Genomic DNA, 72,089 nt, shown 5'->3' with positions numbered 1-72,089 from the left:
AAGCTGGGCTAAGCTTTGATATACAGTCATTTTGCGCTTTGCGAGGTTGGCAATTTTTCCGTGGCGCTTTTGCTACTATTACCCTATTGCTGCTGTTCTCGCCACATTCGGCCATTTCACTAAAATTTGGGCTATAAATTATTTTTTGGCGAAAATGACTGTATATCAAAGCTGTTCCTAAAGCTGAACAATATGGACAGACTATAGACATTGTTCCTATTGAAACCGAGACACCATTTCTGTAATCCAAACATAGATCGAAATTTAGAGTGGACTACTCCTTTTCGGACCAAATATCAGGAACGTTTGTTCTTTCACTTCTTTTCCTGTGTCTCAAATTTAAATGTCTTTTTTTTTTTTTTGTCAGCAGACAGGTGAGATTTATTCTGTCTCTGTAATTCAATTGCAGTGCGATTTAAAGAGAGACGGTTACTTAGCTCAGCAGAAGATTCTTCTTTGAAGAAAGTGTGGACATTCTTTCTCTGATATTCCCTAACCTAACGTTTCTTTCCTCTATATTTTCATTATCGCGCAACAAACGAAGCGTTTTGGCATTTAATCTTCTCCGGCCAAGGTTGGATTTCCTTCTTTTGGCAATAATGAGATTTGTATGAATGAGAATGTATCGCATATGAATACCACAGCTCTTGCTATTTGCACATGCGAAGTTTGAGATTTCCGCTCACGCGCGAATGAATGCAAAGCATAGACACTGCTGTTTTACGCATGCGCGAATCGTAGTAGGAAAATAATTAAAATCGCAATTATGAAACTCCTTTTTTTACTACCTCGGACTTTGATATTACTTCGATATACTAAAACCTTCCCCAATAAATGCCCTACAAAATGGTACAAATATCACCAAAATTAGTTCAGTATTTCTCAAGTTTTTCGGGTTTCAACATACAGTCGCTTTAAGGAGACTTCATTTTATACTATGTATAGATAGATAAAAAAAATAACTTTTCACTTTATCATATCAAAAATTTATCAAATAAGTTTTTTCATTAATTTTATTTTAATTTCAAATCTAATTTATAGTTCGACCAAGAATGATATCTCCCAAAAAATGAATTAATTTGAAAGTGACTTAGAATATTTTATGAATTATCTTATGACAATAATTACATTTTCTAAGTTATATTACAATAGTTAATAAGAAAGAAAAAAATTAACCAAAATCATGATATTTACACTTTTTTCTAATTATTTCTAATCTGGATAAAATTGGCATGGTAAACATTAGTGAAAATAGAAATAACTTGCTTTCTTGAAGTTATTTTTAACAACAATGAATGTGGTTGTTGATTTATAGAAAGCAGCCATTTGAAATATTTATCTAAGTAAGTTTTTCACGTTCTTCATTCAAAAATTTATTTTCTTAAATTTCAATAGACTCTTTTTCATTATAATAAACGAAATAATGATATGTCATTACAAATATCAACTCTATTTCTTAAAATTATTTTATATCCATATGTGACTTCAACATTCATTTTTGTAATAAAATTCGAATCTATCTTGATCTTTTGAGAAGAAATTATTTTATTTTTATGGTCCTTTATATTATTAGATTCTATCCATCCAATAGCTTTCCCATTTTTATCCAAACTATTTTGTAATAATAATGTTTAAAGGACAGTTTACTATAAATTAAATGATAAAAATTTACTCGAAATGTTCTTCAAAGTAGAACAGTTTAATTTTGGGGTTGCCAAATTCAGCAAAAAAAAAAATAATAAATAAATAAAAATACGGATGTAATTAGAGTTTACTATGTAAGGGATGTTCAAACTTTTAATTATATTTCTAATTTGAAAATCAATTAAAATTTTAAAGGCTTTCCTAAATATAAAAGAAAACAAAAAATTATTTTCTTAAACAATTTGGGATGCAAAAATGTTTCCGCAAATATTTTAAATTGTTTATACGACAATCTAACTAGTATTGCAAAGCATATTTGAAAGATAGTAATAGCGTTTTAGTATATTGTTGAAAACTCACTTACAAAATACACCAGGACTTACATTCAATATACAGGGTGGTTATAATTAAACTTCCCCTATAAACAGCATTATACAACGCAAACAGTTATATAGAACATATAGCAAAGAAATTTGGTATATAGACTATACACGAAATGCGCCCACGGAATTTCGAAAAGAAATATTTAGTTCCAAAATGTTCACCAGAGGGCACCTTTTTCGGAAAAAATTAATTTTAACACAATAAACGACCAAAACGAACACAGAAACAATATTAACATTTACTGATTAGTTTTTGATCACTTTGTCATCGAACCATATTAAGTAAAGGTAAGGAAAAAATAACAGTAAGCTGTTTGAGAAAAACTGTTCGGTTTTCTGAAACCAGAACAGGTTAGGACGAAATTGCACAAGAGGAGCAGTTTTTAATTATGTCCAGGATAATGTAGGGGAAGGTGCTCCATGTGACCACCCTCAATTCACCTGTAAAATTTCAAGTCGATAGACAGTGTGTTCAACTGCAGATCGTAACTGATCAGTTGTGATGCTCCGCACATGAAGCATATGGAGTTCTTTAAGTCATTAAATGTCGCAACAAGATACCGTCATCATTACAGCCGGAAACATCGGCATAAAACATGACAATGACTGCAAACGTTTCTTATCCTAACCTGTTTTGCATAAAGCTTCTTCGCAATCATGCAAATCTCGACATTTTTTCCTAGAATCGACAGCTTTTCCCGGTTTTACATTTTATTACTCATAATTCTTGTTCTGGATTGTTAATATTGTTCCGTTTTAGGCGTTTATTATGTTGAATTTAATGTTTGTTTTCTGGAAAAAGCGCCTTCTGGTGGACATTTTGGAACTATTTTTTCCGAAATTCCGTGAGAGTATCTCGTTTATAGCCTAGATACCAATCCCTTCATCTGTTTACGTTGTAAGATGCTGTTTATATGGGAGTTTAATTATAACCACCTTGTAACTTGTAACACCCACCAACTTTAATATCAATTTTACATATAAAAAAACTGCTGCATTTATTCATTTCTCTATGAAGCAATGTGAGAATTAGCTATAATTCGTTGTCAAATGCACACAAACTCGAACTATCATAAAAACTTTGGATGTTAATACTTCCTTGATTAGCTATGTTTTCCTCTCTTTTCCGAAATTTTGAGGACCTTAATATGTCTAAAAAACACAGGTTTAGAATTCTGCTTTTCCGTATATGAAGATGATAATTTTAAAAACAAAAAGAGCTATAATGATGAAATTCGGCATGTGATCTTAAAATCAGAGTTTTTATGCCCATAATTTTGCACGAAATTCGTCCATCTACCTGTCAGTGTATATGTGAACACAATAAGTCAGCAATGCAATGAACAAGATGGTTGGAATTCAGTATGTAGCTTAAAATCAGAACTACGGATACACTTAAGATTTTTGGCCAAATCCTTTTAAATATTGACATAGCATATGATAATTACAAGGGTATGTGAGCCCAGACTGTTTACGTACGCAACAACCTAAAGAAATGAAATTCAGTATGGTATTTTTTTTTATCAAAATTGTAAAATTATGTCAATTATTCTCAGTCAGTCAAAGGGAAGAAATAAAATGTATACTCCATTTTCTTCTTCGCACAACAAAACTTTTCTCTAAACTCGACATATTTAACCTGAATACTGGAAATTTGAGAGGAAACGAAACTGAAAATTGAGAGGAAAAGTTTTCTGCAACTCTTTTCAATTTTCAGTAACTAAAAAGAGTATGTCAAAAGTTTCAACAATGAATTAAAAGTAAATGATAATTTAAAACAATTAAGCAACGTTTAAGATTTGAAGAAGAGATTTATAAAAGGTAAATTAAATATTAACAAATTTTGTAGTAGGAAAGTAAAATGAAAAATATATCTTCTTTATTTCGATTACTTATACTTTCCCTTCAACAAATGTTATTTTCTATTCGTTCCTTCAGTTGCTGAACAAAGTTAAAATGAACTGCGATATTCAAAGAGCAGCATTTTAATACAAGTTGAACTTCTAAAGCTTCGAAAGTTTTCCAAACAGCGATATCTACACTCTAAAGAAAAGCGGTACCGTAAAAATAATATATCTCTTTCAAAATGCTGAATAAACGTTTCTGAGAAAAAGTATCTTCTAAATTAGAGGAGGAAGAAGTGAACACCGTTTCTCCTTTGGTTACGACCTAAAATATACTTTCCTGGGTTTTCTTTCACTTCTTTCCTTGCAAATAACGGATGGATGCTGAAACTTTAAAACTGTTTTTTTTTATCCGACCTTTTCTGCTAAATTCTTTGAGTAAACAGAAAAAAAAATCGATAGAGCTTATTATTGCTTCTATATTTTTATAAAGAAATACTTTCATTTTTCTGTTTTTGTTCTTTTGTATGTTTGTTTTTCAAAACATAATGAATGGTTCGTAAATCACTAATGACAAAAACTTCTGCAGATAAATATCTACTACTAATAAAAGTGTGTGTGTGTGTGTGTGTGTGTGTGTGTGTGTGTGTGTGTGTGTGTGTGTGTGTGTGTGTGTGTGTGTGTGTGTGTGTGTGTGTGTGTGTGTGTGTGTGTGTGTGTGCGCGCGTGTGCGTGCGTGTGACCTAAGGACCCATGGAAGGAAGAAACGAGCACTTCGTGTTTTGAAATTTTAGTTAGAATTTTAATTAGTTAGAAATCAAGCTACATTTTCGCGATTTTCAGCGATAACTTCCGAAAACATTATTGCACAAAAATGAATTTGCACTGTAACGAATTCTTTAAAAAAATATTTTTATAATATCTATTTAATAGTAATAGTTTAATATTTATTAATTTCCCCTAATTTTGCTATTTTTTACAAAAAATATTTTTTGTATGTTTTCCAACAGTATATTACATTATCGCACTAAAACTCAAATTCTTTTCATTGTTTCATCAAACATTTAATCGTGTGCTTTTCTTGCCTATTCTGTATCAGAGACTTTTACTGTGAAAAAAAAGGATGAGATTTGAGAACCTAATCCGAAACATCATAGCAGCATAACTTTTGATTTGTCTGTCTTTATATCATTTTTTTTTATTTCCTCTTAACAAGCACATCAAAAATTGTACCGCAATGAAAAGTACTGTAAAATATCCTTAAAGTGTTTTGAAAAATTAATTAAAATTACTGACTTACAATCTATTAAAATTAATAGAATAACAATTTATTAAAAAAAATTGAAGTTCAGTTTTTCAATTATATTATTCTATAAGTTCGTAAATTAAAGTGCATATCACTAAATGGCTAATTTTTCTTCTTTTTAAAATGCTGATATAAGATTTTATATTAGGATATACTGGATATTATTGAAGAAAAACGTTAACATTTCGGCTCATTTTTTATTAAAATTATAATTTAAATTTTAATAGCCTTTTCACAGGCAAAAGGACTGAACCACTATGGACCAAATTTGGTATTTTTAAGTCTAATAGTCTGGCTCTTAGAACATCTTGAATAATATTTTCCTTATGTATGTCGCAAGCTTCAATTTACAGATAATCTCCAACATTAATCTTAATAACAGCTACATTTTCGAGGAACATGTATTTCAAATTCATTTTATTCTTATATGCAACTATTTAATTCATTTTACAAATAGAATTAATAAGAAATTCAAAAATAATTGTACAATAGAGAAGTTGAAGCAGATGTTGCGCACACTTATTTGCTCTCCCTTCGCAAGTTGAAGAATGAATTGTGATTTTGTTTCTAATGGTTATGTCACATATAGAGAACACAGAATATATAAATTTCTTTGATACAATGGTTATAAAAGCGAATCTTTTCATTGTCCATTTATTTGTGGGACAGCTAATTTTGAATTTTATTTTTTCCAAAAATATTATATACTAGCCGCCTTTGGCGACCAGCCGTTTCGCCAATCTTAATGTTCGTTAAAATTTTAATAATTAAATATTTTATACAATTCGTACTTTAATAACATTTCATCAAAATATTTTAAAACTTCAAATTTTGATAGTCATATAATTCACTCATAATATTATAAAGGCCTTCAGTCATAACGTAATATGTATCTCTCTAAGCTTCTGTTAGCTCCCGTAGAATTTATGCTTTAAATTAAAGAGGAAAGGATGAATCTGCAATTAATATAATAATATTTTTTACTGAAATAAAGCATTTTTTTATAATATGATTACTGAAAACAGAGTCACTGAACGTTTAAACTTTATGGGAACTAAAGAATATTTATCTTAGTTTATGTAATATCTCAAGAATTTGTCAACAAAATTTTCTCAGATTCATCGTGAGCAAACACTAAGAAAATAAACAGAATCGTTTAAAATAATCTGTCGAAAACAGCTTAAAGTAAACTACTTAAAAAGCTATATACTTAAAACTATAAGCATATACAAAAAATATATAACGAACATAAATACAGTTTAATTACAAAAGCACACAACTAACCCAAAAATAATTTAAATTAACTCCGAATCCGTTGAAAATCCGTTGTCAACAATCAGAACACAATGCGCATGCGTGAATTTTCAACGCCAGTTACGGTAACGCAAATGCATGAATTTTTCTACACCAGTTGGGGTAACGCTATGCTGATTAGAAATTTTTAATTTCCTTTATTCTGTTTTATTTTAATTCAAAAGTACTTCAGAGTGAATCTGAAAGATCGATTAATTAATAATGTTTAATTTTAAATGCATCAAACATTAAGAAAATAAACAGAATCGTTCGAAATAATCGGCCGAAAAATGTTAACCCTAGCCTCATTAGTATAGGAAAAAAAACTGAAGCCTTCCTAATTTGTCGGTGGGGAAAATAAAAAGATTTTTTTGACGGGAAAGTTAGTTTTTAATTAATAATTAAAATCCTAATTAAAAATTCAAAAAAGGGAACCCAGGTGCACATTTCTGACCTCCAAGGTATACATGTACCAAATTTGGTAGCTGTAGGTCAAACCGTCTGGCCTGTAGAGCGCCAACACACGCACATACACACATTGAGCTTTATATAAGTATTGATAAGCATGATAATTCTGTATTCTAATAAATTTATGATTCTATATGCTAATTATTTTTTCCATGCTCATTGCATCATTTTTTGAACTGTTATTCAAAAAAATAACCTATTCATATAATTTAGAGATGCACTGTACATTCTAACCAAACCAGTTGGTTCCCAAAATTCATAATTACCAAATTCATGAATATTCATCATTTTCACGAAATTTCTAATCTCATTTTTAACCTTTCCAAACTTTTGTGACAGTTTTATTAAATTTGGAATATAATTAATTATTTCATCCTAATTTACAGCATTCATTCATTCAATGATTAGAAATTATCTTCATTAAAAGTATTCTCAGAGTGACACCTTGCATTATAAATTAGAATACGATAGAGCAGAGATCGTTAAAGTGTCTCAAAGGAACGCTATTTAGACCGATCCGATGCAATATTCATTAGATAATTAAGAAGGTTTTTAGCCATCATTCGTACATCAAACACATCTAGCCAATCCTGGAGCTAATTGCTTCGAAGAGTTCCAATATTTATTCTTCTTATTGGGCCTGATAAAGCTAACTTAATTTACCGTCGCTGGTAATCGCCTCCGGCCAGACGATATAATGAAGTTAAAAGTAGAAGTGCTTCGCAAACTGGTATTAGCAGCACAGACGATAAACGGCGGCTTCCATAGAAGCTGTAAACGAAAGCTTGTTTCCAGGCAAAGATGGATTTCAGTAATTCCAACAATTACTTTAAGAAATAAATGAACGTCAAAATTCTCAGAGAGAATAAAAAATTTTCTTAAGTGGTTGGTAGCTTAAGAAATTTTCACAGACTCGCAATTGAGTAAAAGCAGAGACGCTTAAAGAATTCGAAAATTAGGTGCTTCGGTTTGATAATAAATTTAAGACTCTGCCTTCAAACTTTTCTCCTTTCTGTTTAAATTCATTATTTAAATTAAAAGAACTTGAGAAAGTCTCTCATTTAATTATCTCGCTCATTCTATGAAATTAAAGTTTTATCGAAAGATTGTTCTAATATTTATGTAGTATGAAATTATATGTTAACGGTAGATAATAAAATTATTTTCGTTGATAAAATAAAGTTTTTGCAAAAACCTTATATAAGTTTAATAAAATTATTTAATGCATTTTCAATAAATTGGATGTTTTGTAGCTAGGTTTTACGTTATATTAAGTCATATCACTTACTCTCCGCCCCGCCCGAAGGCACACAAATAATAAATACTGAATGACCGGACCGCCACAACAGCAACACTGGCGGGAACTGTGGTTGAGTATTAAGGGCCATCACCATCCACGCTATAATACTTCCCTAAGGAAGTGCGCCCCGTCATCGATGGAAGGAGCCAGACTTCCACATTTTCATGTACCCTCCAGGGTGGCGAGATCCAACCCCCGTGCCGGAAGCATCTCATCCTCATTTCGAGGTGCCCCGGGGGGGGTCAATTTACGTTATATTAACAGAGTGTTATATACTCAAGTATATATTCATTTTACTTCACGATTACTTATTATCATTTTACTTCATGATTACTTATGGTCTCAGACCACTGCAACCTGGGAGAAGGTTTTTCCTTTATTGAATTATTTTAATTCCTATGCAGTAAAAAGAAAGTAATGAAATTAATAGATGCCTTTATTTTTATAATTAATAATTTTGGAAACCAATAAAATGTAAAAATTCTAAGGCTATTGCGTTAAAGTTGGATAAATTCTTAAAAAATAATTCCATGTACATTTATGAGAATTAATACAAGACGAATTTGATGCATTTCATAAAAACATGACCAATTTTGGAGTTTTATATGCAGAGTATTACAGATATACTTAAGAAGTGTTAAAACTTTATTTATTCTAAGGGGAGACAAGAATCTTGACTATAATTGTGATTTATGGCAAATTCTTTTATGTCATGAAGCTTACAATTTGTGTCATGAAAACATTTTTAGTCTGAGAAGTTGGCAAAACTTATATCCAGATAGAAAAACCCGACTAAACCAATGATATATGTGGGTGCCGGCGTCCTGGCATAGGGGTAGCGCGTCTTCCTCGTGACCTGGGCGTCCCGGTTTGAGCATGGTTGTTCTTCCGTTGTTCTATCTGTGAGATGTGTGAATGTGCCCTCCTGTAAAAAGGGGTTGGGCAAGCGATTGAGTGATGCGTGAGTAGCAAAGTCGTACTCTTGTCCCTAGTTTTCGCTACTATAAAAACAAGAAACGCTCCCCCACCGGCTTAAATCTCTGTCTTCGTAACAGCGGGCATGTCCATGGCAAGTGCCATAAGAAACAACAACATATATGTGGGTAGTGCTAAGCAAATATAGGAACGGTTATTTATATATTTTGATATCGCAATATTGAAGAGAAACATCATTTAATTTGTATTTTATAATTTACCATCACTCACATTTTCATTTATGGAAAAAGGACTAAAGCTGTTAGATTTACGATACAAAAAAATATTTTAAAATTTACAGTTGCTATTTTTAATACTGTTAAATGAAAAACAGTATAACGATTTATATTCATACAAGGACAAAGACTTTTATCATTATCTAAAAATGTTTAACTGTGAAATTTTTTAAGTATATTTTTACAGGAAGACTACCTATTGCAATGGTTCTCATGATATGGCTTCGGAAAAATTTCTGCAGATCATCATGGCCTTAGAACCAAAAGCTACTCTTACAAGTGTTCTCTAAAGTTCTTTTATCCCATATTAATTTGAAAAGAAGGAAAACTATTACACGAACTTAGTGTTCTAAGTATAGTAAAGTGGCAATTCGCTAAACAAAGATTAGTTTTTTGAATGTATATTATTACAATATTTATCAATAAAACGAGATTGTAGGTGTGTTAAGTAATCTTTATTTCACATTTTTAAATAAACGAAATTATTCTCCAAAGTTATATTTTGTTCTTGACAATACAAGTAAATGAGAACTATCACTTGCAGTTGCAAACATTGGTCAGGAAATTAATCAATAAGAATAGACATTTGACATTTGGCAGACTTTTCAATTAATGCGATGAAGATGTTTTCATCAAATATAACGATTAATTATTCAAATTGAAACTTTTTACAACATGATGACGGCTTTTATGCATTTATACACGATGAAATTGTTTTGTCTTTTCTTTTTAACAGGATTTTAAAAAATTTTAATAATAGTTTTTTTTATATTGAAGCAACAAACAATATCATTAAAATCTTAACTACTAATGAATTTCCCAAAAACTTTTGCAATATAGAAGTATTGATAAGAGAAAGTTTATCTAATTTCTAACTTCCTCCAGTTTATTCACTTTGAATTTTAACTCAATAGATGGCACTTCAATTATTTCTTATGATGACAATACATTATAACCAAACGTGGTAAACGTATATAGCTTTAAAAGCGGGAAAATTAAATTTAGTTTAACGAAGTGCAATTGCACTAACAAGTTTACTTGCTTCATACTGTTTTTTAGAGTTGCACTTTCATTTGGTAAGTGTATCCCTTTCATATTTTAATGACTTTGGTTCTATGTTTTATGGTCTTGCGTTGTTTGGTTTTGCTGTGATCTTATTTGGATTTTAAAAATTTAGAAATGATTTTGATTGTTATTTTAATTTTGTGATACTAATTTTATCTCCAAAACCTCAATTTCCTGGGATTTTCAGGTCATGAGGAGTCAATTTGTTGGACGAAAGTCAGACTCCTCACAGAAAAAATCCCTGGTTTGAATCCCTGCCTGAGTGCGACCCTTGAGAAAGTCTTCAGGCCGGATTCATTATATCTTCTTTTGGTTCTTTGGCTTTAAACTTAATATTTATTTCATTTTAATTTGGTAAATATTATCATAAATTGTGTCATCCAACATATATATGATGTAAAAAATCATTGAAGCACTGTACAGCGCAAATTGTTAATTTAGAACTACAGAGCTTGGCATGTAATCTTGATCTTTCAAAACTTTTAATCAAAATTTCAACATTTTTCCTTACTAATTTCTGACCATTATATTGCGCAGAAACTATGTTTACATGTATTTAAAATTAATAAAATAAGCTTTTCCGTGTCACCAATTTATTTCACATTTAATTCTTGTCATTGATTTTTAGAAATTTTGCAAATTAATTTTAAATAAATTTTACATAATATTTTCTATTTTTTTAATTACTGATAATTACGAGTATTGCGAGTATACGATAATTACGAGTATTGCGATGAAAATGAACACTTTTTAAGTGCATGTTACCGCTGCTATGTAATTAAAATTATATTTCAAAAGTAAATAAAAATAAACGAATCAAAACCAAAAGACTTTTATGCCACCTTGCTTTGGACTAAAGAATCGAATGTTCTTTAAATTTTTATTCATAAAATTTATGATTTTGACAATGTACATAAACCTCTTTTTTTTATTTAACCACAGAGTCAAAATTATTTCATATTAACGAATGTAAAAGATTAGATTATGCTATATTTTGATCTAGCTCAATAAGCAGATTCTAAATTACAAAGGAGTTAATATATATTTTGAAATTTTTTTTAGAAAATAATGGTTTATATTGCTGCCATCGTTTTCAGATATTTAAAAATAATAACAGCAAAAATAATAACATTTTTGATAAAAATGGAAAGCTAATAAAATGTCAGATTTTGAAATGGTTTATTTTTTATAGAAATAAATCGCGATTTCTTACGACAGTTTATTTTCACTTTTTCTGTCATTAAATATCTTTTTAATATCGTTCCTGTTCTTTCCAATTTGTTGTTTATCCTGCATTCATCTGTATAAATACTATGCTGAATTTGGATCCTTTTTCTAAATATTTATACAAAAATATAAATTCAGATATTCCAATCTATTTCGGATTTTTTTTTGGGGGGGGGGTCATTTTAAGCTTCATATTTTCATTGCGCATTTCTGGCACCTAACGTCTTAATTAATATATTAGATTTTAGTTAACATCCCGTTTTATAACGCAACACTAAAGCTATTTGGGGGCGGAGCTCGCAATTTTGAACCGCGATCACATGATGAGGACACCTCCCTCACCAAGCTTCCACACTACACCAACGGGAGAACGTTCGTCCCAAACGGATTTCACGTGCACCATGCGCGCTTACACGATGGCTCTTCAGTGCCATCAGGTATCGAACCTAAACCCCTTCGGTTCCGAAACCTTACCACCAGGCCACCGTGACCCATTAGCACATTAGGAGCATTGTAATAACAAAAATTATTCGGTATAGTTATAAATACTAAACAAAGTTTATAATCGAATTTTAACCTTAAATATTACAAACAAAGAAAAATGAAACCTTGTTCCCAAAGTACAACAATATATACCTTTTGCAGATGAAGAAAAAGAAAATATATATACATTTTTTAGTGTAGTTAACTTTTGAATACATTCTTCTTTACTTGCAATGAATTATTTTGATTTTCATCATTCTTCTGTCTGAAAATGGCCTTCACAATAAACGCGATTACGATGAAAATTTAGATCCCATTTCCACATGGAAGTTTTGTGACGTTAGAGATATTGAATTTGAAAATCACTTCTACAACACTTACACCATTGCTGTCACGCATCGGAACGGAAACTTGTCTTCGCAGAGATTTTTCGAGACGTGATTGGGCAATCAATGCCATTCAGCTGTCCAGGAGTCTTACTGAGATATGACAGCGGAGAATAACATTACGGAATAAGTGCTAAGTTCTAAAGATGTTATAAAAAAGGAGGCCCTCGGAAGAGAAAAACATGTCAATAAATCTTTTTTTTTTTGTCTACCATGTTTTGATCATAATACATTGCTATTTATGTATTCCATATTCTTAAATAAAAGAGAGGTAATGAGATTCATAGTAAATAAATGAGATTCAGAGAACAATCCATTATAAAAATATCTGAATCATATTTGTTACTCAAGAACTAAATATTGCATTTCAAAGCAACGGAACTAGAAATAAATATTACATAAACAAGCAATAAACATTAATAAAATACGAGAATATCAGACTTTTTAAATAAAGAAATCTTCTCTGAAATATTACTTACCGAAATGATACCTATATTATTTTCTTGCAGATCCTCCTTTAACATCTAAACGTTTTTTCCAATGTATTGACTTTTTTCTATTCCTGGATGTTAAAAAGTATTTGGATTTATATGAACCTAACTAATCACAAATTCTTCTAATCCTTTATCTAATGAAATTTTTCCTCGGTTTAACGCATCTTTGAAACGTCCAAACAAATGGTAGACCAAAAGTGCTAAGTCTGAACAATAGATAAAAAGTCAGAGGAGTCAGTGTCCGGTGAGATTTCTTTAATTTTTCTTGCATTGCTTGAATTGTAAGAGACTTGCATTATCACATAAAAGGAAAACATTGGAATAAACATCTTTTGGACTGATATGCTGTTTTAATTTTCTCCAAAGATTCTCTCCTTATGCTGTGTCTTGTTTTCATCCATGAAGAAAATCAATGCAACCATACTTTGTTAATTTAACTTCTTTTATATTGTTCTCCAGCAACAATGGTGAAACCAATTTTCAACTTCTTCACAGCCGTTTTTAAATACCTTGTACCATTTGCATACATGAAATCTCAGCAGATTGTTATAACTGATTTAAGCATTTAATCTATGCCACATTTCAACATACTTAAAATGTCAATTCTTTAAAAGATTAATGATTATTTTTTTGTGCAGCTGCACTCAATATTTTGCATTCGCTCATCATGCTAACAAATAAATAAATGAACATTTGTAAAATAAAGCAATGCCAAACGATTATTTTAGAATAACTTATTATGGTCTCAATGACAATGAATATCAAAATCGTCTGCTGCATTTTTTTTTTTAAATCGCGTTTGTAATGAAATTTAAAACTTATATTTTCTTTAAGAGCATGCATTTTTATTTAGAAAATGGGTCATCAATATTTTTTGAATGAATATTTTTTAATTTAATTACCAAAAATGCAAAAACTTTTAATTTCGAAGAACTGTTTGGTGAATTATGAGCTATTGAAACTTTGTCTCTCTAATGTTGAGTGAAGTTTCTAGTTTTTTTTAAATATGTTTCCAAGTATAATTAATTAATTATAATAACTCTAACTTTAAAATAAATTCGCGAATAAATCAAATAAAAACTGAAGACATTTTCAAATGTAATATTAGCCTTTTAATTGCATGTTAATTTCATATGTTATATAAAATTGAATAGAATTGAGTAAAAATCTTGATGATCTTTATTTAAAAACAAATGAAATCCCGCTGTCTTAAATTTTAGCAATTTCAGAACTGTAATTTGGAATATCTGCAATAAGATTTTTTAAAAATATTCAGAATACTGTCATTTTACATATTTTGGTGTTGACTCAACATCTCTATTAGCTGTAAGGAAAATGTCGCTAAAATTAAATAAAAAAATTAACTAAATCCTTGAATGTTATTATTAATTAACTATCATATTATAAATAAGTACTATTAATTCATTCCTTTTCTATGCATAACAATTAACTAAATTCTATTTAAATAGCATTCGAATCAAATTATTAAAAGCGTATAAAAAATTTTTAAAACAACTTACGGCTCCAGTACTTAATTCTCGATTTATGATATAAAATTCTGATGGAAAAAATTAACCTTTTCAAGAAATTATTTGACAAAGAACGGAGTAATTAATTCTTAAAACAATTCTTAATAACAAATAAAGTAAAATAGTGCAAGTCTGAATTAATTAAATAGAGATTCTACATTTTAATAAATTATTATTTTTAAAAATGAAGTAGAAATTTTGAGAAGAATGGGGGAATTCTATACAATTAAGGGAGTTTTATAATAATAAATTTAGTAATTACTTTTCTCTGATTAATTTTCAATATTCGTTAAATTTAACAATTAAATGCGAAGTGAGAACAATTCTTTTTGTCTACTCACTTTACTTTTTTTTAAATAATCAATTTATTAAAAAGTTCATTCTTGAGACATTAACTCTATGGCAGATGTTTTTACGTGCTGTATAGGGGAAAATCACGAATGTGATTTAGAGTTGAAATTTTGTCAATTAGGAGTAAGAGCACTGTTCATGAACACAAATATAAATATTAATCTAACTTGATCTAAAATTCGCATATTATACTAAAAGAAAGAAAAAATTATTAATATAACGAACATTATTAATTAAGAAAACAAATTACTAATTTAAGATAACAAAGTTAAACTTCCCACAGCTTTCGCACCCGCATTTATTTTCATGAAAACCATCAGAGCAAACTGAATAACGAATTCATTATATTTTTGTAATTTTCAAAGCGTAGATTCCTACAGCATTGAATGGGCTAACCACTGTAGCCTTATATATAACAGAGAGAAAGAGAAACTTCTAAAAATTCTAAATTTCGTAACTGCTTTATTTTTTTTTTTTTTTATTATTATTATTTTTTATTTTTTTTTTGCCCCAAAACTTTGGAAGCAGTTACACCGTTGTTGTTCGGTTTCATCAACATTGTAGACTTAATTTCGATTAATTTGTACATTTCAAAAGTTGCTTCTAGTTTTTTATGAAGTTTTTTTTACTTCTTTTTAGTTAAAATCTTCAAGTAGATTTGATTTTTTATTGATATAGAAAAAGTGTGTTTAAGAAATAATGTCATTTTTTTCAAATTGGATATTTTTGTCCATTTTTTAAAATAAGCTTGAGTTGGTTGAGTTCAGCAAATCGTCCACCAACATTCGAATAGCCCACAAAAAAAATGTAGAGTTTCCCATAAAACAACACGGCTGGTTTCTGAGTATATTCAACGAATTCTTGCTCTTATGGGAACGGAAACTCCTAAACAGATTGTCCAGAAAATAAAATTGTAGAAATTTGTCTCATACATCGTGGATTCAGGAATTCTTAAATATCTTCCGACTTTCCTGATTTTTCAGCCTCCTTGTTAAACCCTTCAATAGCTGCTTATAGTTTGGGTCTTTTTCTGAGTTTTTCGTGTATAATTTCCAGGTAACTATTATATAAACAAAATTCCCATCATTTAAAGAATATTTGATAAGAATGATGCTGAGCATCGTTTGTCATGTTATACAGAATTACACAAGCAGAATTTATTTATTTTACATAGATCGATTCAGTTAAAATTCATTAAATTCACTTAAAAAATGACATATTGCTTTTGGAACCTGTTACTAGGATTTACTATATTTGCAGATGGAAGTTGTTTTTATTACTTACAAAAAGAGTCTTATCCTAAAAACTACAGGTCGAAAATTATAAGAAAAACCTCGATTCCCTTTATTCTCCTAAGCTGCTTTAATAAAAATGTGAAATTAGTAGGTGCAGAATATTATTATAACACATGTCCTTTCTACATGTAGATAGGAAGCCATTTTTAGGGTTTTTTATAACCAAAAACAGTAGTAAGCGGAATTGCTGACAACGTGATATTGCACCATTCTTTCGTAAAAATACGTATAAAATTTTTTTTTTTTATTTGCGATTCATTTTTCGTAAAAGATTTGTTTAATTTAAACATAAAGCAAAAAATATTTTGCATCTGATTTTTTAATTTATGTTTAGCGAAAACATTATCATGTCTCTCAAATCAAAACTCACTCATATCAAAAATTTTACTAGTCTAAACTGTTTTTTGAAGAACAATCGATTAATTTATTCTAAATTCAAATCTAAACTTCGACGTATTGTACAATAAATATATTCTTTTCCATTTTTCTCTTTCATAATATTTCAAGTTTACATTTGGGTAATAAATTCTGTAAGAAAAAATTTACATTTAAAAAAATAAAGCACATAAAAACAAAGCTCAGCAATCCACCATAAAATTGCATTAAAAGTTTTATTATTAATTAAATAATTAATAATTATTATTAATTTTTAATTATTAAATTAAACAGATTTTATGGATTTTCTCGCTTTATTATTATTAATATTGCAGCGATGGTATTTCGAGATACAAATAATTTTATGTATGGTAAGCAAAAAAATATTTCAAAAGGAATAATAAGAATTTGAAAAACATTTTGATAGTATAATTAAGAAAAATTCATTGAAATTTTAAGAGCAAAAAGTAATAATTATTCAAATGAGAACGTTTGCCTATAAAGATTAATTTGAAAACTCCTGGGAGTGTGGGCCATTGAATGTGAATCATAAAGTCAATTGTTATATAATTAAACAAATTGTTGCATATCAAAAACAATAATTGAAAAAAGAAACGCCGACGAAATTTCTTTTTAGAAACTATTACAAGTTGCTTTCTTTGGTAAAATTAATTTTAGAATTTCTTTAATGTATTTTCTTTAAACAATAAGACTTTTAAGTTTGCTTTGTTTCATATCTAGTGATACAATGCTTTATCGACATTTAGAAGTTACTTTTCTCATTGAAAACATTGTAAAATAAAAAGTAATTAAGGTATATGAAATTTTCTAAAAACATAATTCAGATCAATTCAAATCCATATCAAGTAATCTTCATGTTACTTTATAAATATAAACGTTCCTTTTCATAATGATAAAACTGAGAAAGAAAATTTGAAATTAAACTCCATTTTCTCTTTTGTTATGTGGCTGTGAAAGCTTTTAATCGTTTAAGAGTAGAATAATTGATTTTGTAGGCGTAATTTGTTTATTAGGTGATCACGAGCGCTCTTTCAAGCTGCTGAGATGGCAGAATGCCACCCCCGCATTCTCCATGACGCCACTGAGTCTGTAAATCACGCCTCGACAGTCGATGGATTATTTTTAGAATCCATGTGATTTGGCAACACGTGAGGGAGTGGGTAGGGATGCTTTTGTTCAAATAACTCACCTTAAAAGTGAAGATACTTTGGGATTTTGCATTATAAATCGGTTCTATCTTTTAAAAAAAACTGTTTTGTGTAATTAATTCCAACGTGGGTGTAATGTGAACTATGAAATATCTTTTTCCTTTATATTTGAAATTTAAAAAAGTATGATTCGACAACCCTTCTGAGTCGTGACTTCATCAATGGTTGTCGTCTTCTGATACAATACATCTTCTTAAAATATAATCATAAATGCAAACATATTAAATAAAGAAAATATTTTATCATTCAAGCATTTGAGGTCATTTTCATTACGTGAACAAATATCATAATTTCATGCTTGATATTTAGAGGCGTACGAATTTCGATCTCTGCTATAAATCTAATAAATGAAAATGAATTTTTGTTTGCTCGTATTTTAAACGCTGCTTTACCGTTCATACGATTGCGATAAAACTTTGCCAACTTATTACTTTGAATATAGAAAATCCATGGTTTTCACATGACCATTTGTATGTTGGATGCTCACGAGTCGGACAGCCAAAAAAGTTTATTTGCTTTTGCTGAAGGAAGAAAAACAAAAAATTTTATCTACCCTAAAGTATACTTAAATAATAAAGTCAAAAAACAGATTAAATATTGTTTATACTTCTCCTTTATATATTATTTAATTTCAATGAATGTATTCATTATCGACAAGAAAATAAACATCGTTCTTTCGGTCATTCCTAAATAAACAAGATAGATATTTCAAACGATATTTGGAAAATTATATCTTCTGTGACAGCAACGCGCCGGGTACCCTAATAACATAATAAAGAAGGTTGAATATCAGTTTGCGATATTTTTGAAATTTTTTGTATAAGATCGGATATCTAATTCTAAAAATAAGTTTTCTAACAATTTCTATCATAGATGTGAAGATTAATTAGAGGAATTATATATTTTTTTCACCCTCTTTCCTCCTTTGTCAACTGATAGAATTTGCTTGGAAGTCAATATTACAGAAAACTGTCTATAGGCATTCATATTTTTTACATTTTATTTATATATTTGCATTCGTTTTATACATATAAATGCAATTAAATACTGAAAGTATATAATGTATAAGTCTTATTCTACAGAGGGTTTTGTTTTTAGAGCGATGCATCGTTTTCCAATTCACGCATTGTGAAACTAAAAATTTTCTTCTTAATAAATATTTAAACTAGAAAATGCATAAAAATCTAAAAAGGCATTCTTATTATCCATAAGCTATAAACCTGATATATTACTAAAAATTTAATTTGCACATTCTGGATATCAAATATTTAAGAAGAATTATTTAAAGAAATAACTTCTTTTTATTTCAAGATTTAGAAAATAATAGAAAAAAACATTCATAGAACGTAATTTATATTCCATAAGAACCTCATAAAAATTTTCCCCGTTGGAAAGAAAGAGATTCATCTAACAACTGAAAGCATCACTTGAGTTTCTAACTAAATAAAAAAAAATCATTTTTATTTCTTCAAAAAATAACTTGAAATTTAAATTCACCTTTTAAGAGTAAAAAGATCAATTAATGCAGGGTTTTTTTTTTTTCAAAACTGTAGAAGCTTTTTTTACGCAAGATTCTGTAGAAGAGAATTATGAATTTAAAAATTGTTTTGGTACAAAATTATCGGTTCTTAAATATAAATAAGAAACTGTATTTCAGAAAGCAATCACTTCTATTTATTATATTGTTGCGGAACTTCAATTTCACTAATTCACCGGGTTCGCTTGAAGTGGGTGTATGGTGTGAAAACAATTAACTGCCCTCAATAACGAAAGGCGACTTTTATTAAGCAGAAGACAAGAATACGCAGACAACAGATATACAGCTGAGACGAACACAAACACACAGCTGCACACTTCAACAAACAATAGCCCACAAGTAGTAATCGGTAGCAATCGCAACCACAGCACACAAAGCGGCCAGACAGAATTCAGCAGGAGGAGGGAATCTACGTAGCTTCATCCTATGGTCTCTCCAAGCAGCCGCAATTATCTCCTCGCTTTAGCTGTATGCAACTGCCGACACACTACTACACGACTGGCTACTCCTCTCAGGACTGGATGCTGCTTCCACAATAAATGCCAGAACTCGGCACACAGCTCAGTTCAGCTATCGCTTGTTCGCCAAACTACACTGTTCTTCTCTGGATTGATCCAACTATTCCGCCGTTTGCTTCGCTATCCTCTCGACGACTCGATACACGATTCCGACTGACTTCAGCTTGGAACTGCCGACCTTTTATAATTCCTGGGAGGCGGACCGAGAAGATTCTGGACTAATCAGGCGTATCTCGATTCCTGTTGGCTGAATTGCTAAAATTCTCAGTTGTAAAATTCCAGTAATATCTATTTTGTCGCTTCCAGTATTATCTATTTTGTCGCCAAGCTCTGAGAGGTACCCGATCAGCACCCAACTATTCCGCCTTAAAATGGTCTTTTTTGCGATGATACTATTCGTACTGGGAAGCAACATTACAGATTCGTGTAATATCTACTGAAGTTTTCCATATAAATCTCTGTTTGTTTATAAGAAAGTAATAGTTTCGTTGTTCTATCTTTCTTTCTGCCTGTAAATATAATCGGAGTTCCGAAAATCCTTTCTGAACAAATATGGAATAAAATTTATTTTGTCATTTTTTTTCTTCAAAAAAGGGGACATGAGAATTTCAAGTTTTAGAAGCTTTATGTATGTTTGCTCAAATGAGAATAATCTTTTCTTCTAGCTGTAAAGCAATCTATTCCGTGGGAGTACATTTGCTACTGAAATGCAAACTTTACTTTCAGTATTCGTGAATTTAAAAAAAAAGAAAAGAAGAAACATCATATTCTTCTCTGTTTGTTAAAGCCACTAAAGTTCCATGTTTACTCATCTTTACATTTCTGTTTTAAACTCTCTTACTTCTGCATGAATAAAAACAATTATTTTTTCACTTAACATAAATTCAAAAATACTTTTGGTTCTTAAAATAAGTTGCACAAGCTTTGAATTTTGTCACTATTCATAATTTAATTTTAGAGTTTATTTAGTGAAATGTAGCTATACTGTAATTTGATGAGAATTCTGATTAAAGTCTTAATCTGCTAGGAACTTCCATTTTCCTAAAACACATATTTTTCCAAGCGAAGTTCTGCTTTTTGAATGTCGTAATGTCAGCATTTCTGATAAATTATAAAATTACAGTATGAGGTCGGAAATTATTACAGGTGCTAGTAATTTCGGCACAATAAAGAAAAATTAAAAGATTCGTTTGGGGATAGTGAAAAAGGTAAAGACAATTTCGTCCATTTCTTTATATTAAGGTTGAAATACGTATGTGGGTCTGATTCCAGTCTATCTCAAAAATAACACTTGATAGTTAAAAAAAACGCTAAAATATATGATAGCTATATGATGTAATGGGGTGTTAAATACCAGTAATAATTGTCATTTTCTACTTGGAATTGTTTTATGATAAATTTTAGAAGTTCAATTTATGTAATCTATATGTTATTAGAAATACACGAAAAGCCGGCATTCTATAGGATGCCTGAGCATTTTTAGGCAAAATATGAAGTATTATAAATATTTAAATATGTTACATATTCTTACAAGGCACTGTATGTAATGCCTAAGCATTTTATAGCTTGACAAATATTATTTAGACAAATTGTAGAAAATTAGTTGAAATATGAATATTATTTAAATATGTTGAATGTTCCAACTAGTCTTTCTATAGACTTATTCTACTATACATTTTGTATTCATAAGCATTTGTCATATAGAGATATATTTAGACAAAATACGAGAAAATTATGATGAGGCTTTTATTTAAAAGCAGTGCATTCTATAAACAAACAAAATGTAAAATTCAACTGCCTAATACTGAACCCGAGGTGAGCGTTGAAAGTCATATGTCTTGCCACATGATATTCAAAACGAATCGGCCTTGATTCATTGCTGATATGCTATTCCACATTGTATAGCAGGAAGGATTGGCCTAGGCAGTATTAGTGAAATATAATGATTTCGTGCCTTGTCTAAATAACAAGTAATTTTATAAAGTGCCGGATTTCAAATTTTTCCGAATAACAGATATATCAGCTCTTCTTTGCAAATTGAAATAACCACCTATTCTCTATATTCTGATTGGAATATTGGCTTCATTTGGTTTCCTTACAAAAACTTTTCAGATTAAAAGTTGATGATATTCCTAAGACTCCTACCTCCTACTGAACAATATGTAATGTTAATATAATTATCTCAAAATATTTAGATCTACAACTAGACATTAAGACATTTTAATATATGTAACCTATTTATAATTCCCTGAGTTGCTGGTTGAACAGAAAAATAATCTGAAGTGCAACCCTCATTTTTAGCATGAAGTGACACATGTTAGACCCACATTTTTCGCAATTTCTCACGACTTCTAGCGAATTTCTTTCTGCGCAGCCGTATAAAGCTTCAGTAAATGTCTCGCAGCATTCTTGATCCACGTATTGTACAATTTTTTTGTCTATCAAAAGAATTCCTAAACAACAACAAGCCCCTAAACAACAAATTTAGCTGCTAGAGAACTCATAAATTACTTCTCCCTACCTTGTGTCTACAAAATATCACATAATTTTATCTTCATTTTGGCAATATGGCTAGATTTTTCTTTAAGTAGTCTTAAATAAACTGGCTTTTGACTAATAATGGTGTATATGTACGTTAAAAATGAATAAATGCAAATTTAATATAACAAATATTACTACTCACACTGTTTTATATTATATAAACATTTTACATTAAGCATTCTTTATTTTATATTAAAATCACTAGTTTAAAGTCTTTGAGTAGCCATATAAATGCACTTAACAGCTCTGATGAGATTGGAAAAAATTAATACCATCTGTAATCATATTTTAAAAGCTCCGAACGAAATCGACTATGTTTTAAGAAAATTTTACACTTGGGTTTATTTTAAGTCCAGCGTCATCCTTCGTAGAATCTTAAATTAATATTATGGGGGGGGGCGGATTATATTATGTTTAAAAATTTTAAGCTAACGGGGTAATAAAGGCATCTATCTATCGGTAAGGGGCAGTTTTTATGGGGAAGTGAGCATGATAGCAGGAAAAAAAAAATCTATACTAATAATAAAGGTGTGTGCGTGTGTGTGTACATATGTGCATATTGACTCTGCGGGTCAGATCCTTTTAACTAGAATTATCAAATTTTGTACAAATATGCCTTGGAAATAAGCATTGCAGGGTAGTTATGTTTGAAATTATAATTAATGAAAAACTGAATGAGTTATTATGTTTTTTTAAAATTCACTCAGATAGTTCAGTTTTTCACGATAAATTCTAGAAATATTTCACAAAATTGATTTTTACAACCTTATTAAAAATTGCTTTTTTAGTGATATTAATTTAGCTGTATTTTAAGTTCATTTGAAATTTTGATACTTTAAAAAAAATGTGTAATTATCAGAAAATTCAGCACAGATTTCATTGCTGCCATGAAATTCAAATCATTTTCATTGCTTCGTTAATTATTTAAATTCCTGATTTTCTTATGTTGAAAGTTGAAATCTAAGCAAGAAAGTTTCTACTAATTATCCTTGCATAAATAATGAGAAATTATTTATGCACGGTAATATAACTTCAATGAAGGTAGATTACCAAGTTTGTTATATCTTTAATGGTAATGTGATGTCTTGATACTCGACTCCATTAGGAGGGTTCATGCGCATTATAAACAGAACAGGTGTAAAGCTATTAAAATAAAGCGTCTTTAAAGTCTATCATAATTTGATGCTTAAAAATATTTTTGAGGGAATTATGAGCATCAAATTATACATGAGATGTAATTAAAATTAAACAGGACTAATATTTCAGGAGAATCAGCCAAAGATGGTTAATACAGAAATTAAATAATAAGATAAATGATAACCAAGCCTTTATATATATATATATATATATATATATATATATATATATATATATATATATATATATATATATATATATATATATATATATATATATATATATATATATTCAACTAAAATGCAGATATAAGGCACAAGCAGCGTTTGCACACGAAAAAGCAGGTATATGATCTTGTCTAATATGAGATACTATGTTTCAAAATCTTTCATTGAACGGACTAATGCACTTGAAAGTCAGGGGAGGGACGTTTTACGTATGTAAGTGTCTGCTAGTTCTTATTGTGCACAATGGAATCATATGAAATTTCCAGATGCAAGTGACAAGACTAAATTCATAATTTGGCAAGTGAATTTATTTAAGATCTGTGTTACTTCTACCTGGATTATTTACTAAATATCTCCTCTCTTGACACTTTCGCTTTCATTTTAAATCTTCGAATATTTTCTTTGCACAATATCATGCATCTCTAAGTTCTATCAATTTCTTTTGCATTTATTATTACCACTAACCTTTATCAAGCCCTTTTAATTCTACAAAAAAAAAGTTTTAGACAGTGGTTGCAGTTTGTATTGTCATTTATATATATATTTATTTATTTATTTATTTCTGTGATGACCGAATTAGAGCGCAGACACAATTTTCTGGATCGATTCAGCGCACTCGTCACGTGATTTCACTGCAGGGCTTCTTAGTTCTAGCAAGGCCATCTATTGCTGAAATAGAACAATATAAGTTCTTTCTAGGAAAAAAAGCAATTTGCATTCGGTAGATAAATTTCGCGATAGAAGCAACGGATAACTATTAATTGTAATGGAATTATCTTGAAATAAAATTAGATAGAATGTTGACATATTTCTGAAGATAAAAACATAAAAAATTTTGATTTGGAGATATAAAAGAAAAACATAATTTCATTTTAATAGTTTTTAGCGAGAATTTTATAAAACTTGCATTTTATTAAAGGAATGTTTATTTACAAGAGTAAAAATAGGTAATACCAAGAATTTCCAACAAAACAAGTCCATAAAGGCTAAAGTTTCTTTTATTTTCATTATGCAAAAGATTATAAGAATTAGGCATGATGAAAGGCAAATGTTTAATCTGAAAATAACTAATCTGTATTTCTTCTATAGAAAGTACTATATGCACTCTAATCGCGGCTCAAACAGGTGATTTCTAAATCATCAGAAATAAACATGCATTTCCGAATGAAAAAGGCTTTCAGTGAAATAAAGAATTATTTTTTATATAGTTTTTCCCATTAAACACTCTTCTAAAAGAATTTCGAAGTTTAAATTTCTATACAGTTCTTACTTTCGATAAATCATATTTAATAAAATAATCTGGAGACATTAACATTTTAAACACATATCGATGCTTTTGCAACCCAAATTAAACGAATTGTTAAGCACTAAATTTCATTATTTCAGACCAATCAACCTGTTGTTTGCTAACTGGCAAAGCTTTATCAAAGTATCCATTGAAATGGTTGAAAATCGTCTAAAATGGTTTTATTCAATGTTTTATAACTAGATCAATTTTGACAATTTAAAATGTTAGAGTTTCAAAAATATCTTGCTTAATGCTTCTAATAGAGAGAGTCGGCGATATAAAATTTCAGACCTCGTCATTTTTTTCAGTGATAAATGTATTGGCTCAAAGAGCATAAAATTTAATTCTTTACAATATTTAAATGAATTTTGCAATTAAAAAGATATGCTTATGTCTCTTAATTTAGAAATTAGTCATTAGACCACAATTAAAATAAAACATCTTGTGCATGTAACCTAAAATCAATAAATTTATCTTTTTTGAAGAAATATTATTTTTAGTTATATGAAAAAATTAGTGTATCACAAAACCCCTATAATTGCAGAGTTATATTTGTTCTGTAGTATCTCTGAAATGAAAATAGAATGAAATTTTAGTAGATTTCCTTTCTCTTTCTATTTCTCGTATCAACGAAGTATTTTAAAAAAATTAATCGCCATTTCTTAATGGAACGACATTTATTTTTGCTGCTGTGTAGAAATACTGAATTTGAAAAATGAATAATACGAAAGAAGTTTAGCATCCATATGCATAATAAATGCACGGAATTGATGATGATGCCGTTACCACGGAAAGGGCGTGCAGTAGCTTCTGAGGGTAAAGACCCCTAAGTACCCGAGGGCAGAAGTCTGACTTCTAGCTCATATGAAGATGAAACTCACACATTCGCTTGCACAACCCCTTTTTACAGGGGTGAACATTCATACACCTCACAGATAGATCACAGATGAAGAACAACCCTACCCGAACCAGGATTCGAACCCGGGACGGGACGCCCAGATCACGTGGAAGATGCGCTACCCCTATGCAAGGACGCCGGCAATGTATGGAACTCATTAAAACATATAAAATTGACAATACTGTGTTTTGGACGTTTCATCTAAAAACATTTCAGATTTCAAGCTGGGATGTCCACAATTTTATGAGGAAACTATTAAATCCAAGAGCAGATAACAGGAGCGTTGCTCAATTAACGAAGAATACGTCATTGCATCCGAGTCCATTAGTGAAATATTCTAAAAGAATTTATTGTGGAAAAAACTTAAAACGGATTCTGAGGGACTTCCGTACAAATAAGGTCGCAAGGGTAAATGGCGTTAAAGGCATAAAAAACTTTTTGTTGCCCCAATAATAATCAGTGATTTATTAAGTTTAAAAAGAGCCAGAGGCACAGCACTTTTTTTTTTTTTTTTTTTTTTTGCTTTCTCAAGCTATTTTACTTTAAAAAGTGAAATAGCTTGATTCCCTTTAAAAAGCTTCATAGCTTATTTCACTTTAAAAAGTGAAATAAACAAACTAATGTTTTATCCACATGGAGCCCTCTCCCAGTGACTATGACCTTGGGCATTTATATCCCCTCTTACCCTTCGTTAGCTGCATCACGTTTTATACCGCGAAATCATGTTCATCAAAAGTTCCTATTCACTTCAAAAAATAAATAAATCTGGTATAAAAAGTCTACTCCCGTACGTACCTGAAGAGCACGGAATGTATTAAGAAAATGATCGCTTAACTAATTATTGAAGCAACTACTGAATTTTCTGCTAATGCGGAAGATATACATAAATAGAGTAAGAATATTTACTTGAGAAACGTTACAGCGTTTTTGTCTTTTCTTATTCATTTTTCTCCATCTTCATCATACTTTTGGCCAGTTTCCACATTTTGTAATTTATTATTTATTTTTTAGTTTTAATGCAATCAGGCTTTGAAATAAATGAAAATGGCTTTATTCCAGCCAGAGATATAAGGATCAGAGCAGGTCAAGGAACTTGGGATAGATGCTCCGGACAACAGTCTTATGGAGCACCACGGAGAAAAATCGCTAATGAGTTTGTTTCAATCAAGTAGAATGAAGGAACGAAAAAATAATATCCATGATGTCATGTACTTTTTATTCCAAGCTGCATTTTATTCTCTACTTTAAAAAAGAAGAATGAAAACTTTTTAAACCACTTCTCTGATATAAGAGGAAAGATATTCTTCTTTAAATTTTGTTAAATATGAGTATTTCCTTTTTTAAATGGAAAGTCTAATTTTAAGACTCAGAAGTTCGATATGAATGCTTATACTTATTTTAAAAGCAATTTTATTACTGTTCTGCCTTTAAAATTCTTTCTTTTTTTTTTTTTTTTTTTCTTTAGTTTTTGTAAATTGAAATGAGATCTATGCACTAAATTGATTTTTCTTACTTAAAAATGGCAATTATTTATGGCATTTTATTTGTGTTGATTACGTTCGCATCTAATAAAAATTTGCTTTCCATATTGATATAGGAGTTCCATAATAATCTAGGATTGCTCACATGATGTCGAGTTGTTCCTCAAGCAGAATTAAGCAAGCTTTTAATTCATTGAAATTGTAAATGATAAGCAACATTTCGATCGCCGACAACAGGCAGATCGTTTACAAATCTTACAATTAGAAAACAAAATGAAGGAAGAAAATCATAGCTTTCCCAAATTATCATATCCGCTTCAAATTCCGGTAGCTCTTATGCAAGAATTTTAGTCTTATAATAATGCCGGGTTTACACTCGGACAGTTATAAGACGGCCAGTAGGCAGCGCATGCGCAAAGAGGGATTGATTTATGTTTGCCACAATTTCATAAGATAGATTCAGACATTGCATGTTTGGCTATAAATTGCCATTTTGACGTCCCAGAATGTTTCTTTTTCACTGCATATCGTATTAAAATGATGGATATTTACACGAAGCAGCATGGTAAAATAAAAGGTCAACATACTTAAATTTGGAAAACTATAGAAAAAAATGTCGAATAAAATGAAATACACACACACAACCTCTCTTCAGAAAGAATAAAGAGCCAAAAATGTTGGAATTAATCTATAAGTGATAATTTTTTTTTTACTCCAAAAAAACCCGCCAAATTGTACAAACGTATGCGCAGTAAGAAAAAAATGCAATACAGCGGGGACAATTACTTGCCGAACAGCATTTTTCAGTCTTTCTACACATGCGCTGCCTACTGACTGTCTTATAACTGGCCGATTGTAAACCCGGCGATGTATTAATATTATGTGCATTTTAATCCTCCAGATGCCAAAAACAATTTAGAAATAATTTTCCTATCAACAAAAATAGAGAGTGTTATTCTTCTTTTTTTTTTTCCCCAAGAAATTTCTTTTTAAATGTAATGTGATTTGTTACCCTGCTTCGGTGAATGTGATATTTTGCTGTCATCATATCTGAGTTAAGAAATAGTTTTCTTATCGGTCATAAAAGTTTCGTTTCTACAACTTACTTCAGAATCTAATGATTAAAAATCAGTAGGAGTAATCTCCCAAAATTTTCTTATGCTTATTTTTTAAAAAGTTTATTAACCCCTTCCTCCCTACCCCCCCCCCTCATAAAACTATGAATCTTTGGCAAGACCATGAATGATAGTAGCGTTCAAAATTTTATTTTCAGAATTTCGTATATAAACGTTTTGTGCATCGCATTTCAGTTAAGAAAACCGAATATGAATTTGGGACGCCTTTATTCGACATTTTATTATTTAAACCGTTGAGTTTTTGAGCTATCAGATTTACATATATACAGAAGTACAGATGGAAGAAGTACCATCTGTCTTCCATTTGTACAGAAGTACAGATGGAAGAAACAGAAGTACATATATGCAGACCTAAAAATGGCAAATTCCTTAATGGATGTCAGTTTAAGATTTGATAAAGATATATATTTGTATGCTAAAACTGTGTGCTAAATTTCATTCATCTATATTGTTGCTTGGTTGAATTATCAAGTTTACATGCTTGCGAAAACGCAGACAGACCTTCTAGATGGACTTAATTTAAAATTAAATACAGATTTACATTTTAATCTGGATACAAAATTTTGTACATCACGCTCTTTTGTTTTGTAGTTATCGTGTTCACTTGTTTTCGGGCAGTCAGACAGACAGATTTCCTTCGAATCTATGTCGTTCTAAATTCGATGGACATTTATAAATCTGGTGTAAAGTTCACGTGCCAAATTTCATCCTTCTAGCTCGTTTTGAGTTATCGTGGTCACACACAGATGGGCAGATATAATTCCGAAATTATGTTTTAAGAACTCAGGAAGGTCTGAAACTTGGATATTGAACGCGAATTTTTTGAAGATTACTATATATATAAAGATGAAATAATACTCTTTGTAAAACACTTGATTTTCTTATCTCTTGATAATTTTAATTTTCCAATATGGTCTGTATAGTAAAAAGGCAAAAAAATTCCGTAATTAGTAAGTTAAGTTAATTTTATGCTAGTTTATTATTATTATTATTATTTTTTAAAAAGCGACATTTTTTATTCATTTTGTGATTTTATTAAATGCATATTCAACTTGTAATTATTTATTAAAGTCTATAACCTGACTCATAATGTAATTAAAAATACTTTGATTTGATGATTGACACCTCTTTATGAAGCTATGCGAGGGTTAAGTTGGGAGGGGTCCTTTTGAACCATGCTCATATGAAGAGGACAACTTCCGAGTCGACACTCCATTCTTCAATAGGCTTACCAATATAAATACGATATCTACGACGGAATAAAGTCGCAAATGTCTCAAACCGAAGAATAAACTCTACCGCCATGTCACAGTATCTTCTTTCAAAATATGAATTATATACTGCATTAAATATACAAATCTCACTTGCTACTGCAATTAAATAAGAGTATAGTCTTGTCTAATCCTTCATTTTTTTAATAAACTGAAATAATGTTATACATTGGTTAAAAACATATATAAATATCACTAAACGCATGTAATTTTAATATAAATGAGATAAAACGCATAATTCATATAATGGAATATAGAAAATCTACATTCTTAAATTTACAAAAGGTTTAGATCACCAATATAGCATGGTTATAAAAAAATTCTATACCCAAGTTCACTGGAAAAGTATCAAAATCTAAATTTAAATCTTTTTCACACAAAATCTTTCATAAACAGCAATTTAATTTTTTTAAATGTCACATAAAAGTTTAATTTTTAAAGTTAAAATCATTTAAATTTTAATACAAAGAAAAAATAAATTCTAATTAAATGTTAAAGTAAAGAGAAACAAATAAAATAAAATCCTGAATCAATGATGAAATATTATATCATTTATTTATAAAGTAAATATTTTAAACTATCAAAAAAAGGAGTAAGAACAAATGAAGAAAAAAATATTTTCGGACAAAATTTAATCAGAATCAAAATTTAATCAGAGCTATCAGAAATAAAATTTCTGAACAAAACAGAAAAGAACATTTGTCACAATAATATTTATAACTTCTAATTATCTACATATATATTTAAAATAATAATGAAAATTCTAAAGAACCAGTTGCCTAGTTCTAACCACATGTCTGAATTCGTCAATTTTTATTTTATATGAAAATTTATGATCTCTAGATATGTCAACAAAAGTCAGATGTTCTTCTTTGTCTTCCACTTACGAGAGAAACAGACGACCAAAAAAAAAAAAAAACTACTTCGCTGCATTCCCTATGGAGACAACTCAAAATAGACTTCCTCAGCCATGTCACCCACTAAACAGAATTTTTTTAATTTATTTTGTACGAAAACTCATGACCCGTAGAAACATCATCTATGGTAGTCTACTTTCTTTCTATTTCGAGAAATATTACAAAATGAAAACATAGATAAACTACCTAACCTCAAAAAACTTGGCCAATTTCGTTAATTAATTTCTCAAACTTTGAACTCTAGCAAGCCAACCAGAATATTCTAACATTATAGAGCAAATATGATTTAAAATAATATTGTTGTTTCGTTTTACGTATATTATTTTAATTGTACTTCTATCATGCGTTCTTGGTGATGAGATATAGCTCATAAAATTTGATTAGCATGATTAAATTAATCTTATTAATACTAGCCGCTTATGACGGCTAGTATTAATAAAATGAATCTTATTAATACTAGCCGCTTTTCATTGATCCTTTTAAAATTATTTCCAATGAATAAAAATCATTCTTAGCTAATACAATATGTTACAATAACTTATTCACATTTATTGGAAATGTGAGTATTATCCTATTAACTAGTAATAAAATAAAATGATGACAAACAAAATATTCTGCATCAAAATTCATAAAAATTTTCAATTTTTCCAGCAAATAAAAAAGTAAGTTTCGTAACATTTTTATTTATTTAAAAATGGGAATAGAAAATGGCTTTGGTGCAATATCAATCTTAAAGATGTTTGTTGATTATTTAAGTTTCTACATTCTACCTATTTCTTATTGTAGGAAAAATCACCCAAATTATGCAAACAATTGTTTTATTCATTCATTCTAACAGTAAAGGTGTGCATGCATGCATATTGAAAGAAATATTTTCAAAGTTATTGCAGAATTACACCAAACTCTCGCTTAATTTTTAAGTCATTCAATTCTTTTTTAATTCTTCTCTCATCTTCGAATCCTAAAATTTATCTGAGCCAAATTAAACGGTCTGCCCTGCTGAGCACATATGCATTTTTCTGCATTTTTAGAAGAAATGTAATCTGCACAGACAGTGAAAAAAGATTTCTTTTTTACATTTCAATAACAGAAAAAAAATCAAATATATAAATATGTTATGAAACAAAAAAAAAATGATTTGAATTCAATTGCAAAGCTAAAAAGTATTGTTGAAAATTATACAATAAGCACCATCTTTAAAAATTCTCAAAATTTAGCAAAAAAAATGACACAACTAAATTGATAAATTAAAAAATTTAATTTTAAAATTGTGCAAAACTCAACATTTTTGTAAATCAACGAGGAAAAAAACACCAAAATCAAAATTAATTTTTAATTACTTAATATTTTAATTAATTTTTTTAAGATGCACAATCTGAACCTCCAAATGGAATTTGTGCTATATTTGACAATTCAAGATTCAATGGTCTGGCCTATGGAGTGTTATCAGTTAAAGTAGAATGTAGTACTTTGTTATTATAGTTCTGTGTATTTTCTGTAGGCAGTTCAAGATCACATTTTCTACCTCGTTATTCGTTGTCTGGTACTAGTAACGCGGTAGAAAATGTGACCTTGAACCGTCTACAGAAAAATATACAGACTACAGTACAAAAGATTGTCTCTTTTTTTTTTTTTTTTTTTTGGTAATTATTGAATTTTTTTAACCTAATAATACTTCTGAATTTCCTATGTGCTAAATTCTTTAAAATAAAAATTTTTTGGTAAAAACTGTAAAATACTAAATGTAGTGATTTCGTAATGTTTGTAAGCAAAAATAAATCAAGACATAAATACATGTAGATAATTTAATTTTCCTTATTTTTAAATCTTCAACTGTAGTAACATCACATTTTATAACATGTAACAATGTGCAATTAAGCAACAGTTATCCAAATTTGACTGTTGAGATCAAAAGCACCTTTAAATAAACATATTTCACAACATATTTGGCAGACAGAAATCATAACAAGCAAAAATGCTACTTTGGAAATCAAATGTACAACACCATATTTTCTTTACACCAGACAAAAATATAAAGCTCTGTTATCAACATAAGGAATTATGATACATTCATTATAAATAGGATTTTACATCAAAATTGAAAAATGTATACACTCATATATGGTTAAAAGCAGCTGATGTTAATATAAATTTATTTATTTATTATTCTAATCAGCTCAATGCTCATTAAATCAGTAAATATAATGCTTAAGTTACAATTGACTAGATTTTTAAAATAAAAAAACTTTTATACAGAGCAAAATCAAGAGCAACAGTTATTTATATAATTACAGTAAAAGAAGTCAATAAAATTTAAATACAATTTCTAAAAATATAGAGAGGGCTCAAAATTAACAGATGATGATACATAATGCACAGACCAATGAAATTGGGATGAAAATATGACAAATCTTTTTTAAATAAGAAATCTGGCTTATTAGAATTTAGCAAGATTTCTAAATTTGTAACAAATGGAAAATAAGTAAAATTAACCTAAAAAACATATATATATGCAGTGCTATAAATTTGTATTAAAACAACAGGGGAGATTTTTTGAAATATTTCATATTCACAGACATTTTATGTTAAATGCAAACCTTATTTTTTATTGTTATGATTTTCTATGATAAATAGTTAGCTTCCCTCAAATTTACAACAAAAAGAAGCACTAGGAAATTAAAACATTGAGAGAAAGGCATTTAAAAGGCTGAAATTACTAGATATACTCAATATTTTGAGAGATAAACACAAAGTAGCTTTCAACTATTTTTACTAAATGATGGAAAATTCAAATTCTAATTAAGATAGCTTGAAAAAATGTCCTCCATATGTCTATGTCTTCCACTGTCTATTAATTGCTTGAATACTATTTATTTCTTAGATTCACAAAGGTAAAATTTATTTTTACTGCACTTCTGGCAAATCAATAAAACTACCTTCTCAAGTTCAAAATTCAAATGTTGAGTAGATGAATAAAATTAAAAAATGAGACATCCTCTGCGGCACTTTAATTCAAAATTATTAAGTTGTGAATACTAATAGCTTCTGCATTTTTTTTCTTACTTAATATTTTAAATTTGTTTCACAGAATTCTATTCCATAAAAGAAATTCACAATGATTTATCATACATATTCATGATAGTTGCTGATGCATAGGAATACAAATAAAGTATATATCATTAAATAAAATTTTATAAATACTAAATGTGCTGAATTTCTAATCCTAGTAAATTTTTTTAATGAAATCCTATTCAGTACATTAACTTTTGAGCTTCTGAAGCTTATTTATGTGACTGGTTAGATATAGCAGTGCTCATACTTCTTTGAAAGTAATTTCACTAGTAAAAAAGATCTTTGAATAATTTTATCATTATTTCTCTTCTAATTTATCAGTTTTTTTTCCTTGTTGTTGTTGTTGATTTCAACAACAAAAGTAAGATAATGATACGTTTTAGTTTTAGTACATTCACCTAGCAAAAATAAGAAAATATGTCGATAATGTCAATTTTTAAAAAAAAACAATAAGCTAAAATTGACTTCAAACATTGTAAAAATAATATTCAAAATAGATATTAACTTCGAATGTAATTTCTATAATCTGTTGAAGTGTCTGAAATAACAATAATTTAAAATTTTAACTGTGCATATAATTATATTTACAACAACATCCTAATAAATATTTTATAATTCATAATTTACTTTTTTGAAAAAGTAAGTTTATATTCAAAAAGTATAATAATTTTGAGTCTAGGCAACATGATCTATGCAGAAAATATTCCAACAATTTAAAAATATTTATATTTAATCTGGCAACAAAACTATATTTTCTTTATAAAAAATTACTAATATAAAATTAATTTAAAATTAAAGAAAAGAAATATCTTTAAAAATTCTAACAATGCATAAAATATAACTTTCAAAATTCTCAAGAGAAGAAATTGCCTTTTCAGAATAAATAGAAAAGTTTCATTCTTTAAGTACTTTTTTATGTGTGTGTGTGTGTGTGGCATTCACAAATGAATTAGTAAGACAATCTTCAATTCAGAACTTTACCAACATTTAAAAACCTATTTTTGCAAAATAATTATGTCACATTTATTTCATCCAATATAATAAATAAATATTTAGTGGAAAAAAATATATTCAGTAAGAGAATATGATAAGACACAGATTTAAAATTTGATATTCAATCTAAGGAGGTTGAGAAAATTACATGACTACACAAAATCTATCTTTTTAAAAGATTTGTTTTAAAAGAATAAATAAATGTGCACTTAATGAACACAATAATATATTTAAGAGGCTACACATAGATTTAGGATATAAATAGGTTCAGGTGCAATTAAAAAAACATAAAGGGAATACATAATGTATCCACAAACTATGTGGTTCATAAACTTTCAAAAGATAATATAATCATTTTTATAAATGGGAATGGTACCATAAAAAATTGTAGAAGAAAATTTCAAGTAAAAAATTATTACAGTTCTTATTCTTAATAAGAAAAACTAAAAAAGCATACTCTGAATTTAGATTCAAATAATATATAATAAATATTTTCCATGTAATTTAAAATAGTAAAAGAGTAGGCTTGTATTATAATTATGATTATAAACAACTCACTCACATATAACTATAAAATAACAACATATTTCAAATTCGGTATTATACAAAAATATCAAAAGGAATATTTGAGAAATTTTATTCATAATCAAAATTAAATAAATTTAATTTATCTAAAACCCCAATCTTATTCATTTTTAAATGAAAAAATTATTATATTTTGTTAACAAACACCTTAAATATACCCAGTATGCCTTTGGAGTTGCATTGTTAATAAAAATGTTTCCACATATAAATTTTATTTTTCTTCTATAAAAAGAACTTTATGCAAATACTTTTTTAAAAAACAGATATGCAATCTTATTTCTCACAATTATCGTATCTCCCTGAAAAATTTTACAAATTTAAAAATAAATTTTCATAAAAAATATCTATATTTTATTATTGTCAAAAAGGAAACAGAAGAGAAAATGAATGGATAAATATTTTGCAATTCAAAAATGTAAATGTTTCGTATTTTGCTTTAAAAAATTTAAAAAGTGAACAAAACAGTAATGCCTCTCACAATTTTTGTAATGCAGCAGATTTTTTTTATGTCAGATTATACTGGAAATAAAACAATAGCAATACATAACAAATAAAAATTTTAAATAATAAAAAAATTAAAATTAGTTTTCAGAGTATCCATCCTTTTTCAATACTGTATTAAAGTTATTAATCAAAGAAAAATATTCACATCATAAGATATCATGGCATACAAGAAATAAAATGAACAACAAAAACAATTATGCAATAAAAAAAAATTATTCTTAATTCTAATCTATGAAAAAACATACAAAAATATTGTTGTGTTCCATAAGTAAAAAAAAAGTCAACACTAAAATTTAAATATAGTTTATAAAACTTCCAAATAAACTGTAAAAAAATATAGTGAGGGATACCAGAAAAAATACTTACATAGCACATCAAAACAGCAAACAGAGAATGGTGATGATGTTGGTAGTTAAATGTGCATCCATCTGTGAGTCATTGTTACTCATAATCACCTATTACTTCAAGGGTTTCAATACATTGTAACTGCATGTTCACAAAAAAAAAAAAAAAAAAAAAATGTTCTTGTACATCTACTTATTGAAGCATTTAAAAGTCTTATTTTTTCAGTGATATCTGTTCACCTGTTGTTTTTCTGTTTCTAAGCGGTTTACTTCATTCTGTAGTAGTCTTAAAGTTTCTTGTAGTGTACTTTTTTCATGTTCAAGTCTCCGGATTTCACTGCGTGATTCGAGTAGTTGTTTCAGCCTTTCATCTTCAACAGAATTTCTCAATAAATTCAATTCTTGTCTTAATATCTGATTTTCCTGTTCTAGATTCTTCATAAGGTTTAATTTTGATCTAAGTTCTTTATTATCTTGAATTAATTTAGCTACAGATAATTGTTCATCTTCAGAATTATCACAGATAGACATGCCGGGTGACTCACCATTGCTATAAGAGTCTGAGTTCTGGACATTTTGGGATTTGGAATAAATTTCTGAGGAAGAGGTATGATTTAGAAGATCACCAAGATTTTTTTCTACATAACCTAAAAAAAAAGCACTGTTTATTATTATCTTCATTACTATTTTTACCAAAGCTAGACATTTTACACTGATAGCAATCTAAATGTAGGGAAAATCAATTTCTAAACGTCTTTTTTTTTTTTAATCTCAACTTTTCTCATGCTTGCAATGACAGAATTTTGTAATGGATATTATATTCATTTCTTGGTTTGCTAGAGAACTAGAATTGTGTGCCCTTGATTCTACACCACTGATGATGCCACTTGGTAGTGAATTTAAGAAGAAATAGACAACGAATTTAAAAGATAGAAAATAAATCAAATAAAACATTTTTTGCTGTTTAGAACATTGAAAAAAAAATTATTTTCAAAACTTCTAATTAAATTTTTTATGGAATTTTTAATTAATCAGAAAAACCAACTATTAGCATATATTTTAAGTCATCTGTTCAAACAATATATTAGATAAATTCTACAAATGTTTATAGCAAATTAAAGCTCTCAACTAATTATTATTTTAATAATTAACCACTTAACGAGTAAACCGGAGTATGATTCAGGTACGAGTTACTGGCAAATATGTGCAAAATTTACAATTACTCTTATATGCAACAACGAACGTAGCTTAGACATACGTATACGTAAGGTATAGAATCTATAATCACTTATTTTATAAATTAAAATCAATTATTATATAAGTTTATTTTTTTCATCAAATGATCAAATACACTTTCACATAGAAAATTTGGTTTTATTATTTATTTATTTATTTATTTTCTTTTTTGGAAATTGCAGAGGTAGTAAAAATGTCTAATTCAGGTGACAATGATACAGATGATTTTGAATGTATGGAAGTTAAAGCAGTTCAGATGATTTTGAGTCAATGTCTGATGACTTTCAGTCCGACAATGACACGGCTGAAGATGAAGATGATACTACTTCTTCAAGAGTTTGATGCAAACTAAGTACAATCGCGCCAGATCCACCACTACCCAGATTTCCTTTTCTGGGGAATCCAAGCACCACATTTACAATGAAAAATGACACCAATAGTTTGGAGTATTTCCGATTATTTTTTGACAATTCATTGCTGAATTTGATTGTTACTGAAACAAATAGATAATACGCTGAACAACAGCCATCTAACTATATCGAATCTTTGGTAACCAGTTACTTTGAATGATATCATGATATTTTTGGCAATCAACAAACTACAAGGAATAGTAAAGAAACCAGATGAAAGGATATACTGGTCTTCAGCTGAAATATTGTCTACTCCAGTTTTTCCGAAGCTCATATCACAAAGAAAATATTAACAAATAAAGAAAAATTTACATTTTTGCAATAATCAAGAATATGATCCCTGTACTCATCCAAATCCAAAACTAAAAAAAATTTAGCCAGAAAACATAACTAAAAAATGCTCAAGTTTATACATGCCCAAAAGAGACATTTCAGTGGATGGGAGCATTATGCTATACAAATGTAGATTAGGATGGAAACAATATTTACCACTGAATCGTGCGCAATTTGGAATAAAATTATATCTTCTTTGTGAATCTTTTACTGGATATGTATACATGTTATTATACACAAAGGAAAAGGTGCAATTTTGAGCCACAAATACAAAAACATGACTATGTCATCCAAAATCGTATTATCATTAGCTGACCCATTACTTCCCCAAGGTTATTGCATAACTACAGATAATTGGCTGATTACCTTATTCAGTATAAGACTGATATATATGGCACAATGCATGTTGATAGAAAAGAAGTTCTAAAGGAATTACAAGCACCAAAGCTGAAGAAGGGGGATATCATTGCATTCCAGAGAGGCAAAGTAATGACAATGAAATGGCGGGATAAGAAGGACATTTGTTTCTTATCAACAATACACAATACTCAAAAAGTGAAGGTGGATAAGGCTGCTAATTGTGGTAATGATATCAAGAAATCCAAACCCGAGGATTACAATAATACAATAGGAGATGTTGATCGTTTAGATCAGCACCTTCATAATTACCCAGTAACAAGAAAAAGGGGCAAAAAATATTATAAAAAAATATTTTTTCACTTTTTTAATATATCTTTACACAATGCATTTGTTTTGTATAAAAAAAAAATGGTGGGAAGAAAGAAAATCTGGTTTTCTGCACTATGCTTGTAGAGCAGATAATAGAGGAACATCATTCAGAATCAAGGCTCACAAAGCATGGTATGCCAAATAAACCAAGGCCTCTCAGACTAATGGAACTACATTTTCCAGAATGCATTCCGTCAACTGAAAAAAAAAAACCACCCCAACAAGTTGTTGTGCGGTGTGCTATAGTAAAAGGGAAAAAAGATAAGAATGGAAACTTGCATTTACAGTGAAAAATTTAATGTAGGTTTATGTACTGTTCCTTGTTTTAAGACATATCAGACAGAACTGAATTCTCAGTAATAAATAAACAATAAAATATTGTTGATAAATTTGCTTTGCACTGTTTTTAGCTTTAATTGTATTAGACATCAATTATCAATAATAAAAAAAATGATTTTTTGGGCTGTTTTTATGAAAAAAAAATGTGCATTAAAGGGTTAATCAATAAAATATTTGTAGCATTACAGATAAGTAATTTTGACTAAATTACATTTTTAGTAAAAAATTTAAATAAAGACATGAAACTGATATTAACAAAAGCCAGAAGTGAAAGACTTGCATATAATATTTCTGCATGAAATATATGTATATTACATACATAAATACTTAATGTATATGTATTTCTGCACTTCAAAGTAAATATAATTCTTGAAAAAGTTAAACAAATTAAAAATACAAATTGAGGAAATTAAAAAAAATCGAAGCACCAAAAATCAATAAATACTTTCACAAATCAATATCAAATTAATATAAAATATCAAGAAAAATTTTATACTAAATATATAAAGATTCCTCAAACCAATTAATTGTTCCTTGTGCAGTATTTCCAAATGTATTATTATTTCTTCAATCCATTTATATAATAAATTACAACAGCCTTAAACTATTAGAAAGGTAATAAACAAATATTAAACAATTGATGAAAAATGATATTTTTATTTAAAAGAAATTTAAAGGAGAATTAAGTTTCTAGTCAAAAATATTGTAACATAATAATGTTTTATACTTGATATGTCCATTTGCAAAGCTAGATTTAGATTAAATAAGGTTTAATTATTTGAAATATGGAGCTTTTTATAAATCAATTTAAATAATACACTCAATATATATATATGACACTTGCTCTTTCACACAATTTTTCAGGGGGAGCTAAAAAAAATTAAAGCAATAAGTTGTAACTTTTATGTAAATCTGGTACTGTATGTCTTCCTTTATTTTATTTTTTAAATTTGTTTTTACATATACAGCAAGGATAAAATACACACACACAAAAATTATAATAATAATAATAATAATAATAATAATAATAATTGTCGTGTGCATGAGTGTAACCTAAATTACTAAAATGATTAAAAATATTTTGTAAAATAAACTTAAAAAATATTTTTAAAAATTTAATAAAATTAATATAATTAAAATGGATATCACTGTAATCCTTTTTTTAAACTGGTATAAAAAATAGTTTTTATACAAAAATAATTAAAATTTTGGAAAAACTCTTCCTTAGTAATCATTTACTACCCTAGTAATAACAATGCACAAAATTTGATAGATCTAAGTCCAATAATCTTACTTGTAAAATGTTTTAACAGGTTTTTTTTTTTTTTTTTTTTTCCCCTTTCTTTCTTTTTTTTTCTCCTTCCATGATTGTTGAAATTTACTGAAAATATGTTAGTCTATAGACATATTTATTAATGATTTAAGATTCAGGTGTCTTTTGATGTTAAAAAAAATGAATCAATGATTTTAGAATCCATTTGTGAAATAACAAATAATATATGTTATATATAATAGCAACATTACAAATAAAGTAAGTTTTATGTAAAGTATCTACTAACGGTTTAGGAGATCTAAGTTTTTAATCTGAGCATTTTACAATGCAATAATTTATATGAACTGACTTTCATGCAGAAATTTATCTTTTTTTTTTTTTTTTTTCATTAAAAAAAAGTATGCAACAGTAGTTGAATTTTAATTTTCAATTAAACTAAAAAGAAAGACTAAATATCTTCTTTTCAAGTATTAATTTAAAAATTTACTAAAACAAATCATATATTCTTTCTGTTTTTAGCTCACATAATGCAAATTAAAAAAAAAATCTATGCATTTTAAAACTGATAATTGCAAATATATAGAACTAAAATAAAGATGAAATTAATTTTAAAACAAAACTTACATTGACAGGGGTGTTTGTGGGACCCCAAAAAATCCCCTGAAACTTTTACGGACTTACTACCGACATTTTGGAGTTTCGAGAAGGGGGGGGGGGGGGGGAGAAATGAAAAATTACAATTATGAAGTATTGAATGACCTAATTATAAAAGTTCAATGAATTACTTTTTTTGCAAAATTAAGACCTTTGAACCCAGGTCACGTGATCGCACATCTGGTCGAACGAAGTCTCTCCCTTTTTTTTCTGCCGCGCCTACTTGCCGAAAAGAATCCAGAAGAGAATGTCCGAGAACCGGGGGAATGAGTCATAACTCGCAATAAGGGAAGAACAAAAAAGAAGTTTTTTCCCCCTTTTCACGCATTATCACTGCCTTTGGAGAAAGAAAGGAAAAGTTTTCACCCCACACACTGACCTTGCGTTTTCTGCTTTCAAAGCAAACAAAATTACCCAGATCAAAATAAATAATTCATTATTATTCCTACTTCCTTTTGAACGACGATCCCCGGAATTTCCGGGTATCGAAGTTCAAAATCCCCGGAATTCCGGGGTTTCCCCGGAGCACAAACACCCCTGCATTGAAATAAAAAACATGTACACAGAAACATTTTTTTAATGATATTCAAGTTTTAATAATAGGAAATTGAAAAATTATTCCTCACCATGTGGTAGTGGTAGAACACTCAGTGTTCCATCAATAGTTCTTTCTATAATACAGCCAGGCAAACTTATATTTAAAGGTGCACTATTAGGAGATAATAGGCCAGATGGAGGTGGCTCCTCCTAAAAGAAACAAAGAAATATTTTTAAAAATTATAGAAATACAATACTACAACAGATTATATGTTTAAAGTAGAATCTTGCAAAGATAATTTTGGTAAGAAGGAAAAAAATATATTACCTGCAATTGTATCTGTAAATTATCTAATATTACTTTAGATGGCACTGGTTTTGCTACTATTTCATCTTCAAAGAATTCAACTAAGCCAGAAAGGCTATTCATCTGAAGTTGTAGATAAAGGTTGCTAGCTAATATGCTCATGAAACCAGCTCCAGGTTGTGGTTTACCACCATCACTGCTACATATGTAGTCTTTATCTAGTCGCATGCTAAACTCACATTCTCTGAGGCTTGTTGTCATTTTTTCATTTTTCCAACTACGAGCTCCTAGATAAAAATAAAAAAGGTTTTCAAAAATATTAAATAATACACTATGCTACTATGAAACCATGTAAATTCATTGCAATTAAAACAATTTAACAACAAATAACAAAAAATAGCATTCAGTTCAAAAAGTAAAATATAATCTTTAATGAAATACTATGACGTAACTGACATAATTTGATATACAATTGACCATTTACTTTCAAAAATATGGAAATTAAACGAAGTTCCCATTCTTCTATATCAAATTTAAACTATATATTTACAATAATATTTACATATATATTTACAATTGGATGTTTCAAAGTTTTTGTAGCTTTTAGTTTCATCAAAAAAATTTTATATGCTACATAGTCGAGTATTATTAATATGCCTATCTTTCCAAAAACTAGAATAAACTTTTCTTGCAGCCAAAATAGCAACTAAGTAGCAGGGCAATGTATGTCTGAAAAATGGCAACAGGCATCTATGACCATGAGAAAAACAAAGCATCTTAACATCTTAATTTGATTCCGAAGAGGAAGGTCTTTCTATCTGATATGTCAATCAAGATGTTCCCACAGTTTCAAGATCTGGGAAATTTGCAGACAAGGGTAGTAAATGGAATTTTTTCTCATGCTCTTCAAACTATGCATGCGCAATTTTGGACATGTCCAAAAATATGAACATACAAAGTACCTTCCACAAAAATTAATCAACTAAAAACATACCCCAGATCATTACACTGTCTTCTCCACCTAGTTGGCGTCCGACAATGTTTTTAAAAGTTTGTTTTTTGATGTTTCTCAACAAATGCACCAGTGCCAATTGATCCAATGTAGCAGAAACGTGACTCTTCTGAAAAAGTAGCCTTTTTTTGCACTGTTCCAGGATCTAATGTTTGCAATGTAATGAAATGCACAAGATTTCTTGCAATGCAAGTTTGTCACTTGGATTCTGAAATCAGTTGTGAAGACCAATACACAATAAAGTACACTGAATAAAGTACTAGATAGCTTCCTGGCACATTGCTATTCATTTGGGCTTGGGTATATATTGACCATAGTGCATTGATCTCTCTTAACCAAGCATTGCAAGCAATACTTAAACCTATCATTACTGGCCTGCAGTACCCCACAATTTACACATTTGGACTGCACATCTTGTTCTTCCAGTTATTGTACATTCACTATGGCACTACATGAACACCTAAAATTTTGGTTTCAGAAATGCTGCCACCACATGCTCTGTACACAATGATCATACCATAGTCCTTTAAATCATGTGACTTACCCATTACAGCAACTGTTACTATGTAAACACATACTCTGTAACCAGTTTCAGGGTTTTCTTAGTTTTACCTGTGATGGATTCCAACTGTGCTTATGTCAATCTGTGTAATGACAATTATATTATGCCTCAACAGTGTAAATAATGGATTGGAATTAAATTAGATATCAGTATGATCCTTCAAAGACAATTCATTTGGGTAGCAGCGGGGTGGGGTGGGGGGTTGTATTTAAAAAATAGAAGTTATCATGATAAAACTATTTTTACTAGAATTATAATTTATTTATTTATCATCATTAAAAACTGATCTTTCTCGCAAGCTTTTGTTTTTCAAAAATGAAAGATGAATGATCTTTTAGTAAATGCCTATTATATATTTTTTATCTTTTCTAAAAATATTTGTTTCCATTTGAAAATAACCTGCACAATCAACATAATAGCAATGAATCATTTTAGATGATAATAACCAGTTTCCTAATTGAAAAATTAAAATAAGAAATTTTCAATTTCCAAGTTAAATAATAAAAACAGAATTATTTAAGGAAGTTTAAAAAAATTTTCTTTTAAGTTACAAATTCTGCTTTCAAAAAGTAATTGCATATGCATACTAAAAACAATAAGTTTTTCAAGGAATACTAAAGTTCTAGATAAAAATTAAATTAAATTTCAAAGGAAATGGTAATATTCTCAAAAATTATAATGAAAAGAAACTCTGAAGAAAGCTGACAAGTTCATTAAGTTCTATTAAAAATATTAATATTTAAAAAAAGATATGTAATGATTATTTACAGAATTCAAACTATATTTTAAAATGAATAAAAGAGAAATTTAACATAAATTGATAAAAATAAAAGGGAAATTTTAAATTCAAATACAACTTGACTTTTTATTTAAATATGCACTGCTTGAATGAAAGATTTATGCATACCTATACTTTTACAGAAAACAACTTAAGATGATAATACCCACTACAAATTTTCGAAATAACAAAAACTTACTGGTAGAAAAATTGTTCTGGAAGTTTTCCCATGATATGGCAGATTCCTCTTTTGTTTCTATTTGACCACAATGAAGCAACATACTAGTATTTAATTTTGAATGAGACACAAAACCAACTTTTCCAAACTTAAAAACAGTTATAGACACCTGATGAAGAAAAAAAAAAAAATGTTTATGAAATGTACTTATCTTAATACAAATTTTTATGTTTACTAACACAAATTAAAATTAACAACTAAACAAATAGCAATTGTAATTTCTAGTAGTTGGTCTTAATAAAAAGAAGAAAAAAATTGATAACTAAAATAGCATAAAATGGAGTACAATAGTGTAAAAAAATCATGTATAATGTACACGATCATTGTGTTTCAGAATTATTCTGCTTCTTTAACTTCTTTTTAGTGTTGCATATAATTATTTTGCTACTGTAATGCATTTTTGATACAAATTTAATAATTTTCATGTAGCCAACAATGAAAATTGGAAACCACTAGTAGAAACTGAATTCCATAACAAAAATGGTATATGTATCAACCTAATAATAGCACTCATTTAATAATACTAAAGAACTATTAATTTTATATTATAAACAAGATCTTACTAATATATGCATGCAAAAAAAAAGGATTAAGAACAATGCTTAAGAAGTTACATCTTCAAATAATTTCTTTCATAAGCTAAGAGGTAAAGGTAGATTTATTATCATTTAAACTATTATTTTCAAATTCCTTTCTGAATGCCATTGGCGAAAAAAGTCAATAGATTAGCATGATATCTCCAGCAATAAATTGCTATCATGCATTTAATACAAATACTCATACTTGAGTAAAAGCTATAATGGTTTTTCTTTCTTTTCAATTTTACATATACTCTTAGTAATGTGGCAGCAATCAAACCAAAAGATACCAAATACAAAACAAAGAAACCAAAGATATCAAACCAAATTAACAGAAGTTCCAGAATAATGAATACATTTAACAAAACTTATGTTTATTGCACATAAATAATATAAAAAATTAGTCTTCAAATAATGAATATTGCAAAATATATTTTAAAATTTGAGCAACAAGCTATTTTATGCTTTGGCAAGCTAACTGACAACTGGTTAGTAAATTGGTTCATCATTATAATAATCAATTTCATATTTTTCTTGAATAGCAAAGTACTCAAGAAACAAACATCTGATACATTTCAAATGAATCCCTAATTTTTAATGAGATCCCATAATCAGTGAGTGCATGAGTAATTTTTTGCTTTTGTGCAAATTTTCATGAAAAAAATACATTAGAAGATAACTGATTTACTTTAAAAGGAGAAATCGCCATATAAGAGAATTGAATGCATAACGGGTTATGATATGAAGTTGTAATTTTTTTAAAGAAATAATTCACCAGATTTATTAATTTTTTTTAAATTTCTTTTTATATTAGTTAATTTGGTAAATTTTGTCAGATTTAGACATATTTTTCATTTGAGATTCCATAATCAGTGAGTGTCTCAGAAATATTTTGCTTTTTTGCGTATTGTCAAGAAGAAAATATTTTAGAAAATAATTTGTTTTATTTTAAAAGAAAAAATGGCCATACAGGAGAATCAGGCATATAGCGGTGCATGATGCCAAGTTGTAATTTTTTTAAAAATAAATCACTAAATGTATTAATGTTTTCTTTAATTTCTTATCATATTAATAGTTTGGTAAATTTTATAGATTTGACTAGAATTTTTTCTACCTTGATGGGAAAGCTGTTATATGATTCTCCTCTTTTATCAAAGAAATAAAATGAACAGATTCACATTCTCGCTTCAAAGAAAAATATTATGATGAAATATATACAAAAGAATTGGAAAAAGTATGTAGCTTCCAGAAATTTTATCATTTTTATATAATCTTGCCATTATATCTTCCCCCTTCTGCATTTTTGTTTAATTAGTTTTAATCAAACTTTTAATCTTTAGTCCATGTGTATGCAGTTTCAAAGAATGGGAATGAAATAAAGGTAAAAGTTTTATTTGCATAAATGTTAGAAACAATCAAAATTAGGACTTGAAAATCACTTTTTAAACCCTAATTCCAAAGCAATTGCAATTATCAAAAAATTTTAAATACAAAAGTTGTTCATCTTAATGAGATGCTAATTCAGCTAATTTCATTCATTTTTCTATCTTCAGTACTAAGGAAGTTACACCAAAATGGAAATTTCAATACACCTCCATTTGCACACCCATTGTGCTAAATGGCCCATCTACAAATTCATCCAAAGTTTTTTATTTTATTTCTTACAATATATTCCTAATTTATTTTAGCTATCTAGTTAATTAGCTAATATGAGCAAACATAGATAACTAAATTTTGAACAAAAGGTGGTATGGGCTCTAAAGACCATGATCCATGAAAAGCTGTAAAAAATTTTCGTGCCCTGGGAACCATTGCAATTGTAGTCTTTCTATAAGGAATCTATTTAAAAATTATTGTACCATTATAATGAGTACAGTGCTATCCCTATTTATACAAATTCAATGCTATGTGGCATTTAAATCTCCACTCTCATTTTGAATATTTCTTATTTTAGAATATAACATAAATACTAACTTCAGAAATAAAAAAAATCTTATAACATACACATTGATCGTATTATAATAATAAAAACTGCCTGTCTTACCAAAAAATTAGTTTTTGAAGGTATTAATAATATTGTCAATAAATTGTTGAACTCACAAAGCAAACAGCTAACAGTCATTGAATTTACTAAGAGTCATGAACAAACCACCCTTATAAAAACCTGTATTTTGGATCCAGAAAAGCAAATGATGAATTACAAACTTGTAGAAGATCTTAGCTGAGTTGAAGATAATTATAAATTTTGGTAACAACAGACTCAAATAAAGAAAATATTCAGTTATAAGATAAGGGACAAAGAAATTATTTTCTTGCAATGAAGAAATTTCATGAGAAAGGGAGTGGATCATGAAATTATTAAAAAAAACCTATTAGATTTTATGAAATATCAATAGCAAAGCAACTTTTTACATACTTTTATTTTGATATGTACTATTTTGTATGAATATTTATAAAACTATATTTTTTATATATATATTTTTCTTCTAAGCAAGTGTTTTTATAGCTTTTGCCTTTAATTAATAATATATAAAAGCAGATTCCTATTTGCAGAAATCCAACTTGTACTCTTCATTACCTGTAATTGCCTCCTGTAATTTTGAGATATTATTGCATAGTAAAACTAATAGCAATTGTTAATTCAGGAAAAAGGAGTAATGATCAATTCTGAACTTCAAGTAGTTACAGGAAAGAAGAAAAGAAAAATTTATCATATCTACTGAAAATGCACTGTTTATAATAACAAATTTAATGTAACCGTGTTTCATTCAGTATTGCAAGATCAGGCTTATGTTTACTCGATTTGCTCTTTCAATATTTTACCACTCTTTAAATGAGTTAAATTTACTCTAACTACCTTTAAGATGATGTATAAGAGAAAGAACATAGTTCAAAAAACTTTCTACACTTTTTTTAATTAGAATTCAGTTTTCAGAGTGCTAAACAATACCTTTTGCATCAGGTATCTTAATATAAATCTTAAATATTTTCAAAATCTTATCTTAATCTTAAATGTTTTTAAAAAAAACTCGAATTATAATATCAAAAAAAATTATAATTATCATCATATAATTTCAAAAAATATATATATTAAAGAGTTAGTTTTAACATTATATTATTTATAGGAAGAATGCTGCCGAATACTTTAGTGAAAGTTTAAGAAACTGTTTTAAGGAAAGATAAAAAAAAAAAAAAAAAAGGTATCTATGTGTTCATAACAAGGGCAAAAGAAATTATAAAAATACAGAAAAAAAATCTATGTAATTTTTTTTTCTTCAGTGTTTGAAATGTGTTGACTACTATAAAGTAAATACTGCTTATTAATTTTCTTTGGATTTAGAAATTCATTCTTGAATAAGTACAGCTGTTTACAAATTGAATTTATTGAACAGATCACGCTTTTTAGTAGCACCTGTCCAATGGAAATATAGTAATTAATAAAAAATTACCTATCTAATTAATTTTCATAATATTTTCCAAAAAGCGTCCCTACTGCTTCAGGGCATTTTTGAGCAAAATTTGAAGAAAATCTAATCACTAGCATAGTTCCTGTCTGGCACAAAAAAATTAGGGTTTCAGTTTTATTTGTATAAATATTGATCGGAAAATAAATAGGATTAGTAAAATTTCTAAACAAACAAAGAGAACAGAAAAATATTTTAATTATTCTTCTAATACGATGTAATATAACTTACCATTTCCTTTTTCTTCTCACTATTCAAAGTATAATTACTAATGATAGAATTTTCCCTCATCTTACTGGCAACATCTACACCAATTTCAGGCCGTGCATGCTGGAAAAATTCATCTTCCAATGAACCATCCTGGTTCACCAACACAAACTGATCCATATCAGATGATACATCGCTTCTAATAGACACTGCATCATCATCAGGAAATGATGAATCTCCATCCATGGAACTAAAATGATCACTTTTGGTCAAAGCAGAGTCAATACTTGCAACAAGGGAGCACAAACCTCGTTTCATAGCAGATGTGCCTGTCTGGAAACCCCTCTGAATTGATTCAGTGGCAATTGAAGGTTGAGCTTCTTGAACTGGTGTGTTCACCCCCTGAGATGAGCCAGAGGAATGGCAATTGAGCAATGAATCACTACAGGATTTTGGCAGCCCATTTTCTATGCAGCAGTCATCTAGTATACCAGAGCACAAATTATCTTGGTTTGATTTCTTGGCAGGAGGATCACACTCTCCGACAGAGAGGGAGCTTTTAGACTGCAGAATTTTTTGCCCAAAATTTGGTTGAATATCACTTGTACTAGAGCAATCTTCTTGAAGAGAAGCTAAATCAACAGAATCTGAAGTAGCAGACATTTGATTTAAATTTCTTAAAACTAATGATAACTCAATTTGTGGAATCCAGGCAGAGGTACAAACTGATAATACAGGTTTATTTTTTATTATAGTGCTAGTATCAATTTCTAAATTTTCCATCATGTCAGTAATAATATCAGCTGCCCGTAACACAAATAAATATTGAAAGTGAGACAACTGTATATTCACCAAAGAATTTACATGTATTAATAAATATACATCTGCTTCGTCTTCATCTTCATTATTGTTTAAATTACTAACATTTGTGTAAGGTGTATCTACTTCATCACTTGTTACATGATTTTGGCACACATAAGGCTGAAGATTTGGCAAGCACATTTTAAAGTTATCCGGTTCTTTTTTATTTAATGATAATCGTAAAACATCTTCAGGCTTTTGAGAGCTATAAAACCATAGGGTGATTGGCAAAGGATCAATAAATGGTTGCAATCTTGTTCTCCCTGACTCACATACGGTAAATTCGGCCCAAAATGGATCTAAATATATACTCCAAACTTCAGTAGCTTCAGTCAAAATTCCTTTTGATGACTGACCTTTAATATTAGATTCTTTACCTGAAAAAAGATAAAATTAGAAAGATTTTAATTTAAAAGTAACTTTATATTTGTTAAAAATATTCTATATATTAATACATCTCTACTAATAATAAAGATAAATGCTGAATGTTTTTGCTAACATTTCTACAGGATATATTGTTGAGATACTAAATTCGGCAAAAATAGATTTTAGGAAGGGGAAATCTGCAATGACAAACTTTTTTAAAAGTTCAATTAATTAAAATAAAGTTTTGACATTTTTCATCAATAACTTTCCTTCCAGAAATATAGTCACACAAAATGGTTTTTACATCATCATAAAATTCAAAATTTTATATTTTTATTGATACCAATTTAGTTGTTGAGCGTTTAATTTCCTTAGTTTTTGATAGTGTTTTAAAGATAATTTTTTAGTCTTAATTTGCTACAATAATTTTATTGTTAAAATAAAATTTAAATCATTTAGTTATTTCTACAAACATACAATTGTATGTTTTGCTTTCATTATTGAAAGCTAAAGGATGAAAGTGGTGTTTATTTTTCATATCCTTTAAAATATTGAAATGAGTTTTTACTTTTTTACATTATTTCATTGAGTTTTTTTGTCAAATCTATTAACAAAAGTCTCTTAGATATTATGCAATATATCAAACATGTTGAAATATTAGACTTGCTCTTTTTTATTTTATTTTCCATCAGTTATTTCAATCTAGCTAAATTGCTGCTGGGCTTGATCATATAATACAAATAATGTGCCTCACAATTTTAACATAGGAAACAACTGTACATTTTATATGAGGAAGGGGAGGAGAAATTATGATATTTAGGGAAATGATACATCATGTCACATGACTCTTTATAGGAGGTTGTTCATAAACAGAATAGATGTAAGGCTACTAAAATAACAGAATGTAAGTATCTGTTCTAACTCAGAGTTTAAAAATCTATGCTCTTAGCATCATGAATATCACATTAAGTGAAAAAGATTTAATTGAAATTTAGAATAACCACTATTTCAAGCCAAACTACTAGTTGTCAAAAGTAATAAATATTGTTAAAGATTACAAGTCCATTCCATTTGGACTAAGATAAGTTATGATTTAGACGATTTTAAAAATAATGCAATTCAATAGCAATTTTTAACAATCAATAATATCTAATATAAAGTGGAGCAAAAATAAAAAAAAAATTATAAAAACATCATATGGAATAATAAAGTATCTGAATAGAAGCAAATAGCAATGTATTCTTATTGATACACAGCAAAAATAAATTTTATTATTGAATTAATAATAAAATGTCCCTTCTCAGAATATTTCAACTGAAAAGAATTTCATAAAATTTAGTATAAAGGATAAAAAAAATATTGGAATGAAAGTAATTCATAAGAAATATCAGACTTTCATTTCAAAATTATTACATTATTCCTAATATTTCTGCTTGTGAGCAGTTCAGTAACAGAAATATAATTTGCTAATACATTTCTTATAAATTTACCTATATGGTCCACTCACAAAGAAAAAACATAAATAATGGCTGTATATTAATTTAAATGATTTTAATATTTTTTCATACTTTTTTTTCAAATAAATCTATTTGAAGAGATATATCAATATAAAGAAATTCTAGGTTCTCGGTGAATAAAAAATTATATAATTTTTAATTCTAATCTCAAAACTGCCCAGTCCAATTTATCATCAGATTTTTTTTTTTTTCAGTTACATATATAAAATGCTAAGGAATGTGATGGCAAAAAGTTAAATTTCCTCAACCAATAGGTTTGTTTTCGAAACAAAATTGGTAGCAGACATATTTTCATAATCATAGCTTACTATTCTATTTTTTTAAATCAAGCTAGGGTTCTATTTAGTTTAGAAGAGAAGTAGAAAATGTTCTTTTTTACTAAAAGAACAGTATGCAAATGAAACTTTGGATTATATGTTTCAAAGGAGAGCGGAATAAAATAAAGTGATTACCAACTGTGTATATTGGGAAATTTTAGTTACAGTAGACTCCCAATTATCCACACCTGCTGAACTAAGTTTTTTTTTTTTTTTTTTTGCTTCCAAGCAAAGAGAAAATGTTTCCAAAGCAAGAAGGAAACACAAATGACTGATTTCTTCAAAAAGGTGTAGTTTTACAGTTATGCTTTTGTAATTACATAATACATTACAGTATTAAAACAGTACATATGTATTAATTTTTCTGTGTATTCTTGACGCCTCTCATAAGTACAAAGCACTTTTCTGTTTTCATTAACAAAATGCATTTTAGGTTAGTTTTGAGTGATATACTAAAATATTAAGCGTTAGTTAAACATTTCCTGCTGTTTATTTTACGTTTTATTGTACATAAAACGATGTTTCAAGGTTGGAATGACTGTTTTCTCTTTTGCTATACCCGTTTTTAGCTTTTTTCGGATTATCCGCGATTTTTGTAATCCGCAGCGGCTGAGCCACCTAATTCCGCGGATAATCGGGAGTGTACTGTACTTCTAATTAAAAATGACGATTCATATTTGAAAGTGGTGCATATATTTTTACAATGTGCATATTTCTATAATTTAGCTCTACATAATTATATGTAATGAGCATGAGAACTTTATATACATACAGAATTTGTAAATATATAGGATCCAGAAATCCATATGATTGTTTTTACTATTATAAGGATTAGATTTTATTCTACAATACAAATTTATAATTCCAAAAAGTAGACACCAGAGAACAGATGCTTTGCCCAAGATCAGTTTTTTTAAAGTAAGGATATATCTTATATATAAATTAATAAGATAACTAATACAGGATAAAATGTTAAAACATATTTGAGAAATCATAAATGATAATTACCAATAACGTGATCAAAAAATGCATTTGCCAAAGGTTTCTTATCTTTTTTCCATGGAAACTTGGAAGTATTTGAGAACATTTCGGCTGAGCTGAAAGTTTCTAGACATTCATTCAAATCACTGCGAGTAGTGTGATCTCCTAAGCGGCAGTTTGTAGCAATGGTACGAGAAGACTGAAGCTGTAAAGTCCTTGGTCGATCAGGTTGAGTAGGTGAGTTCGCATCACTTGGAATTACAATCTATAAATAAAATTCACAATATCAATTTGGAAGTCTCATTTTGCTGGATAAAATAAATAAATCTTTATTTTAATGTATAATTTTGTTTAAAAACATTTTTTTTTCTATTTAAAAAAAAAAACTATATAAAGTAAAAACTTTCAGATTTTGAAGACTTCAAACAATTAAAGAATAACAAATACAACTTAATGGCATAAAGAGCAAGCAAAAGTAAATTAATCGTTATGAAGAAAATAATAAAAATTTATAATTACTTGAGGTAGAAGGGCTTCAACTCTAATATTAACAAAGGATGGCGCTTCAGTTGCACCCAGTTTTAAAGACATCTAAAATATATAAATATTTATATATACACACACATAAAATACTGATGATTATAAAGTTGGATGAAGTAATTATAAGCCGACAAATTATTACATACCAAACATTTTTGTAAATTTAGATAAAAAGCATTTATCCAAAGTATGGTTGGAGTATCCAAATACAATTTCAAGGGACCAATATGCAGAAATAAATTAGGAGATGGAACTGAAAGAAAATAATATGAGATATTCTTTAAGTACTATACATACAAATAGTTTATAAAAATAAAACGTGAAGAGTCAAAATAATGCTTGTATAATGCAATTATTAAGTCTTGGTATATTTCAGCACATGCATAAAGCCTTGGAGACTTTTTTTTTTTTTTATAGCAGCAGTTCTTAATATGATTTTAAAATTCCACTTAAAAAATTATTTAAAAGAAAGAAAAATTAAATTATTTCACAAACTACTTTTAATCTGATAAATCAATAAACATTGATTAATTAGTGTATTTGAAATTTCAAAACAATAAAATCATAGAAGCTATGATTTTGATACACAATTATTGATTAAGATTTTAAGAAAAGAAGAAATTAGCATAAGTTATATAAATATGATCAGTTTGGTCATTTTTATTTTTGTAATAAATTATTCCATAACAATTTTGGAACATTAATAAATTAAATTTTTTAAAATTCTGAATTTGCAGAAAAAGGTTTAAAAAAAGACTAAACATTATTCTTCAATTAAAAACTAAGTATCCAATCAATTATTATTATATTATCTATTATCCTATCATTCAGTTAGATTGTCCTATAGTTAAAAATACATTTTAAATAAAATGAAATATCTTTTAATTAATTTATTCATAAATTAAAAATTTAATATACTGTTGGAAAAGAATTAGGAAACTTTGAACTAAAAAAAATTGTTACTGATAATTATTATACAAATTTTTAAAAAATGAGAAATATTTATTACCAGGAAAATCAATTTCACCAGGTAAATAATAAGATGTTTGCTCTAAATGTATGGTCTTTATATCTGATGGCATATGTGCACTTTTATTATAAATGAGAAATCTTTCAATAGCTCGAGTACGAGATGATGTGGATGTTGAAACTTTATAAGCAACAATATCCTCCAGCCTTAAAACAAAACAACTGGACATTAGGTAACGATAATTCCATTGTAAAGAAGATTTTCGACTCAATCCACTGATGCTTTTACGAGACACATCAGGAGTCAGAGTCCCAGAAGAATTACTAATGGTGCTGGCTTTTCTAGTCAATAATGGCTTTTCATCAGGTGAAGTTGGAGAGTCAGTAACATTCTATAGAATTACAAAAATAAATATTTAAGCAAATAGCAATGGCACCAAACAATGCTGGAAAAGAAAATTTTACTCAACTATTAAAAGATAAGATATGCACAATTTATTTTCATTAAAGAAGTAACTTCTAATCAATACATCACATGCTTATGCTTTCATTTAAAACCATTCAAGAAATATTTTATTTCTAAACAATTTTTAAAATATAAGCTCATCAGAATTCCATTATCAAAATAAAAAGCACAATCATAAAAGTAATTAAAATATATTTCTGAAGCAAACACAAATAAACTATTCAGTATGGCTGAAAACAAATTCAACGTCACACTGAAAACAATTCAAAATAAAATACAAAATATTAATAGGAACAAAATATGCATTTGAATTGCTAATGACCTTGTTATAACAAATTTGATATCATTGTTAAAGCATTTAGAAACTTGAATTTTATTATTCTAATCTATTATTCATTAAAATTAATCCTCATTAAATTACCATTGAGTAAAGAACAGTAAAACAAAAAACCATTAATGAATTTTAGTGCATATAAATGAAAGTACATAACTATAATTATTATTAGCAAGGAAAATTTCATTAAAATATCCTCAAATAACTGAACTACAACCCATACACACTTACGGTTTCAGCTGAAGGAGAAATATTGTGTTTAGGGCTTTCTTTGGTATAAACAGACTCTCCAGTGGCATTTACATCCACTTTACTCTGTAGTTTTTCATTAAATAATGTTAAAAGTTGCTGAACCCAAGTACTACGACTAGAAGATGGTTCTGAGTAATGCAGCCAATGTTCTCGACTTGAAACTACAAAATGAATTCATTATATTAATATTGCACAGGCAATAAATAATATTTTAATAACGATACAAATTGAAAATAATATTTTCACATTAAACTTACATGCACGATGGTAAGGATAATAATCCATTATTAATTTGTCTAGTGATACTTGTAATGCTCCTCCATTTTTGAGATTAGCATGTTGAGATCGACCATCTGCAATAGAGTAAAAGATATATTACAATAATGAAGCAAAAAAGGGGGGGGGTCATGCTCAGTTATTAAAAAAACAGTAAATTTAATGACACCAATTATATTATCATACAGTTTTTTTTCTCTTAATATTTATAGCTCACAAAAACCAATCCTCAATATAATTTACATAATTATATGCTATAAAAAAAACTCTTTCACGAAATTTAAGTAAATTATAAGACACAGTTTGTAATACACACGAGATTGTATTAATTATTGCTAAAATTAACTCACAAACTAAAATCAGACAGGACATATATATATATACTAGCTGACCTGGCAAACACTGTTCTGCCATATTAATTATTTCTAGTGAATATTTTGGTTGTTAATTAAAGTGTGTATTGTTAATTAAAGTGTGTTGTATTGTAAGTGTGTGGGGATGCGATCTATGACTGAAAGAATAAGGGGGCTCTGTAGATAATGATCGCTGATAAAAACAAAAAACACCAACCATTCATTTTCTCAATACAATGTTTCTCATTAATGTAACGAACATATACATTATTTGATCGCTTAAAAGTTAAAAGAAAAAGTGAAAAAAGTAATATATTTTTTATCCTAAAGTATAAAAATGAAATAAAGAAAATCAATATTCATTTCAAAGAGCAATTAAGTGTACGAAATTTTTTGTCAATCTGCCTTTAGCCAACACAAATAAACTCGATGGTTTGCCCATGCAAGAACATGCCACGTATAACTGTCCGTGTGAAAAACATGGTGTACCCAAATCTAAGACGCATACAGAAATCGTTTGGCCTTGTGACTTATTGATTGTGATTGCGAATGCCAATCTAATAGGAAATTTAACGTGTTTGAATTCAATAGGCACGTCTGTGAGAATCATTGGAATTCATGGCAACAAAACATTTTCAGTTTGGAATTTGCCATTCAAAATGGTGGCTTCAATAACGTTTTGCATCAACTTTTTAATGACCAATCGCGTACCATTGCACAGCCTTGGTGTTTGTTTTTTTTGTTGTTTTTTTTATGTTGCACACTGCATATGGGTTATTTTAAATATTCAGTGGCAGCTTAAATGCTGAATGAGCTGTTCTGCCTCCATCCAATAAAGATGCTGCAATGCCAGATGATACAATGTCAATTTGCCATTATTAGATCGAATTTCGGCAAGAATTAGCGAAATGAGAAATGTTTTGCCAGTTCCACCTGTTGCATCCAGAAAAAAAATAATCCACCTTGATCCACCATGCCAAAATTGACATACATAATGCAGTCGTAAATGATTTTTTGTTCATGCCTCAATGGGCACCTTTTGCGTCTTGCTGGCATTGTTTACAGTAATACACACACACAAATAAACAAAAATTTTGTACTTACTGATGAAAAACAGTATACCGATATTTGTTCTTTTAGTATTTTTCCAACCTTCTTACAATCATAAAACACGTATATATTTTTTATGAATTAAATCAAATCGTACAAAATTTTGCACGCATTGCGTTGTGATACAAAACAAATGCAGAAATGAAGCGACGCTTCTTGTGAATGAATGAATGCATGTGTGAGTGAAAGTTCAATGAGGCGGAAGTAGTGCCATCAGTCATAGAAATACCAACGACGAATTAATTATTTAGATACAGTTCATACGAAAATACTAAAATCGCGATTAAAAAATGGGAGGATGAGGGTAGGAGGGTGAAAATTTGGGGTTATAGGTATTTTTGATGCCAAATAAAAAAATACAAAAAAAATTGTCAAAAAAAAATAGAACAAAATTTTGGATAAGGACACCCTAATTACCTAGCGTTATGAAATATACTTTACGACCTATTCTCATACCTACCAAATACACATAAAATATTACATAAAAATCAGTCAAGCAGTTTTGGAGGAGTACGAACATTAACACCGTGAAATGAGATTTATTTATATATATGCATTATTTTGTTCAAAGCAGAATGCAGTTTCGAAGACAGAAAGATTCATTATTGAAGTTTTTGCCTTATTTTCTCTCCCAGGAGGCAGGCAGGCATGTTTATGTACAGCTGGTGCAGACAAGCACGTCTGCTCACAGCAACAGTTTAGGCAAAAGGTGGCTTAAAAAAAGAGGGAGAAACAAATTATCCCTGTCTTATATACTGTGATGTTTTAATAGGGATTTCCATGACATGTCAATCAAAAAGCAAGAGAAACAAACACAGGGATCTTTTAGAAGAATTTGTAAGGTCAGCAGTATTTTGTCCCTTCATGCAGAGCGTGTGAAAGTGTCAGTGTTTAGCCGATTCAGCAATTTTATAAAGCTTCTCTTGAATTAATTAAGTAATGAAAGTGGAATTGGATTAGGAAATAAGAGAATGAAATTACTATGGGCTAAATTAAGATAAAGCTTTGGAAATTTATTTGGATTAAATTAAGAGTTTAAAATATCATTACAAATATATATATTGCTGAGCAATGTCCTATATATTAGTTATTTAATTATAATATGCAAAATCTTATTCTTTAATTTATCGTATCTTTAATTAAAAAATTTTAGTTAAATTTTGAACTATGCAGATAACTATATGGAATTATGTTACATCTAAACTTTGATGAATCTTCAGATTTTTTAATGTAAGAGAATAATAAAGCCAGAACATTCATTACAAATTTGTTTTTCAACATTGACATCAAACAAGCTTTTCAAAAATGCAGGAATGAATAAAAATAAGAAAAATTGCACTATTCAATAAGATAATTATACTAGTGAATTAAACTATGAGAAACAAAGAATATCTAAATAATATGAAAGTATTAATAAACTATGAAATTTTAGAATACTCATATTTTTGATTGTTGCTTTCAAAAACAAAGTAAATTTAAAGTCATTATGTGAATATGCAAAAATTAAGTAAGTCTGTTAAAGAATTTATATATATATATATAAACACACGTGCACATAAAGAACAAACCTTTTGGATCCATATCATCACATAAATGTAAATCAATTCTACTACACAAAACATGATACGAAGTTTCAACAACATCATGACGATAAAATGCTGGGCTCAAAGGAGTACTAGATTTCGAGTGACTGTAGACATGTTTATCTGGTTGTTGCTAAATGAAAAATAAATATTAAAAAATAGCAATAGAGAAAATTTATTTAAAAACTTTCATTAATTAAATAAATTTAAATAAACTACAGATTTTAGGCTTGTTTACTCAGCTAAATTTATTATAATACAAAATAGACATGCAATTTCTAAATCTATAACTTCATTGAAAATACCATTTTGAGTATCATTAAAAACTGTTACAAGATATGGCTGCTGCTTTATAATAGCATTCAAAATATAAGATAAGATTTCAAAAATTTGAATGGAATAAAATAAAACAAACCATAAATTGAGTGTAAGATTATGATAATTAAGTATATCATTTTAAAAAAGGAGTGAATAATGGGCTAAATTAAGGTATTAATCAGCAAAACCAAATTATTTTTACCAAAAGGAACATCATTATGTAATATAAATGAAAAATTCCTCAAAGTTCATTGGAATCTTTGTTATATTAATATAAGTGCATTCTTTAGTTAATCAATGTACCACATCAAAATACTTCACAAAATTATAATTCAAAAATAATGCACACAGAGAAGCATTTTGCAGCGTTGTTTAAAGGAAATCTACAAACAGCTTTCAATAGATGTTTGAAATAAGGAAATATCTTACTTCAAGTTTCTGCTTGGCTTTTCGTTTTTGTTCAAGTTCAGTAGCTTTCTGCACTAACCCACTCAATGACTGTACAAAATGAAGAGCAGCTACTAGCTGTGCATCTGTGAGGACCCACAACAAATCATCCAATACAAAAATGAGTCGAGATCCAATGACACTGCAATCTATGATTAAATAAAGCAATTATATATACATTTGCAGTCATAATTAGAGTATATTAGGTTTCAATATAGGTTAGGGTACTACAGATTTCATATAAGGTTAAAAAATAACAGTTTTAATTAAAGTAAAGGTTTTATTTTACTTTTATCAATTAAAAGAATTTAATTTTTGAAACGGATGTACGTAATTCTCAATGACTTCATAGAAGTTTATAGATTTCATAGCATTTATTATTCCTTAAGCCTATTAAGAAATGCTTTAAATACAGATTTTGTATCAAATTTTTCTGTATTCGTAAGTTTTGAAATATAAATAATGAAAGAGCTGAACGTAAATAGTTAATTTTAATTTCATTGGATGTTCTTTTAAATAGTAAAAAATATTTATAATAAAGAGTAACTAATTAAAAATACAAATATTTTAGTAGATAAGTTTATAATAGTTCACCTAAAGACATATTTAGAATATTAAACTTTAATACAAATTTGAAGAAAAATTCAAAGCTTCTTTTATTTCTGAAGCATTTAGAATCTAAACAGTGCATAGAATCTAAACCCTAATAGATAGTATTACATCTTTTACATCGTCCTGGCATAGGGGTAGTGCGTCTTCCCCATGATCTGGGCATCCTGGGTTCGAGTCCCGGTTCGATCATGGTTGTTCTTCATCTGTTCTATCTGTGAGATGTGAGAATGTGCCCCCCCTGTAAAAAGGGGCTATGCAAGTAAATGTGATGTGTGAGTAGCTAAGATATACTCTTGGCCCTAGTTGGCACTACTAAAAAACAAAAGACGCACCCTCGGCTTAAAATCGCTGATTTCGCCAGTGAGCTTGTCCATGGCAAGTGCCATTAGAAACAACAACATCTTTAAAAACAAATTATTATACCAAGGGAAAAAAGCTGGTTAAAATTATTTTTTTAAGAACAAGTACTTCTTAAACATTTTTAAAATGAATATAGAAAAAAATATGAAACATATAGTCTATAATTATTAGGTTAATAAAAAAGTTAAAAAAATAATATTTAACTGGTGAAAAAAATGAATCGCTGATATAATCCCTACAATTTTCTATATCTTTATCCATTTCTCAGCTAACTTTTCAATTACTGTCTCAAAAAATTCTGCTAAATATTAATTATATTTACTATAGAAAATTTTGTATCAAGGAAGAAATTTCATTGATCTAAATAGTTAATAATGTAAAAAATGTTATGTCTAGATAGTACGGTTGGAAAGGAAGAATTTTCTATCCAAATGGAATAAAACTCTATTTAAGTTAGTAAGGCCACATGCTGTTGAGCATTAATATGCTAGATGGACATTCTCTGCCGAATGACTTTCAAAAGTAGATTAAGTGGTACATTTGCATCTTTTTTTCAAATATGAGTATATTCTTCTTTCAGTGGAATCTTGGCCTTTGCCATAGGGAATACAATTTACTTTTGGTTTATTTTTTTCTGTCAAATAAAAGCATAAAGAATCCAGTTAATATCATCAGTCTTTATTCTTAAAAAAAAAAAAAAAAAAAAAAAGGATCCAGGTTTAATGCAACCAATAAATAGTGCAGTAATTCTCTATGCTAAGGGTTTTGAGCTGAAAGCTCATGTGGGCATACACATCAGCATAAAAAATCTTTCTCATTCATTTCAAATACTCCATTTTTGTTGACAATGACGCTTTCCACCTATTTCGTTATGGTAATATATGAATCTGAATTGACCATTACTTATAATTCAACATCATCAACTAGCCTATGAGATTCACATCTAGGATCCTTTTAAGGAATGAAATCATTTTCACGTAATTTTTTAAAACTATCCTTGAAATTGAAATACTCATAGAGAGTGGGATATATTCAACAAATCTTCCCAGAGATTTCTACATTTGCCTATTTCAATAAATCTGATATGGCAAATACACAGATTAAAATAAATATGGTTTGTTTACAAAAAAAAAGTAATGTACTGAAACAGATGAAGTGAATTCAACATTATAGTAATTATAAAACTTGTTTTAATAGAATCAGTTTAATGGACATTTATGCATATAAGTATGCATAACATAAGTATTTATGCATTTAGTTAGCTAATAATTTGCATTACTTTCAGTTTATACTATTTACACAAAAATATTATACACAAATTACATTTAATCAATAAAGTATAATTTTATTCTGAAGTACATTTTAGCATAAAAGAAAAAGTATCTAAAAAAATTGATAGCCAGTCATATTATAAAAACTAAAAAGTTCCATCAAAAAGTGCTCACCACTAAGTTTTTTCTTTATAGTCATTTTGCAACATCCCTGATTTGTAATCAGTCGAAGAGGAGTCAGGGGAATGTGACCAGATAATCCATTTGCATTATCATCACTAGATTTAGCTTCTATACGCAACACTTGCCAATCTAGACGCTTGAAAAGCAATACTTCACCACGATCAGGCTCTTTAATCCTAGATAACCGAAGATCCTTCTTTTTGAAAAATGGACAGTAACTCTCAAGAACAACTCGAGATAGCTATAAAAAAATTAATGAAAATGTTTTTAAGTTCCACCAAATATCATTTAAAATACTTGTGTAAAACATTCATTTTTTTAATAAAATAAATAATTGTTGGATAATTTCATAATTCTTTAAACTTAATCAAGAAGATTAATTGAATGATTAATGAAGACATTTTTAGATTGAACATTATATTAAATATGGAAATTAACTCCAAATAAAAAATTGTATTGGATTTAAATAAATAAAAAAACAGTGAAGCAAATGAAATATTAACATAATTATATAATATCAATAAATTTGCCAAATTATCGTTAGTGTTATAATAAAATACCATATATCTAATATAATAAAAACATTTTCTTGGTGCAGTATAGGTTACCTATATCTGCTCTCAAATTTTGATATATCATATGTGATTAGCTACAAGTTGTCACAAAATGTCATATATTGCTAATAATTCCAATAGTTACATCAAAACCATCTTTTACAGTATATAGGCTTTGTTATGTACAGTTAAATTTTCTTTTTAATTCATCTACATAATAACTAATATGTAGCATTTCCACCTCCCACTAAATCCGAAAAGTAGGTTTTTATATCTATGAAAAAACATATTAGAAGAAAGAAAATAAGTATTTTTGTAATAAAATAGCATTTTAAAAGAAAAACAGACAAAAATTTGAATTCTAAAAGCTGATTTGATGTCTATAAAATGGTTTATGTTAGTGGGAAAAAAAGTATTTTTGTAATTAAATAAAGCCTTAAAAGAATAACTAACAGACTATATTCAACTAAAGTACGTCCTCTGCATTTCATTTCTGTTAATACCAATATGATTCATTCTCTGTTTCTTCATCTTAATTGCAATATTTTTTTCACTGTTCAACTAAAATTTTCAAAAATTTACAATATTGCAAAGAAAAATAGGCAATTCACTTGATATTTTAATTTGCTATTGATATGAATTACATAAAGTTTTATTCTTACTTATTAAAGTGGCAGCATTTTAATTACAAATTCAATTATATTAATAAGTTTAATAAAAATTATTCTACAGCAAAAAAAAAAAAAAAAAAAAAATTGAAAAATCTTCTATAAACATAACATTATTCTATTACACACCAGTCCTATTTAGCATAGATTGAACAAAGTCCATTGGTGCTTATTATAAATTCATATTAGAGCAATTTAGTGTTTTCATAATATATTTCAAATGAAATTTATTTTCCAAACTTAAATTAATTAATAAATAATTTCTTGGGAAAACAATGACTAATTTTCTAACCACTTCAAAATAATGCTATGATTTAATATAATACTATTTGCTCTTTGAATTAAATTGGAAATTTAAATCTCTTTTCTTATGCATTTTCTGAAAAAATATTAGATAAGAGGATTATTATAATTAAAAAAAATTTCATATAAAACATATCCTTCATATTAAAAATTCTTCCTTTACCTGAAAAGAAGCTTGAAATGCTGGAGAGCTGAAATTTATAATGACTGAATTCACAACAACTGTCATACCATCTATAACACGATCTGAAAATCCATATTTGCCACCAGATCTGAAATGAAAATAAAAGCAAATAACAATAAAGCCATTCATTTCCTAATTTTTAAAAAAATATAAGCATAAAAATCGTTGTTTACTAAATCAAATTTTAAATAATATTAATGAATGGAACTTACTTATAACTGGCTTCATTTGTCATTGGAGTGGGAGGACGAAGATCTTCGCATGTTTTCATTTCTACGACAACTTCATCCAATGACTACAAATTAACATCATTTGAGCATCATTATACAAACAACATTTTATACTAATTAATAAAAATTGGCAGCAAAAATCACTGAATTAAAATATAAAACTTTTAATATTTATTATAAATTTTATATATCAATAATTTTGTTAATAATAAACATTTTTTAAACAGGAAACGAAAATTTCTCTTTTTTAGCAGAACTATTTTACATAATATAACATCATACCTGATTTTAAAAAAAAAATTAAATTAACTAACAATTATATATAATAAAAAAATCTTAAAAGATATTTTAAATTTTTAAATATGAAACAAAAAATAAAATTTCTTATAGTGCTTTCAATAGTAGGAAAGAATTTTTTTTTTTTTTTTTTTTTTTTTTTAACTAAATACTTTATTAATGCTTACCAGATGAATAGGTACAGATTTTAGTTTCGTCCAAGATATCTAAAAAAAATAATGAAAATATCAGAGAAAAATTGGAGGGAAAAAAATAATTTTTTTATATCTTATTCATTAAAAAGAAAAAAAGTATAGAAGGATATATTACTTTTAAAAAATTGCATTTCAATAAATTGACTTAATAAGAAATGGAAGTTTATTAAGTTAATTATAAGGATTTAATTAGTTATGCAACCAAAAATATAAAATAAAAAAATCTTAAAACATTTCATGTACTACCTTTTCTGCCTTACAATTCATTCTTAAATAAATAAATTTAGCATCTTTAAATTTAAAAAATAATAATTAAAACTTTTCCTTTCAAAGCTGTTTTAAATTTATTGGACTAGTTTGAAGCCATTAATTATCATATATACTTTGGTATAAAATAAATTTGTCATTTTATCACTATATATATGACAATAGCAACAGGAGCTCAAATACATTATATCTGTGGCTTTGGCAACAGCAGCTAAAATACCTGATTATTATTTAAAACAAATGTCTGAAGAAACATTGTCAATGTTGTCATTTCTATTTGATCTTGCTGCAGTTCAAGCTTTGGATTTAGTTGAGCATAGATTTGTATTACATATTACTTCACCAAGTAATAAAAGTACTTTAAATGTTGTTAATTAAATTTATGGCTTTAATGGATTAAATTGTGTTTATTTGCCATTGCCAAATATAGTACCTAACAGTTACAATAGAAAATCAAGAAGCCAAAATTCAATAAAGTAATGCAGAGACTAAAAAGCAAATTATTCTACTTTTCATTAACATACTAAATCATCCAGTTAAAATTTTTGGAATATTAATAAAATAATGATAATTAGATGCAGTTATCTCAAATAAAATATGCTAAATTTCTTTTTAATGCACAAGGACTTTAATCATCCATGAACTTAAAAAAAAAAGTATTCATGGTTGATTACTTTAAGCTCATATTTCTGTATTCAAGAATGATAACAAAGAGTCATTATAATAAAATGTAAAAAATGTACCTGTAAAGTGACATAGTTACATGTAGCCTTAGTGAGACATAACCAAGCAGGGAGTTCCAAGAGTTCTGTTAAAACTTTTTCATTTAATTCAAGGTTACGCAGCTCTCCATGACCCTTCAAAGTACTTAAATGCAATTTATCAGGAGAAAGATTTTTGGCAAACCTATAAGTATACGATTGTATAAAATGTAGGTAGATAATATGTTTATTAAATACAAATAAAGTCTTAAACTCAAATTCTGAAAACAGACATTATTATTATTTTTTGCTGGTTTGTATTAATCTATACAGATTTATTTTTTCTTGAGAATAATTTTTAATCAGCATACATGTTAACACATTATCATTATCTTATTCAACAAACTTATGCACTTTTTTAAGCAAAATAATGAATGATAACTGAATATAAGAATAATTCAAACTTATTTTAAATAAATTTAATATAAACTATTCAATTTCAATTTTAAAAAATATTTTAAAACATCTTTAACCAAAATTTATTTAATAATAATATTTTTTTAATTACAGTTTTTATATTCCAAAATTATTATTATTCAAGCAACACTTATTGCATAGTTAAGATATTTATTATAAATTATTTTATATTATAATTGCCTAGTAATGAAGAATACTTGAATAAAATAAAATTCTTTGATAAGCCAATTATACATTTATAATAAAATACTCAAACTTAAATGTAATTTAAAAAAAAAAAAGCAAAGTAATATACAATGTTTCCAACTACATACACCATTAAAATAGTTTCAAATTTCATAATTGTCAAAGGTTTTTTTCATGACTATTTTTCATAATCAATTACAAAAGAAAATAATTTGTCCTTATGTTGTGAATCTACATTTTATTAAATACCAAAAAAATATTAATTTAATTCTTTTTAAATTTGAAAAGTATTGTTTATGTCATTTGCTAATAAATATTAAAGTTGAAACTTCTTTTGAATTGCAGATTACATCTTAAAATTGGTATTAACTGGACAATCTAAAATATTTGAATAGGTAACTAAGAAACTAAATTATTTTTTTTTAAAAATCCCTAAAACATTTTTTTTTTAATTTCATATTGTTTTCTATGCCCATAATACATTTAATAAGAGTTTTTCACTATAAAAATCAATACCCTATGGTAAAGGGTTACCAAATAAATATTATTGCTTATTTGATACTTCTTTATTATTGACCATCTGAAAGACATTTGAGAGATATTTCAAGAGAAACTCAGATTCCTTACATAACTTTCAGATAAAACTATCTATAGTATTTTAATAAAAAAATAAATTCTGCTAAATAAGTTTTGATAAAAGGAATTTTTACATAATTCTAATAATGACAAAATTCTTTTTAAAAAAATCTAGAAGAATTAAAAATTATGCCTGTAAACAATAAAGACCAAATTAAAATTATGATTCAATCTTTAATATCAGTAAAAGGAAGAAGACTTAACATGATAAAAGTAGAAGATACACACTAAAGAAGACAAATGCAACTAAATGAGAAAAATGAAGAATTCAAAGATAAGTTGGAAGTGAAAATCAATGAATTAGTAAATAAATGAAAGTTGCATTAAAGGAAAACTTATTTGAGCATTCATCAAAATCACTAATAAAACTGCCAGCTTCTTGAAAAGGGGTCCTCAGCTTATTTATATTTAATCATAATTTCAATTTGTTTCAATTCCTCCTGTTTTATAATTTATTAAAAATGTTTCTTTAGTTCCTAAATTTTTTTCATTGATAAATTTCAAAGAGAATAAATACATTAACACACTGAATAGAATAAATAAAAGTTGAGAATTACAAAAATAATACCATAGTAGAAGTGTTGTAACAGAAGGGTATAAAACAGTTTTCATATACAATAAATAATTTTCGATAAAAGTTAATTTTTAAAGGAAAAATGTTTTAATTAGTTAATAGTTTCATAGTAAATACTATTTGTGTTTGGAGAACATCTGATTCATGGAAAGTATTGCTTAAAGTTGGTTTCATTTAAATCAAGCTTTTTCATATAACTTCATATCCATAATTTAACAAAATTGTCAGATATTAAAGCAGTGTTTTCTTAACTGCTTTATATATGTTTTGTTCATCATGTACATGTAATTCCCTAATGGATATCAGCCTCACAACATCATACCACTATTAAAAAGACAAATATCCAGTTCATATATCTTCCAAATTATGCAGTACTAATACTTCACTTTTTTAATCACCTTGAAAACTACACAAATATTAAACTGAATCCATCTTCTTTAACTTTCAACAATGAAAAAAAATCATGAAACTAAATATTTGATAAAATACTGAAATGATTTGAATTTCTAGACCACAATGTAATCTATAGTTAGAAATCTGCCAAAAAAAAATGTTTTTAACTGTTAAAATTCAGAAAAGATTGGCACAATTATTAAATTTGTATAGTTAAAAAGATATTTTTTAAAAAAAGTTTTGAACATGGGTAATTTTTTTTTTTTTTGCAATAATATTTTTGAAAGTTATTGCAGAAAAATTCCAAAATTCAGCTGAATTTTCTATTACTGTCTGTCCACGACAAGAACACTGCTAGACAATCGTCTATGTTTACGGCGGGCGTTATAGAAACGGGTTCCGGTAGGGACTATCCATTTTGAATGCGTGGAATCGGATAGAAGTCTTGGGGGTATTCTTTTTCTTGGCGTGAATGTGAAGCGATAAAAGAAAATCTGTTGCTCATTCGTCTTCTCGCTTTAGTCGCAGTTGCACGTATCTTTATATTCGCTTAGCTTATTTCTTTTATATTTTATTAATATTTTCTTTGGTTAATATTAACTGCATTTCCTTATTTAATATTTTTTTGTCTCTTAAATTTTGACATCCTTTAAAATGCCTTTTCAATTTAAGAAAGGAGAGACTTTAAAATCACAAGCACGTTACTATGGGCTAAATTAAGATAAAACCTTGGAAATTAATTAAATTGAAATTAGAGTTTAAAATACCATTATATATATATATATATATATATATATATATATATATATATATATATATATATATATATATATATATATATATATATATAAATTGAATGAGTATATGCAGTTGTTTAGAAGTAATTCTATTAAATTTTTATTGCAAAATATTATTCAACTATATAATGGTATGAAAAAAATATTATATTATAGGTAGCGCATTACTTTTTTTCCCAATAAAATAAAGAAAAATAGTCATTTATTCAGGCTTGATTTCTCACCTCCCTGTTGTTTCAATAGCTTATGATTCCAAGAATCTACAAATTTATGCACGTTAATGTGAGTTAGAAGGATTAAAATATTGAACGAGATTCCTTTCTACTCAGGTGCACAAACGGTAGCAGATAAGTATTCTCGAACGGCATTGATGGGCTTTGAATAGAAATGTGAAGAACATTGGGAGTGAAGAATGTAGGAATTTGGATCCTTGATTGCTCGAGCTCATGACTACTGATATACATTGAAAGGAAAAGCTCATTTATCACTCTATTATTTGAATTGACAGCTCGTGAGAAAAATTTTTCTTTGAAATAATTGTATTTCTTTTTCAAGCCGGGGGAAATAGTTAAATGGTAATCTGGAATACAAAAACAAACTTTTACTGCATGTTTCGTAGAATAATGTAAAGCGATGTTGGGCTTATTTAGTTGGGTTCCTTTAAGTACGGCACATCTGGCACGTGCATGAATGAACACTTGATAATTATCTTCAAATTCAGAATACTTTTACATATAAACTTTGCGAAATTAATTATGCTGTAAAAAGATTGATTTGTAACTTATTTTCAATATGCACAAAGTTTGATTTTTAAAAATCTGAAAATTGATAGTATGGCAATCATTAATTTTGTGTTTCGAGAAATAGTATATACATCAGAAAAATAAATAAATATAAATTTGAAAAGGTTTCAAGCATATTTAACAATGAACATTTTACTTTATAACAGAATAAAAGCAACCTTTTGTAAAAATTATGAAATAATGACGATTAATTATGTTATAGTTTTTATCTTAAATTAGACAGATTACCTCGCGTTTGCTGCGGATAATTTGATATTAATAACTTTTATAAATTTAAAACAAATGAAATGAAGACGATTAATGTTTCGTCATGCATGATTTTGCATAATTATTTTTTTTCTTCTTGTGCAATCGTTAGACATACAAATAATTATTCAGGTTTTCTATTTGATTTGTTTTGTTCTTTGCTTACATATAACAGGAATATCAGATATTTTCAATATTCCGAGTATGCAAATGATTTTCAGCTCAGTGAATTATTTTTTTAATTTGTTTTCAAGAATTAAACTAATAATACCAAATATCGCCAATTTGGCGCTAAACGAGCCAACGCAAGAAACTTCAATTAATTTCTACCTCTGCGAAATGAACTCTTCCTCCAGTAACCTGTTTCTATAACGCCCGCCGTAAACATAGACGATTGTCTAGCAGTGTTCTTGTCGTGGACAGACAGTAATTGCATTTATTTTTATTGTTCCGAAATGCATATTCTTACCCTCCATATGTACCAAATATGTTAGCAGTAAGGTAAACAGTTTGTCCTGTAACAGTCAACCTGCACACTCATTTATTTTTATTAGTAATAAAGATTTTGAGATTATATAAAGTTATTTTGCTTTTAAAGTTATTTTGAATTTAAAACAATATGCAATTTCACATTAATTAGAATTTTAAAATAAATTATTTTAAAGAAACGGCATTTAACAGTTAGGAAAAATTTTGCTGCATTGCAAACATGATTCAGTCCATTTAATATTTCAATATCACAACATATATAATAATTAAAATGTAAATAAATATTTTATAAAAATGCTTTTTTAACCTTGGAAATAGGCTGTTAAATAATAAAGTAAATAATCTTTTTTTTTCCCCCTTATAATATTAAATTTTCAACTGCACTAATATGCGATTATAAGAATACTTGTTAATAACTAGTGAATCTTAAGGAGTTGATTCATTAATAAGTTGAAAATGAGAAAAAAAAAAATTTAAATGCCATAATGATTGCAAGAAAATTTAAATCATAAATAAAATAAAAAAAGAATCACAAAACTGGATCATTTAAATAATTAATAATTTAAATTATTATTAATAATTAAATTAAACAATTAGTAATGAAAAGTAGATTTGTAACTCTCAATGACTCCAAAAAAATCGTTACAATCCATAATACTAATTTTCAATCAAAGAATATTGTTAAAGTGTAGATACAAAAAATATGATTAGAACTCAAAACATTAAATCAGATTACTGTAATACACTCTAACAGATTTACAAAATATTTACACTACCTATTTATATAGATTATGTGGCTTACAAGAGCATAACTCTTTGCACTGTTATTCTAATTTCTGAATTATAAGGAATCAGAACTGCAATCATAGCATGAAACTTTTTTTAATGATTACAATATGTAATCAACAAAGCTTTAATACAAATATGTGTGAATTTCTAACATTGAAGGGAAAAAAAACCAACACTCAATAAAGAAGCCACCATCATTAATGGAGATGACTCAAAGAAAAATTTCCTCTTGCAATGAATGTTGCAGTAGCAATTTTTGTTAAGGCATACAGCCAAATGTTGTATTACTAAGGAAAACTTATGTTAGAGATAATGTGAAATTTCCTTATACAAAGCGTTTGCAATATATTAAAAGCAATGCATATGTTTTAAAAATATGAAAAATTTATGCATTGATCTGCTATTATATATTTTCAAAGTTTAATAACTGCAAATGCATAGTTAAAAAATAGCTATCATAATTATTTATTAAGAAAAAAATCTGATCTACAAAGATAAACATTAATAATGTGTATCTTATAGCAAATAGAAAGAAATTCATTTATCTAAAATTCAATGAATCATTGATAATTTCAGTCAATGAAAAAATTGATTTAAAAAATTATTTTAAAGTGAAGGGCAAAAAAATAAGTGACAGAAAATGTGTTTGCAATATTAAATTAAACAAAGGCTAAATCTTATAAAAGGAAAGAAAATATTTAAGGTGAAAGAAAAAAAAAAAGTTCTTACTTGGACAAGTGCTTGAGCACTTGATTCTTAAAAATGGAAGCCATCAGGTAATTTTTAGGCTAGTATTTGAATTTCCTTATCCAGATTTCGAAAATCCACAAACTTCCTACAGCGTCCATCATAATTTATGATTATTGATTACAAATCTTCGGCCAAGGAAAAGTATGTTAATATCCCTGTAATACGGTAATCATAATTTGCAAACCATCCGTCAGAAATTACAAATAGAAACCCTACGCACAAATGTTTACGATCATAAATGCGGTTACAGTTTCTGTTCTCGTGACTGCAGAGCTTTAAAAAAGATTTTTGATAAAATTCGAATCAAATAATACATACATTATACATACGCTTTTTTTTTTCCATACGTCCGTAGCATTTAAAAGTAATTGCGATGTCAAATTGAAAAATTATACAAAATAAATTAACCTGCAGGATGCATTTTATAACAAATTCTTTCGTTAATT

The 72,089-nt window shown here is 27.9% G+C and overlaps 1 protein-coding gene across 1 annotated transcript; it reads right to left on the bottom strand.

The window, feature by feature from the left end:
* Positions 1-32,625: 32,625 nt before the first annotated feature.
* Positions 32,626-71,862, bottom strand: LOC129983924 (bridge-like lipid transfer protein family member 3B). Its single transcript, XM_056093634.1, has 19 exons — positions 71,623-71,862; positions 65,546-65,708; positions 64,509-64,547; positions 64,027-64,109; positions 63,794-63,902; positions 62,097-62,346; positions 59,662-59,828; positions 58,900-59,047; positions 55,850-55,945; positions 55,572-55,753; positions 54,581-54,932; positions 53,718-53,824; positions 53,551-53,622; positions 53,059-53,296; positions 49,014-50,227; positions 44,702-44,849; positions 42,172-42,437; positions 41,933-42,053; positions 32,626-36,979 (listed from the first exon to the last, which is right to left on the bottom strand). Exons 1-19 carry the CDS (start codon positions 71,664-71,666, stop codon positions 36,555-36,557), a joined length of 4,224 nt encoding a protein of 1,407 aa, XP_055949609.1. The 5' UTR covers positions 71,667-71,862; the 3' UTR covers positions 32,626-36,554.
* Positions 71,863-72,089: the final 227 nt, after the last annotated feature.

The sequence above is a fragment of the Argiope bruennichi genome, chromosome 9, assembly GCF_947563725.1.
Source record: "Argiope bruennichi chromosome 9, qqArgBrue1.1, whole genome shotgun sequence".
Classification (NCBI taxonomy): domain Eukaryota; kingdom Metazoa; phylum Arthropoda; class Arachnida; order Araneae; family Araneidae; genus Argiope; species Argiope bruennichi.
This window is presented reverse-complemented; position numbering and strand designations above follow the sequence as displayed.

Bases quoted from the DNA above. Each gene is read 5' to 3' on its own strand.
- LOC129983924 (XM_056093634.1), bottom strand. From the start codon at position 71,666: ATGGCTTCCATTTTTAAGAATCAAGTGCTCAAGCACTTGTCCAA. The intron at 53,825-54,580 runs GTAATAAATATT...ATTTTCTTTCAG, and splicing joins TGGTGAAATTGATTTTCCTG to TTCCATCTCCTAATTTATTT. The intron at 44,850-49,013 runs GTAAGTTATATT...TTTCTTCATCAG, and splicing joins GTGAGAAGAAAAAGGAAATG to GTGTCTATAACTGTTTTTAA.